The 71,884-nt window shown below is 45.0% G+C and overlaps 5 protein-coding genes across 8 annotated transcripts in view; all 5 read left to right on the top strand.

Annotated features, from left to right (window-relative positions):
* The window catches only part of LOC121843931 (DNA excision repair protein ERCC-5-like), a 9,210-nt gene extending 4,846 nt beyond the window's left edge, over window positions 1–4,364 (top strand). Inside the window, exons 3-4 of the mRNA XM_042313818.1 lie at window positions 2,353–2,566; window positions 4,313–4,364. Coding sequence (XP_042169752.1) covers window positions 2,353–2,566; window positions 4,313–4,350 — 252 coding nt within the window. The 3' untranslated portion in view covers window positions 4,351–4,364. The remainder of the gene's footprint in view (window positions 1–2,352; window positions 2,567–4,312) is intronic.
* An 8,141-nt stretch (window positions 4,365–12,505) lies between these two features.
* On the top strand, window positions 12,506–28,764 carry mettl21e (methyltransferase like 21e). Its single transcript, XM_042313824.1, has 4 exons — window positions 12,506–12,795; window positions 23,529–23,686; window positions 26,951–27,068; window positions 27,622–28,764. Exons 1-4 carry the CDS (start codon window positions 12,741–12,743, stop codon window positions 28,044–28,046), a joined length of 756 nt encoding a protein of 251 aa, XP_042169758.1. The 5' UTR covers window positions 12,506–12,740; the 3' UTR covers window positions 28,047–28,764.
* An 11,711-nt stretch (window positions 28,765–40,475) lies between these two features.
* Window positions 40,476–44,803, top strand: LOC112241976 (protein-lysine methyltransferase METTL21C-like). 3 transcript variants are annotated; one of them, XR_006081804.1, is made up of 6 exons: window positions 40,476–41,016; window positions 41,923–42,040; window positions 43,090–43,335; window positions 43,882–43,979; window positions 44,056–44,216; window positions 44,293–44,803. XR_006081804.1 is itself a non-coding variant. In XM_042313823.1 (5 exons), the coding sequence occupies exons 1-5, from the start codon at window positions 40,669–40,671 to the stop codon at window positions 44,128–44,130; spliced, it is 885 nt and encodes a 294-aa protein (XP_042169757.1). In that variant the 5' UTR covers window positions 40,476–40,668; the 3' UTR covers window positions 44,131–44,803. The 3 variants fall into 3 exon arrangements, 2 of the variants coding, with proteins under 2 accessions (XP_042169757.1, XP_042169756.1); XM_042313823.1 differs by having other exon boundaries at window positions 44,056–44,803; XM_042313822.1 differs by having other exon boundaries at window positions 40,477–41,016; window positions 43,882–44,803.
* Window positions 44,804–57,871: 13,068 nt separating this feature from the next.
* On the top strand, window positions 57,872–60,963 carry LOC112241598 (protein-lysine methyltransferase METTL21C-like). Of its 2 annotated transcripts, XM_042313819.1 has the most exons (5): window positions 57,872–58,285; window positions 58,920–59,037; window positions 60,159–60,404; window positions 60,509–60,847; window positions 60,890–60,963. In XM_042313819.1, the coding sequence occupies exons 1-5, from the start codon at window positions 58,007–58,009 to the stop codon at window positions 60,961–60,963; spliced, it is 1,056 nt and encodes a 351-aa protein (XP_042169753.1). In that variant the 5' UTR covers window positions 57,872–58,006. The 2 variants fall into 2 exon arrangements, with proteins under 2 accessions (XP_042169753.1, XP_042169754.1); XM_042313820.1 differs by having other exon boundaries at window positions 60,509–60,963.
* Window positions 60,963–63,667, top strand: LOC121843932 (protein-lysine methyltransferase METTL21C-like). The gene is made up of 5 exons (XM_042313821.1): window positions 60,963–61,133; window positions 61,290–61,553; window positions 61,709–61,860; window positions 62,775–62,892; window positions 63,024–63,667. The coding sequence occupies exons 2-5, from the start codon at window positions 61,457–61,459 to the stop codon at window positions 63,404–63,406; spliced, it is 750 nt and encodes a 249-aa protein (XP_042169755.1). The 5' UTR covers window positions 60,963–61,133; window positions 61,290–61,456; the 3' UTR covers window positions 63,407–63,667.
* The last annotated feature ends 8,217 nt before the right edge of the window (window positions 63,668–71,884 follow it).

The following is a 71,884-nucleotide window of genomic DNA, read 5'->3' as shown; positions in this document are numbered from 1 at the left end:
GACTCTTCCCCTTCCCCTGCCCCGACTCTTCCCCTGACCCTTCCCCTGCCCCTGACACTTCCCCTGCCCCGACTCTTCCCCTGACCCTGCCCCTGACTTTTCCCCTGCCCCTGACCCTTCCCCTGCCCGACTCATCCCTGGACCCTTTCCCTGCCCCTGATACTTCCCTGGACCCTGCCCCTGACTCTTCCCTGGACCCTGCCCCTGACTCTTCCCCCGCCCCTGACTCTTCCCCTGCCCCTGACTCTTCCCCTGCCCCTGACTCTTCCCCTGCCCCTGACTCTTCCCCTGCCCCTGGCTCATCCCTGGACCCTTCCCCTGCCCCTGACTCTTCCCTGGACCCTGACTCTGCCCCTGACTCTTCACTGGACCCTGCCCCTGACACTTTCTCTGGACTCTGCCCCTGACTCTTCCCCTGCCCCTGACTCTTCCCCTGCCCCTGACTCTTCCCCTTCCCTGGGCTCTTCCCCTACCCCTGACTCTTCCCCGGACTCTTCCCCTGCCCCTGACTCTGCCCCTGACGCTTCCCCGGACTCTTCCTCTTCCCCTTCCCCGGACTCTTCCCCTGCCCCTGACTCTTCCCCCGCCCCTGACTCTTCCCCGCCCCTGACTCTTCCCCTGCCCCTGACTCTGCCCCTGACGCTTCCCCGGACTCTTCCCCTGCCCCTTCCCCGGACTCTTCCCCTGCCCCTGACTCTTCCCCCGCCCCTGACTCTTCCCCTGCCCCTGACACTTTCCCTGGACTCTGCCCCTGACTCTTCCCCTGCCCCTGACTCTTCCCCTTCCCTGGGCTCTTCCCCTACCCCTGACTCTTCCCCTGACTCTTCCCTGGACCCTTCCCCTGCCCCTGGACTCTTCCCCTGCCCCTGACTCTTCCCTGGACTCTGCCCCTGACCCTTCCCCTGCCCCTGACCCTTCCCCTGCCCCTGACTCTTCCCTGGACTCTTCCCCTGCCCCTGACTCTTTCCCTGCCCCCGACTCTTCCCCAGCCCCTGACCCTTCCCCTGCCCCCGACTCTTCCCTGGATTCTTTCCCTGCCCCCTGACTCTTCCCCTGCCCCCGACTCTTCCCCTGCCCCCGACCCTTCCCCTGCCCCCGACCCTTCCCCTGCCCCCGACCCTTCCCCTGCCCCTGACACTTCCCCTGCCCCCGACTCTTGCCCTGCCCCTGACTCTGACCATATTCTACTATCTGTTTATAGCAGGGCCTTGTTGAATACATGTTTCTGATTGGCTTGAAAGGGCATTATTTCCATGTGACGGTAGAATTCAGTGGCTACAGTTCATTCTTACATGCTCTATGTTTTGAGCTGCTTTTGAAAGCAAAAGTCAAATTGAAAACATTTATTGGCGTTGTTGATTTAGATTTTCATAATAGCAAGCTATAGGACTGATAGTTTGGTTAGCTAAACAAGCTAGGACTGATAGTTTAGTTAGCTAAACTAGCTAGGACTGATAGTTTGGTTAGCTAAACTAGCTAGGACTGATAGTTTGGTTAGCTAAACTAGCTAGGACTGATAGTTTGGTTAGCTAAACTAGCTAGGACTGATAGTTTGGTTAGCTAAACTAGCTAGGACTGATAGTTTGGTTAGCTAAACTAGCTAGGACTGATAGTTTGGTTAGCTAAACTAGCTAGGACTGATAGTTTGGTTAGCTAAACAAGCTATAGGACTGATAGTTTGGTTAGCCAAACAAGCTAGGACTGATAGTTTGGTTAGCTAAACTAGCTAGGACTGATAGTTTGGTTAGCTAAACTAGCTAGGACTGATAGTTTGGTTAGCCAAACAAGCTAGACTGATAGTTTGGTTAGCCAAACAAGCTAGGACTGATAGTTTGGTTAGCCAAACAAGCTAGGACGGATAGTTTGGTTAGCCAAACAAACTAGACTGATAGTTTGGTTAGCCAAACAAGCTAGGACTGATAGTTTGGTTAGCCAAACAAGCTAGGACTGATAGTTTGGTTAGCCAAACAAGCTAGGACTGATAGTTTGGTTAGCTAAACTAGCTAGAACTGCTAGTTTGGTTAGCTAAACTAGCTAGGACTGATAGTTTGGTTAGCTAAACTAGCTAGGACTGATAGTTTGGTTAGCTAAACAAGCTAGGACTGATAGTTTGGTTAGCTAAACTATTACCACAGCAACTACTGTAGCTATCTAGTAAACATGCTAACGACTTCAGTGAATGTTGAACACATGTTTAGCTGCAAATGTGTTAAATTATAGCCATGTTATAAAAAGATTAATAATCAACTCTGGGCTCTGTGTTTTCTGGTAAATAATACAACTCTATTTTAGAAAGCCCCCCGGTCGTCGTCCCCTTACCGGGTCTAATGTTCCGTGTGTCTTGTCCGTCAGGAGCTGCTGAGGTTGTTTGGCGTACCCTTCCTGGTGGCTCCCGGTGAGGCCGAGGCCCAGTGTGCAGCCCTGGACCGGACCGACCAGACCCACGGGACAATCACCGATGACAGCGACGTATGGCTGTTCGGAGGAAGACACGTCTACAAGAACTTCTTCAGCCAGAACAAATACCTAGAATACTACCAGTACGTAGATCTACAGAACCAACTGGGTACGTAGACCTACAGAACCAACTGGGTACGTAGACCTACAGAACCAACTGGGTACGTAGACCTACAGAACCAATTGGGTACGTAGACCTACAGAACCAACTGGGTACGTAGACCTACAGAACCAACTGGGTCAGTAGAACCCTAGCAGTACGTAGACCTACAGAACCAACTGGGTACGTAGACCTACAGAACCAACTGGGTCAGTAGAACCCTAGCAGTACGTAGACCTACAGAACCAACCGGGTACGTAGAACCCTAGCAGTACGTAGACCTACAGAACCAACTGGGTACGTAGAACCCTAGCAGTACGTAGACCTACAGAACCAACTAGGTACGTAGAACCCTAGCAGTACGTAGACCTACAGAACCAACTGGTTAGAACACTACCTACCCCCCACCCAAACCACTAGACGCCAACCCCCCACCCAAACCACTAGACACCCAACCCCCCACCCAAACCACTAGACGCCAACCCCCCACCCAAACCACTAGACGCCAACCCCCCAACCCACCCACCCAAACCACTAGACACCAAGCCCCCCCACCCAAACCACTAGACGCCAACCCCCACCCAAACCACTAGACGCCAAGCCCCCCAAACCACTAGACACCAACCCCCCACCCAAAACCACTAAACACCAACCCCCCACCCAAACCACTAAACACCAATCCCCCAAACCACTAGACACCAACCCCCCACTCAAACCACTAGAGACCAACCCCACCCAAACCACTAGACGCCAACCCCCCACCCCCACCCAAACCACTAGACGCCAACCCCCCACCCACCCAAACCACAAGACACCAACCACCCCCCACCCACCCAAACCACTAGACACCAACCACCCCCCACCCACACCACTAGACTACTCTCTCTAACCCTAACCCTCCCCAGGCGTGGACCGTACCAAGCTGATTAACCTGGCCTACCTGCTGGGTAGTGACTATACGGAGGGAGTCCCGGGGTGGGCTATGTGACGGGCATGGAGATACTCAACGAGTTCCCTGGACCTGGCACGGAACCAGTCAGCATGTTCAGGTCAGGACCGGGGGTGACTGGGGGTGGTGGTGTCTGGTGGGGGGTTGGTGTCTGGTGGTCTGGTGGGGGGTTGGTGTCTGGTGGTCTGGTGGTGGGGGGTTGGTGTCTGTGGTCTGGTGGTGGGGGGGTTGGTGTCTGGTGGGGGGTTGGTGTCTGGTGTCTGGGGTTGGTGTCTGGTGGTCTGGTGGTGGTGGGGGGGTTGGTGTCTAGTGGTCTGGTGGTGGGGGGTTGGTGTCTAGTGGTCTGGTGGTGGTGGGGGTTGGTGTCTAGTGGTCTGGTGGTGGGGGGTGTGTCTAGTGGTCTGGGTGGGGTGGTTGGTGTCTAGTGGTCTGGTGGGGGGTTGGTGTCTGGTGGTCTGGGTGGTGGTGGGGGGGGTTGGTGTCTAGTGGTCTGGTGGTGGGGGGTTGGTGTCTAGTGGTCTGGTGGTGGGGGGTTGGTGTCTAGTGGTCTGGGTGGGGTGGTTGGTGTCTAGTGGTCTGGTGGGGGTTGGTGTCTGGTGGTCTGGTGGGGGGTTGGTGTCTAGTGTTCTGGGTGGGTTCAGGGTATTGTGTGGTGATGAATAGTGAATGAGTGGTCCTGTGTGACTCAGTTGGCCAGTGTGACTTTAGCTATGGTTGTGGGTTCAATTCCCTCAGAGATCACAGAGACACAGCTGTTTTGCTTGACTCGGTCTGTCTGTGCTTTCTGTCTCCGTTTACCCTTCCAGTGAGTGGTGGTCCTTGGCCCAGCAGCAGCAACGTCTGACCTCTGACCCCGTGACTCCAAGGTCAAGAGGAAACTGAGAGGGCTTCAGCTGCGGCCGGGCTTCCCCAACCCTGCCGTGGCAACTGCCTACCTGCAGCCCAGCGTCGACCTATCAGAAAGCTCCTTTAGCTGGGGCCGCCCACACCTCGACCTCCTCAAGGAATATCCTCTAGGAGAGTGTGTGTGTTTGTGTGTGTTTGTGTGGTGTGTGTGTGTGTCTCTGTGTGTCTCTGTGTGTATCAGTGTGTGTGTGTGTGTGTCTCTGTGTGTGTGTGTGTGTGTCTCTGTGTGTGTATGTGTGTGTCTGTGTGTGTGTGTGTGTGTGTGTCTCTGTGTGTGTGTGGGATGTTCTGTGTCGTCTTTGGGACCAGTTTTCCTCAACCCTCAGCCTACGTTCTGTGAGAGTCGTTTTGGTTGGAACAGCAGGAAGACAGAAGAGACTCTACATCCTGTTATCAAACAGCTCAACACACAACAGGTATTAGTCTGGATCAACAGGTATTAGTCTGGATCAATAAGTATTAGTCTGGATCAACAGGTATTAGTCTGGATCAACAGGTATTAGTCTGGATCAATAAGTATTAGTCTGGATCAACAGGTATTAGTCTGGATCAACAGGTATTAGGTATTAGTCTGGATCAATAGGTATTAGTCTGGATCAATAGGTATTAGTCTGGATCAACAGGTATTAGTCTGGATCAATAAGTATTAGTCTGGATCAACAGGTATTAGTCTGGATCAACAGGTATTAGTCTGGATCAATAAGTATTAGTCTGGATCAACAGGTATTAGTCTGGATCAACAGGTATTAGGTATTAGTCTGGATCAATAGGTATTAGTCTGGATCAATAGGTATTAGTCTGGATCAACAGGTCTGGATCAATAAGTATTAGTCTGGATCAACAGGTATTAGGTATTAGTCTGGATCAATAAGTATTAGTCTGGATCAACAGGTATTAGGTATTAGTCTGGATCAATAGGTATTAGTCTGGATCAATAGGTATTAGTCTGGATCAACAGGTCTGGATCAATAAGTATTAGTCTGGATCAACAGGTATTAGGTATTAGTCTGGATCAACAGGTATTAGTCTGGATCAATAAGTATTAGTCTGGATCAACAGGTATTAGTCTGGATCAATAAGTATTAGTCTGGATCAACAGGTATTAGTCTGGATCAACAGGTATTAGTCTGGATCAACAGGTATTAGTCTGGATCAACAGGTATTAGTCTGGATCAACAGGTATTAGTCTGGATCAACAGGTATTAGTCTGGATCAACAGGTATTAGTCTGGATCAACAGGTATTAGTCTGGATCAACAGGTATTAGTCTGGATCAATAAGTATTAGTCTGGATCAACAGGTATTAGTCTGGATCAATAAGTATTAGTCTGGATCAACAGGTATTAGTCTGGATCAACAGGTATTAGTCTGGATCAACAGGTATTAGTCTGGATCAATAGGTATTAGTCTGGATCAACAGGTATTAGTCTGGATCAATAAGTATTAGTCTGGATCAACAGGTATTAGGTATTAGTCTGGATCAATAGGTATTAGTCTGGATCAATAGGTATTAGTCTGGATCAATAGGTATTAGTCTGGATCAACAGGTCTGGATCAATAAGTATTAGTCTGGATCAACAGGTATTAGTCTGGATCAACAGGTATTAGTCTGGATCAACAGGTATTAGTCTGGATCAATAGGTATTAGTCTGGATCAATAGGTATTAGTCTGGATCAATAGGTATTAGTCTGGATCAACAGGTCTGGATCAATAGTTATTAGTCTGGATCAATGGGTATTAGTCTGGATCAATAGGTATTAGTCTGGATCAATAGTTATTAGTCTGGATCAACAGGTATTAGTCTGGATCAATGGGCATTAGTCTGGATCAATAGGTATTAGTCTGGATCAACAGGTATTAGGCATTAGTCTGGATCAATAGGTATTAGTCTGGATCAATAGGCATTAGTCTGGATCAATAGGTATTAGGCATTAGTCTGGATCAATAGGTATTAGTCTGGATCAATAGGTATTCATCTGGATCAATAGGTATTAGTCTGGATCAATAGGTATTAGTCTGGATCAATAGGCATTAGTCTGGATCAATAGGTATTAGTCTGGATCAATGGGTATTAGTCTGGATCAATAGGTATTAGTCTGGATCAATAGGTATTAGTCTGGATCAATAGGTATTAGTCTGGATCAATAGGCATTAGTCTGGATCAATGGGTATTAGTCTGGATCAATAGGTATTAGTCTGGATCAACAGGTATTAGTCTGGATCAATAGGTATTAGTCTGGATCAATAGGTATTAGTCTGGATCAATAGGCATTAGTCTGGATCAATGGGTATTAGTTTGGATCAATAGGTATTAGTCTGGATCAATAGGTATTAGTCTGGATCAATAGGTATTAGTCTGGATCAATAGGTATTAGTCTGGATCAATAGGTATTAGTCTGGATCAATAGGCATTTGTCTGGATCAATGGGTATTAGTCTGGATCAATAGGTATTAGTCTGGATCAACAGGTATTAGTCTGGATCAATAGGTATTAGGCATTAGTCTGGATCAATAGGTATTAGTCTGGATCAATGGGTATTAGTCTGGATCAATAGGTATAGGTCTGGATCAATAGGCATTAGTCTGGATCAATAGGTATTAGTCTGGATCAACAGGTATTAGTCTGGATCAATAGGTATTAGTCTGGATCAATAGGTATTAGTCTGGATCAATAGGTATTAGTCTGGATCAATAGGCATTAGTCTGGATCAATAGGTATAGGTCTGGATCAATAGGCATTAGTCTGGATCAATAGGTATTAGTCTGGATCAATAGGTATAGGTCTGGATCAATAGGCATTAGTCCTGATCAATAGGTATTAGTCTGGATCAATGGTTGGTAGTAATTATTGCAAGTAGAGATTGAGAATGACTTGGTATAATAGTGAATTTATTGTGAATTTGTCTCAATTTGCCTCTGATCTGTCCTGAATACCTCCTCCACCCTTCTCTCCTCTCCTCCTTCCCCCCCCTCCTTCTCTCCCCTCCTCCCTCCCCTCTCTCCTCCTTCCTCTTCCCTCTCCCTCCCCTCTCTCCTCCTTCCTCTTCCCTCTCCCCCCTCCTTCTCTTCCCTCCTCTCTCCCCCTCCGTCCTTCTCTCCCCTCCGTGCTTCTCTCCCCCTTCTCTCCCCTCCTCTCCCCCTCCCTCCTCCTCCTCCCCTCCTCCCTCCCTGTAGACCCAGCTGCGTATCGACTCGTTCTTCCGTCTGGAGCAGCAGGAGAGACAGGCCATCAAGAGCCAGCGCCTCCGCCGGGCTGTCACCTGTATAAAGAGGAAAGAGAGGGAGGACGGAGGGAGGGGAAGAGAGGGAGGACGGAGGGAGGGAAGAGGAAGAAGAGGGGACTGGCTCTCCGTCCAAGGCTAAAAGAGGGAAGGGGTCAGAGCCAAAGCAGAGGAAGGGAGAGGTGGAGGGGACAGGGGGGTTCCTGGGGGCAGAGGTCAGTAAGCCTGCTCAAGAGGATGTGGGAAGAGCCAACCATGATGTGGGAGTGGCCAGCCAAGAAAGAGAGAAAGTAGGAGTGTTTAGTCAGAATATGGGAGGGGCCAACCTGGCTGTGGGAGGAGCCAGCCAGCAGAGGAAAGAAGTGCTTCCTCCTCCTAATAATGGAGTATCTCAACCTAAACTCCTCCCTAATAGGACGGAGCAGAATGACAGCAGCAGTTCCGGGGACGACAGCGACGGTGACAGCGGGGTCGCCATGGTAACGGCCCAGTCAGTGTTTAGGGGCCAACCGAGGGAAGGGAGGGGGGGAAAGAGAGGTGGGAGGGGGGGAAAGAGAGGTGGGAGGAGAGGCAGAGGAAGGAAGACACTGTGAGAACTATCAACTTTAAACTCTCGATCGTCTCTTGTTGATGATGTCATCAGAGGGATATATGTGACCAATAAACAGGCGCTGAAACCACTGATGCGTTTTCTGAATGATGTTTAGAATGATGAGGGATGATGTTTGATCATTTCAATGAGGCGTCTCTGGCCGTTTGTTGGTGTATTTTCTATGTTTGTGATGAATATTTGGAATAATGAGGCGTCTGGCCGTTTGTTGGTGTATTTTCTATGTTTGTGATGAATATTTGGAATAATGAGGCGTCTCTGGCTGTTTGTTGGTGTATTTTCTATGTTTGTGATGAATATTTGGAAAAATGAAAATGTTTTTGTATTACAAAGGCAGTCTTGTTATTTGTTTACACGAAGTGTCTCTGCTTGTTTACATCGTTCTTTAACACCTAGAAGGCAGCAGGAAGGGATCAGCAGGTAGGATGCAGCAGGTAGGATGCAGCAGGTAGGATGCAGCAGGTAGGATGCAGCAGGTAGGATGCAGCAGGTAGGATGTGGCAGCAGGTAGGGAGCAGCAGGTAGGATGCAGCAGGTAGGATGAAGCAGGTAGGATGCAGCAGGTAGGATGCAGCAGGTAGGATACAGCAGGTAGGATGCAGCAGGTAGGATGAAGCAGGTAGGATGCAGCAGGTAGGAGCAGCAGGTAGGATTCAGCAGGTATGATTCAGCAGGTATGGAGCAGCAGGTAGGATGCAGCAGGTAGGGAGCAGCAGGTAGGATTCAGCAGGTAGGGAGCAGCAGGTATGATTCAGCAGGTAGGGAGCAGCAGGTAGGATGAAACAGGTAGGATGCAGCAGGTAGGGAGCAGCAGGTAGGATGCAGCAGGTAGGATGCAGCAGGTAGAATGCAGCAGGTAGAATGCAGTAGGTAAACCGTGTTCTTAGTGAGGCTAACTGTCAGTGTTTGTAATGATAATGTCCCCCTCCTTGTCACAATATTTGTCAAGGTACTCTATTTCCAACTCTGCTAGAACTCTCACCTTAGTCTCTCTCTCCCCTTTCCCCCCCTCTCTCTCTCTAGCCCTTCCTAGTCTTCTCTCTCTCTCTAGCCCTTCCTAGTCTTCTCTCTCTCTCTAGTCCTTCCTAGTCTTCCCTCTCTCTCTAGCCCTTCCCAGTCTTCTCGCTCTAGTCCTTCCTAGTCTTCTCTCTCTAGCCCTTCCTAGTCTTCTCTCTCTAGCCCTTCCTAGTCTTCTCTCTCTAGTCCTTCCCAGTCTTCTCGCTCTCTCTAGCCCTTCCCAGTCCTCTCTCTCTCTCTTGTCCTTCCCAGTCTTCTCTCTCTCTCCAGTCCTTCCTAGTCTTCTCTCTCTAGTCCTTCCTAGTCTTCTCTCTCTCTCTCTCTAGTCCTTCCTAGTCTTCTCTCTCTCTCTGCCCTTCCCAGTCTTCTCTCTCTCTGCCCTTCCCAGTCTTCTCTCTCTCTCTAGTCCTTCCCAGTCTTCTCTCTCTAGCCCTTCCTCCCACCCTTCTCTCTGTAGCCCTTCCTCCCACCCTTCTCTCTGTAGCCCTTCCTCCCAGCCTTCTCTCTGTAGCCCTTCCTCCCAGCCTTCTCTCTGTAGCCCTTCCTCCCACCCTTCTCTCTGTAGCCCTTCCTCCTAGCCTTCTCTCTCTCTAGCCCTTCCTCCCAGCCTTCTCTCTCTAGCCCTTCCTCCTAGCCTTCTCTCTCTAGCCCTTCCTCCCACCCTTCTCTCTGTAGCCCTTCCTCCCACCCTTCTCTCTGTAGCCCTTCCTCCCAGCCTTCTCTCTGTAGCCCTTCCTCCCAGCCTTCTCTCTGTAGCCCTTCCTCCCACCCTTCTCTCTGTAGCCCTTCCTCCTAGCCTTCTCTCTCTCTCTAGCCCTTCCTCCCAGCCTTCTCTCTCTAGCCCTTCCTCCTAGCCTTCTCTCTCTCTAGCCCTTCCTCCCTCTAGCCCTTCCTCCCTCTAGCCCTTCCTCCCTCTAGCCCTTCTCTCTCTCTAGCCCTTCCTCCCTCTAGCCCTTCCTCCCTCTAGCCCTTCCTCCCTCTAGCCCTTCCTCCCTCTAGCCCTTCCTCCCTCTAGCCCTTCTCTCTCTAGCCCTTCCTCCCTCTAGCCCTTCCTCCCTCTAGCCCTTCTCTCTCTCTAGCCCTTCCTCCCTCTAGCCCTTCTCTCTCTCTAGCCCTTCCTCCCTCTAGCCCTTCTCTCTCTCTAGCCCTTCCTCCCTCTAGCCCTTCCTCCTAGCCTTCTCTCTCTCTGTAGCCCTTCCTCCCACCCTTCTCTCTGTAGCCCTTCCTCCCACCCTTCTCTCTGTAGCCCTTCCTCCCAGCCTTCTCTCTGTAGCCCTTCCTCCCAGCCTTCTCTCTGTAGCCCTTCCTCCCACCCTTCTCTCTGTAGCCCTTCCTCCCAGCCTTCTCTCTCTAGCCCTTCCTCCCAGCCTTCTCTCTGTAGCCCTTCCTCCTAGCCTTCTCTCTCTCTGTAGCCCTTCCTCCCACCCTTCTCTCTGTAGCCCTTCCTCCCACCCTTCTCTCTGTAGCCCTTCCTCCCAGCCTTCTCTCTGTAGCCCTTCCTCCTAGCCTTCTCTCTCTCTGTAGCCCTTCCTCCCACCCTTCTCTCTCTAGCCCTTCCTCCCACCCTTCTCTCTGTAGCCCTTCCTCCCAGCCTTCTCTCTGTAGCCCTTCCTCCCAGCCTTCTCTCTGTAGCCCTTCCTCCCACCCTTCTCTCTCTAGCCCTTCCTCCTAGCCTTCTCTCTCTAGCCCTTCCTCCCTCTAGCCCTTCTCTCTCTCTAGCCCTTCCTCCCTCTAGCCCTTCCTCCCTCTAGCCCTTCCTCCCTCTAGCCCTTCCTCCCTCTAGCCCTTCTCTCTCTAGCCCTTCCTCCCTCTAGCCCTTCCTCCCTCTAGCCCTTCTCTCTCTCTAGCCCTTCCTCCCTCTAGCCCTTCTCTCTCTCTAGCCCTTCCTCCCTCTAGCCCTTCTCTCTCTAGCCCTTCCTCCCTCTAGCCCTTCCTCCCTCTAGCCCTTCTCTCTCTAGCCCTTCCTCCCTCTAGCCCTTCCTCCCTCTAGCCCTTCTCTCTCTCTAGCCCTTCCTCCCTCTAGCCCTTCCTCCCTCTAGCCCTTCCTCCCTCTAGCCCTTCCTCCCTCTAGCCCTTCTCTCTCTAGCCCTTCCTCCCTCTAGCCCTTCCTCCCTCTAGCCCTTCTCTCTCTCTAGCCCTTCCTCCCTCTAGCCCTTCCTCCCTCTAGCCCTTCCTCTAGACCTTCTCTCTCTCTAGCCCTTCCTCCCTCTAGCCCTTCCTCCCCTAGCCCTTCTCTCACCTGTTTTCTTCATTCTCTCTAATCCATGTTTCCCTCTCTCTCTCTGGCTGGCCCATTCTCTCTGGCTGACCCACCAGGCAGTATGCCAACAGAGGGAGGGAGGGAAGGAAGGAAAGGAGAGAGGGAGGGAGGGGGTGTACCATACCCAGTATGCCAACGGAGGGAGGGAGGGAGGGAAGGAAAGGAGGAGGGAGGAGAGTAACATACCCAGTATGCCAACGGAGGGAGGGAAGGAAAGGAGAGAAGGAGGAGAGTAACATACCCAGTATGCCAACGGAGGGAGGGAAGGAAAGGAGAGAAGGAGGAGAGTAACATACCCAGTATGCCAACGGAGGGAGGGAAGGAAAGGAGAGAGGGAGGGAGGGGGAGTACCATACCCAGTATGCCAACAGAGGGAGGGAAGGAAAGGAAGGAGGGAGGGAGGGAGAGAGAGGGGAGGGAGAGGGGAGTACCATACCCAGTATGCCAACGGAGGGAGGGAAGGGAAGGAAGGAGAGAGGGAGGGGGAGTATCATACCCAGTATGCCGAGGGAGGGAGGGAGGGAGGGAGGGAAAGGAGGGAGGGGGGGGAGTACCATACCCAGTATGCCGAGGGAGGGAGGGAGGGGGAGTACCATACCCAGTATGCCGAGGGAGGGAGGGAGGGAAGGAGGGGAGTACCATACCCAGTATGCCAACGGAGGGAGGGAAGGAAAGGAGGGAGGGAGGGGGAGTACCATACCCAGTATGCCGAGGGAGGGAGGGAGGGGGAGGGAGGGGGGGGAGTACCATACCCAGTATGCCGAGGGAGGGAGGGAGGGAGGGGGGAGTACCATACCCAGTATGCCGAGGGAGGGAGGGGGGGGAGTACCATACCCAGTATGCTGAGGGAGGGGAGGGGAGTACCATACCCAGTATGCCGAGGGAGGGAGGGAGGGAGTACCATACCCAGTATGCCGAGGGAGGGAGGGAGGGGGAGTACCATACCCAGTATGCCGAGGGAGGGAGGGAGGGGAGTACCATACCCAGTATGCCAACGGAGGGAGGGAAGGAAAGGAGAAAGAGAACCATATACCAACCCCTCACAACACACAGCCAGCTGACCTGACTCAGACTAGAGCCCATTGAGACCCGGAGCACCTAGACTAAGGACCGACGCTGTTTCCCTGGATATCCAAAACACCACTCTGGAGCAACACGGTCAGATTGTTACTGCTACTACCCACAAACCCCTCACCCCTACTCCAGAACAGGACAGAGACATGAACCCCGTCCTGACCCAGGCTGTCCAGACTGAGGAAGATGCTGAAACGGAGGGTAGGTAGAGAGCTGTCAGATCCACACGCGTACAGAACAAATGTGTCAACTGTGGGACGACTCACTATGTCAACTTTGTTGGTTATTTCTGTACGTATCAAAAGCGTCGATAGTTGAAGTGCCCTCTTGGTAGATTGGTTGTTATTCATTCATTGATGGTCACTATGAGCGGTAAAGTCATGTTTTATAGGGCTTCATAGACGTGTTTATAGCATTGTAATCGGGTACATTGACACACACACACACACACAGACACACACAGACACACACACACACACACACACAGACACACACACACACACACACACAGACACACACACACACACACACACACAGGCTGTGAAGTGATTTAAGAGCTCTTCTCTGTCTCTCCCCTCACTAGCTTACATAACTGGTATACCAGCTGCATGTCTGTGTCAGAGAGGCCGCAAATAACCTGCCAGGTGCTAATCGACTACATAGAGGGGTTACGTTTCTGGACTGAGGGGCTAGGCTACTGGGGGGTTAGGTTACTGGGGGTTAGGTTACTGAGGGGCTAGGCTACTGAGGGGCTAGGCTACTGAGGGGCTAGGCTACTGGGGGGGTTAGGTTACTGAGGGGTTAGGTTACTGAGGGGCTAGGCTACTGAGGGGCTAGGCTACTGGGGGTTAGGTTACTGAGGGGCTAGGTTACTGAGGGGCTAGGCTACTGGGGGTTAGGTTACTGAGGGGCTAGGTTACTGAGGGGCTAGGCTACTGGGGGGTTAGGTTACTGAGGGGCTAGGTTACTGAGGGGCTAGGCTACTGGGGGTTAGGTTACTGAGGGGCTAGGCTACTGAGGGGCTAGGCTACTGGGGGTTAGGTTACTGAGGGGCTAGGCTTACTGAGGGGGCTAGGCTACTGGGGGTTAGGTTACTGAGGGGCTAGGCTACTGGGGGCTAGGTTACTGGGGGGGCTAGGCTACTGGGGGTTAGGTTACTGGGGGCTAGGTTACTGAGGGGCTAGGCTACTGAGGGGTTAGGTTACTGAGGGGCTAGGCTACTGGGGGGTTAGGTTACTGAGGGGCTAGGTTACTGAGGGGCTAGGCTACTGAGGGGCTAGGCTACTGGGGGGTTAGGTTACTGAGGGGCTAGGTTACTGAGGGGCTAGGCTACTGGGGGTTAGGTTAGGTTACTGGGGGGCTAGGTTACTGAGGGGCTAGGCTACTGGGGGTTAGGTTACTGGGGGCTAGGTTACTGAGGGGCTAGGCTACTGAGGGACTAGGTTACTGAGGGGTTAGGTTACTGAGGGGCTAGGCTACTGGGGGGTTAGGTTACTGAGGGGCTAGGTTACTGAGGGGCTAGGCTACTGGGGGGTTAGGTTACTGAGGGGCTAGGCTACTGGGGGTTAGGTTACTGAGGGGCTAGGCTACTGGGGGTTAGGTTACTGAGGGGCTAGGCTACTGGGGGGTTAGGTTACTGAGGGGCTAGGTTACTGGGGGTTAGGTTACTGGGGGCTAGGTTACTGGGGGCTAGGTTACTGAGGGGCTAGGCTACTGGGGGTTAGGTTACTGAGGGGTTAGGTTACTGAGGGGCTAGGCTACTGGGGGTTAGGTTACTGGGGGGCTAGGTTACTGAGGGGCTAGGCTACTGGGGGTTAGGTTACTGAGGGGTTAGGTTACTGAGGGGCTAGGCTACTGGGGGGTTAGGTTACTGAGGGGTTAGGTTACTGAGGGGCTAGGTTACTGAGGGGCTAGGCTACTGAGGGGCTAGGCTACTGAGGGGCTAGGCTACTGGGGGTTACTGTTAGGTTACTGGACTGAGGGGCTAGGCTACTGGGGGGTTACTGGGGGCTAGGTTACTGGGGGCTAGGTTACTGAGGGGCTAGGTTACTGAGGGGCTAGGCTACTGGGGGTTAGGTTACTGGGGGCTAGGTTACTGAGGGGCTAGGCTACTGGGGGTTAGGTTACTGAGGGGCTAGGCTACTGGGGGTTAGGTTACTGGGGGCTAGGTTACTGAGGGGCTAGGCTACTGAGGGGCTAGGCTACTGAGGGGCTAGGCTACTGGGGGTTAGGTTACTGGGGGCTAGGTTACTGAGGGGCTAGGCTACTGGGGGGTTAGGTTACTGGGGGCTAGGTTACTGAGGGGCTAGGTTACTGAGGGGCTAGGCTACTGGGGGCTTAGGCTACTGGGGGCTAGGCTACTGGGGGCTAGGCTACTGAGGGACTAGGTTACTGGGGGGTTAGGTTACTGGGGGCTAGGTTACTGAGGGCTAGGTTACTGAGGGGCTAGGTTACTGAGGGGCTAGGCTTACTGAGGGGCTAGGTTACTGAGGGGCTAGGTTACTGAGGGGCTAGGTTACTGAGGTTACTGAGGGGCTAGGCTACTGAGGGTTAGGTTACTGAGGGGCTAGGTTACTGAGGGGGTTACTGGGGGCTTACTGAGGGGCTAGGTTACTGAGGGGCTAGGGGCTACTGAGGGCTAGGTTACTGAGGGGCTAGGTTACTGAGGGCTAGGTTACTGAGGGCTAGGTTACTGAGGGGTTAGGGAGGGGCTAGGTTACTGGGGGGCTAGGTTACTGAGGGGCTAGGCTACTGAGGGGCTGAGGCTAGGTGAGGGGCTAGGTTACTGAGGGGCTAGGCTACTGAGGGCTAGGTTACTGAGGGCTAGGTTACTGAGGGGTTACCAGGTTACTGAGGGCTAGGCTTACTGAGGGGCTAGGCTACTGAGGGGCTAGGTTACTGAGGGGCTAGGTTACTGAGGGGCTAGGCTACTGAGGGACTAGGCTACTGAGGGGCTAGGCTACTGAGGGGTTAGGCTACTGAGGGGCTAGGTTACTGAGGCGCTAGGTTACTGAGGGGCTAGGTTACTGAGGGGCTAGGCTACTGAGGGGCTAGGCTACTGAGGGGCTAGGTTACTGAGGGGCTAGGTTACTGGGGGCTAGGTTACTGGTGGGCTAGGCTACTGAGGGGCTAGGTTACTGGTGGGCCAGGTTACTGAGGGGCTAGGCTACTGAGGGGCTAGGTTACTGAGGGGATAGGCTACTGAGGGGCTAGGTTACTGAGGGACTAGGTTACTGAGGGGCTGGTTTACTGAGGGGCTAGGTTACTGAGGGGTTATGATTCTCTACTGAAGGACTAGGTTACTGGACTGATGCTGGGTCAGCTAGTCGTGTAGAGGGGTTATGTTACTCTACTGAAGGACTAGGTTACTGGACTGATGCTGGGTCAGCTAGTCGTGTAGAGGGGTTATGTTTCTCTACTGAGGGGTTAGGTTACTGGACTGATGCTGGGTCAGCTAGCCGTGTAGAGGGGTTATGTTACGCTGCTGACACAGTACTAACCCTAGGTCACAGGTCTCAGTTAACCCTAGGTCACAGGTCTCAGTTAACCCTAGGTCACAGGTCTCAGTTAACCCTACCTTACAGGGGACAACTAGTGAGGAGGAGGGGGCGGGGGGAGACATTCTGGGCCAAGACGAGGTCTCAACTTTAAATGGAAGATTTGGATGATGGGATACGTCAACAACCTGAGACTGTACTGACAGAGAGGATGATGGGATACGTCAACAACCTGAGACTGTACTGAGAGAGAGAGGATGATGGGATACGTCAACAACCTGAGACTGTACTGACAGAGAGGATGATGGGATACGTCAACAACCTGAGACTGTACTGACAGAGAGGTGATGGGATACGTCAACAACCTGAGACTGTACTGACAGAGAGGATGATGGGATACGTCAACAACCTGAGACTGTACTGACAGAGAGGATGATGGGATACGTCAACAACCTGTTACTGAGAGGACTGTACTGACAGAGAGGATGATGGGATACGTCAACAACCTGAGACTGTACTGAGAGAGAGGATGATGGGATACGTCAACAACCTGAGACTGTACTGACAGAGAGGATGATGGGATACGTGAACAACCTGAGACTGTACTGACAGGAGGATGATGGGATACGTCAACAACCTGAGACTGTACTGACAGAGAGGATGATGGGATACGTCAGGAGACTGTACTGACAGAGAGGATGATGGGATACGTCAACAACCTGAGACTGTACTGACAGAGAGGATGATGGGATACGTCAACAACCTGAGACTGTACTGACAGAGAGGATGATGGGATACGTCAACAACCTGAGACTGTACTGAGAGAGAGGATGATGGGATACGTCAACAACCTGAGACTGTACTGAGAGAGAGAGGATGATGGGATACGTCAACAACCTGAGACTGTACTGAGAGAGAGGATGATGGGATACGTCAACAACCTGAGACTGTACTGAGAGAGAGGATGATGGGATACGTCAACAACCTGAGACTGTACTGAGAGAGAGGATGATGGGATACGTCAACAACCTGAGACTGTACTGAGAGAGAGGATGATGGGATACGTCAACAACCTGAGACTGTACTGAGAGAGAGAGGATGATGGGATACGTCAACAACCTGAGACTGTACTGACAGAGAGGATGATGGGATACGTCAACAACCTGAGACTGTACTGACAGAGAGGATGATGGGATACGTCAACAACCTGAGACTGTACTGAGAGAGAGGATGATGGGATACGTCAACAACCTGAGACTGTACTGAGAGAGAGGATGATGGGATACGTCAACAACCTGAGACTGTACTGACAGAGAGGATGATGGGATACGTCAACAACCTGACCTGAGAGAGGATGATGGGATACGTCAACAACCTGAGACTGTACTGACAGAGAGGATGATGGGATACGTCAACAACCTGAGACTGTACTGACAGAGAGGATGATGGGATACGTCAACAACCTGAGACTGTACTGACAGAGAGGATGATGGGATACGTCAACAACCTGAGACTGTACTGACAGAGAGGATGATGGGATACGTCAACAACCTGAGACTGTACTGACAGAGGATGATGGGATACGTCAACAACCTGAGACTGTACTGACAGAGAGGATGATGGGATACGTCAACAACGAGAGACTGTACTGAGAGAGGGGATGGGATACGTCAACAACCTGAGACTGTACTGACAGAGAGGATGATGGGATACGTCAACAACCTGAGACTGTACTGAGAGAGAGGATGATGGGATACGTCAACAACCTGAGACTGTACTGAGAGAGAGGATGATGGGATACGTCAACAACCTGAGACTGTACTGAGAGAGAGGATGATGGGATACGTCAACAACCTGAGACTATACTGAGAGGATGATGGGATACTGAGACTGTACTGAGAGGATGATGGGATACGTCAACAACCTGAGACTGTACTGAGAGAGATGATGGGGATACGTCAACAACCTGAGACTGTACTGAGAGAGAGGATGATGGGATACGTCAACAACCTGAGACTGTACTGACAGAGAGGATGATGGGATACGTCAACAACCTGAGACTGTACTGACATGATGGGATACTGTCAACAACCTGAGACTGTACTGATGATGGGATACGTCAACAACCTGAACTGTACTGAGACTGTACTGACAGAGAGGATGATGGGATACGTCAACAACCTGAGACTGTACTGACAGAGAGGATGATGGGATACGTCAACAACCTGAGACTGTACTGACAGAGAGGATGATGGGATACGTCAACAACCTGAGACTGTACTGACAGAGAGGATGATGGGATACGTCAACAACCTGAGACTGTACTGACAGAGAGGATGATGGGATACGTCAACAACCTGAGACTGTACTGAGACTGTAGACAGGATGATGGGATACGTCAACAACCTGAGACTGTACTGACAGAGAGGATGATGGGATACGTCAACAACCTGAGACTGTACTGACAGAGAGGATGATGGGATACGTCAACAACCTGAGACTGTACTGAGAGAGAGGATGATGGGATACGTCAACAACCTGAGACTGTACTGACTGTAGAGAGGATGATGGGATACGTCAACAACCTGAGACTGTACTGAGAGAGAGGATGATGGGATACGTCAACAACCTGAGACTGTACTGACAGAGAGGATGATGGGATACGTCAACAACCTGAGACTGTACTGACAGACTGTACTGTACTGAGAGAGAGGATGATGGGATGTTACTGACAGAGCAACCTGAGACTGTACTGACAGAGAGGATGATGGGATACGTCAACAACCTGAGACTGTACTGACAGAGAGGATGATGGGATACGTCAACAACCTGAGACTGTACTGAGAGAGAGAGATGATGGGATACGTCAACAACCTGAGACTGTACTGACAGAGAGGATGATGGGATACGTCAACAACCTGAGACTGTACTGAGAGAGAGAGGATGATGGGATACGTCAACAACCTGAGACTGTACTGACAGAGAGGATGATGGGATACGTCAACAACCTGAGACTGTACTGAGAGAGAGGATGATGGGATACGTCTACAACCTGAGACTGTACTGAGAGAGAGGATGATGGGATACGTCAACAACCTGAGACTGTACTGACAGAGAGGATGATGGGATACGTCAACAACCTGAGACTGTACTGACAGAGAGGGGGCATGATGGGATACGTCAACAACCTGAGACTGTACTGACAGAGAGGATGATGGGATACGTCAACAACCTGAGACTGTACTGACAGAGAGGATGATGGGATACGTCAACAACCTGAGACTGTACTGACAGAGAGGATGATGGGATACGTCAACAACCTGAGACTGTACTGAGAGAGAGGATGATGGGATACGTCAACAACCTGAGACTGTACTGACAGAGAGGATGATGGGATACGTCAACAACCTGAGACTGTACTGACAGAGAGGATGATGGGATACGTCAACAACCTGAGACTGTACTGACAGAGAGGATGATGGGATACGTCAACAACCTGAGACTGTACTGAGAGAGAGGATGATGGGATACGTCAACAACCTGAGACTGTACTGACAGAGAGGATGATGGGATACGTCAACAACCTGAGACTGTACAGAGAGATGATGGGATACGTCAACAACCTGAGACTGTACTGACAGAGAGGATGATGGGATACGTCAACAACCTGAGACTGTACTGACAGAGAGGATGATGGGATACGTCAACAACCTGAGACTGTACTGACAGAGAGGATGATGGGATACGTCAACAACCTGAGACTGTACTGAGAGAGAGGATGATGGGATACGTCAACAACCTGAGACTGTACAGAGAGAGGATGATGGGATACGTCACAACCTGAGACTGTACTGAGAGAGAGGATGATGGGATACGTCAACAACCTGAGACTGTACTGACAGAGAGGATGATGGGATACGTCAACAACCTGAGACTGTACTGACAGAGAGGATGATGGGATACGTCAACAACCTGAGACTGTACTGACAGAGAGGATGATGGGATACGTCAACAACCTGAGACTGTACTGACAGAGAGGATGATGGGATACGTCAACAACCTGAGACTGTACTGACAGAGAGGATGATGGGATACGTCAACAACCTGAGACTGTACTGACAGAGAGGATGATGGGATACGTCAACAACCTGAGACTGTACTAGAGAGAGGATGATGGGATACGTCAACAACCTGAGACTGTACTGACAGAGAGGATGATGGGATACGTCAACAACCTGAGACTGTACTGACTAGAGAGGATGATGGGATATCGTCAACAACCTGAGACTGTACTGACAGAGAGGATGATGGGATACGTCAACAACCTGAGACTGTACTGAGAGAGAGGATGATGGGATACGTCAACAACCTGAGACTGTACTGACAGAGAGGATGATGGGATACGTCAACAACCTGAGACTGTACTGACAGAGAGGATGATGGGATACGTCAACAACCTGAGACTGTACTGACAGAGAGGATGATGGGATACGTCAACAACCTGAGACTGTACTGAGAGAGGATGATGGGATACGTCAACAACCTGAGACTGTACTGAGAGAGAGGATGATGGGATACGTCAACAACCTGAGACTGTACTGACAGAGAGGATGATGGGATACGTCAACAACCTGAGACTGTACTGAGAGAGAGGATGATGGGATACGTCAACAACCTGAGACTGTACTGACAGAGAGGATGATGGGATACGTCAACAACCTGAGACTGTACTGACAGAGAGGATGATGGGATCATCCTCAACAACCTGAGACTGTACTGACAGAGAGGATGATGGGATACCTCAACAACCTGAGACTGTACTGAGAGAGGATGATGGGATCTTCAACAACCTGAGACTGTACTGAGAGAGAGGATGATGGGATACTCAACAACCTGAGACTGTACTGACAGAGAGGATGATGGGATCACAACAACCTGAGACTGTACTGAGAGAGAGATGATGATGGGATACGTCAACAACCTGAGACTGTACTGAGAGACTGACATGATGGGATCGTCAACAACCTGAGACTGTACTGAGAGAGAGGATGATGGGATCGTCAACAACCTGAGACTGTACTGACAGAGAGGATGATGGGATACGTCAACAACCTGAGACTGTACAGAGAGGATGATGGGATACGTCAACAACCTGAGACTGTACTGACAGAGAGGATGATGGGATACGTCAACAACCTGAGACTGTACTGAGAGAGAGAGGATGATGGGATACGTCAACAACCTGAGACTGTACTGAGAGAGAGGATGATGGGATACGTCAACAACCTGAGACTGTACTGAGAGAGAGGATGATGGGATACGTCAACAACCTGAGACTGTACTGACAGAGAGGATGATGGGATCATCAACAACCTGAGACTGTACTGACCTTCCCCTCAACAACCTGAGACTGTACTGACAGACCCTTATGGGATACGTTCAACATCCTGACTAACTGTACTGACAGAGAGGATGATGGGATCGTCTCAACCTGAGACTGTACTGACAGAGAGGATGATGGGATCACGTCAACAACCTGAGACTGTACTGACAGAGAGGATGATGGGATCACCTTCATCAACCTGAGACTGTACACTGACAGAGAGGATGATGGGATCACCTTCATCAACCTGAGACTGTACTGACAGAGAGGATGATGGGATTCATCATCAACAACCTGAGACTGTACTGACAGAGAGGATGATGGGATCGTCAACCTCCTGAGACTGTACTGACCAGAGAGGGATGATGGGATCCTCAACAAACTGAGACTGTACCTGAGAAGAGGATGATGGGATACGTCAACAACCTGAGACTGTACTGACAGAGAGGATGATGGGATACGTCAACAACCTGAGACTGTACTGACAGAGAGGATGATGGGATACGTTCATCAACCTGAGACTGTACTGACAGAGATGGTGATGGGATCACGTCAACAACCTGAGACTGTACTGACAGAGAGGATGATGGGATACATCAACAACCTGAGACTGTACTGACTAGAGAGGATGATGGGATACCTTCATCAACCTGAGACTGTACTGAGAGAGAGGGATGATGGGATACGTCAACAACCTGAGACTGTCACTGACAGAGAGGATGATGGGATACGTCAACAACCTGAGACTGTACTGACAGAGAGGATGATGGGATACGCCATCAACCTGAGACTGTACTGAGAGAGAGGATGATCATCCGTCACAACCTGAGACTGTACTGACAGAGAGGATGATGGGATACTTCATCAACCTGAGACTGTACTAACAGAGGATGATGGGATACGTCAACAACCTGAGACTGTACTGACAGAGAGGATGATGGGATCACGTCAACAACCTGAGACTGTCATCTGACTAAGAGGATGATGGTCACCTTCATCAACCTGACTACTGACAGAGAGGATGATGGGATCACGTCATCCTCCTGAGACTGTACTGACAGAGAGGATGATCATCCGTCACAACCTGAGACTTACTGAGAGAGAGGATGATGGGATCCTCACAACCTGAGACTGTACTGAGAGAGAGGATGATGGGATACGTCATCAACCTGAGACTGTACTGAAGATGATGGGATATGTCAACAACCTGAGACTGTACTGCATGATGGGATCACTCAACAACCTGAGACTGTACTGACAGACAGGATGATGGGATACGTCAACAACCTGAGACTGTACTGACAGAGAGGATGATGGGATACGTCATCAACCTGAGACTGTACTGACAGAGAGAGGATGATGGGATCACGTCAACAACCTGAGACTGTACTGACAGAGAGGATGATGGGATACGTCAACAACCTGAGACTGTACTGAGAGAGAGGATGATGGGATACGTCATCAACCTGAGACTGTACTGACAGAGAGGATGATGGGATACTCAACAACCTGAGACTGTACCTCACTAGAGGATGATGGGATACGTCAACAACCTGAGACTGTACTGACCCTTAGGATGATGGGATCATCCTCACTAACACTGAGACTGTACTGAGAGAGAGGATGATGGGATACGTCAACAACCTGAGACTGTACTGACAGAGAGGATGATGGGATCATCCTCAACAACCTGAGACTGTACTGAGAGGATGATGGGATACGTCAACAACCTGAGACTATACTGAGAGGATGATGGGATACGTCAACAACCTGAGACTGTACTGAGAGGATGATGGGATACGTCAACAACCTACTTTTATTTAACTAGGCAAGTCAGTTAAGAACAAATTCTTATTTTTCAAACACGCCCTGTTCAGGGACAGAATGACAGAGTTGTACCTTGTCAGCTCGGGGATTTGAACTTGCAACCTTCTGGTTACTACCCAACCTCTAACCACTAGGCTACCCTGCCGCCCCTGAGAGAGAGGACGATGGGAAATAGTTCCATATCACGTGTCCTACATAGAATAAATATGATTTAATTGTGTTGCCAGGTGTCGATGTGGATGCTGAGCTGGCAGCTGCCATCATGTCCAGGAGGATCATCCAGTCTCTGATCACCGTGGAAGCCTGGGAGGGATACACCTTCGCTGACCATCAGATCAAGATCAAGGAGTCACATGACCTCTATGGAGCTGTGATGTGGCCCTCGGTACAACAAGCGCCTTCCGCCCACCTTCATCATCCTCACTAACACTACCGCTCAACTTCATCATCCTCACTAACACTACCCTTCCCCTCACCTTCATCATCCTCACTAACACTACCGCTCACCTTCATCATCCTCACTAACACTACCCTTATGGTCACCTTCATCATCCTCACTAACACTACCCTTATGGTCACCTTCATCATCCTCACTAACACTACCCTTATGGTCACCTTCATCATCCTCACTAACACTACCCTTATGGTCACCTTCATCATCCTCACTAACAATACCCTTCTGCTCACCTTCATCATCCTCACTAACACTACCCTTATGGTCACCTTCATCACCCTCACTAACAATACCCTTATGGTCACCTTCATCATCCTCACTAACACTACCCTTATGGTCACCTTCATCATCCTCACTAACACTACCCTTATGGTCACCTTCGTCATCCTCACTAACACTACCGCTCACCTTCATCATCCTCACTAACACTACCCTTATGGTCACCTTCATCATCCTCACTATCACTACCCTACCGCTCATCTTCATCAGCCTCACTAACACTACCCTTATGGTCACCTTCATCATCCTCACTAACACTACCCTTATGGTCACCTTCATCATCCTCACTAACAATACCCTTCTGCTCACCTTCATCATCCTCACTAACACTACCCTAATGGTGACCTTCATCACCCTCACTAACAATACCCTTCTGCTCACCTTCATCATCCTCACTAACACTACCCTTATGGTCACCTTCATCACCCTCACTAACAATACCCTTCTGCTCACCTTCATCATCCTCACTAACACTACCCTTATGGTCACCTTCATCATCCTCACTAACACTACCCTTATGGTCACCTTCATCATCCTCACTAACACTACCCTTATGGTCACCTTCATCATCCCTCACTAACACTACCCTTATGGTCACCTTCATCATCCTCACTAACACTACCCTTATGGTCACCTTCATCATCCTCACTAACAATACCCACTACCCTATGGTCACCTTCATCATCCTCACTAACACTACCCTTATGGTCACCTTCATCATCCACTCACTAACACTACCCTTATGGTCACCTTCATCATCCTCACTAACACTACCCTTATGGTCACCTTCATCATCCTCACTAACACTACCCTTATGGTCACCTTCATCATCCTCACTAACACTACCCTTATGGTCACCTTCATCATCCTCACTAACACTACCCTTATGGTCACCTTCATCATCCTCACTAACACTACCCTTATGGTCACCTTCATCATCCTCACTAACACTACCCTTATGGTCATCTTCATCATCCTCACTAACACTACCCTTATGGTCATTCATCATCCTCACTAACACTACCTTCATCATCCTCATCATCCTCACCTCACTAACACTACCCTATCATCTCACTAACACTACCCTATGGTCACCTTCATCATCCTCACTAACACTACCCTTATGGTCACCTTCATCATCCTCACTAACACTACCCTTATGGTCACCTTCATCATCCTCACTAACACTACCCTTATGGTCACCTTCATCATCCTCACTAACACTACCCTTATGGTCACACTAACACTCATCTTCATCATCCTCACTAACACTACCCTTATGGTCACCTTCATCATCCTCACTAACACTACCCTTATGGTCACCTTCATCATCCACTAACACTACCCTTCACTAACACTACCCTTATGGTCACCTTCATCATCCTCACTAACACTACCCTTATGGTCACCTTCATCATCCTCACTAACACTACCCTTATGGTCACCTTCATCATCCTCACTAACACTACCCTTATGGTCACCTTCATCATCCTCACTAACACTACCCTTATGGTCACCTTCATCATCCTCACTAACACTACCCTTATGGTCACCTTCATCATCCTCACTAACACTACCCCTTATGGTCACCTTCATCATCCTCACTAACACTACCCTTATGGTCACCTTCATCATCCTCACTAACACTACCCTTATGGTCACCTTCATCATCCTCACTAACACTACCCTTATGGTCACCTTCATCATCCTCACTAACACTACCCTTATGGTCACCTTCATCATCTTCATCATGGTCACCTTCATCATCCTCACTAACACTACCCTTATGGTCACCTTCATCATCCTCACTAACACTACCACTCACTACCCTATGGTCACCTTCATCATCCTCACTAACACTACCCTTATGGTCACCTTCATCATCCTCACTAACACTACCCTTATGGTCACCTTCATCATCCTCACTAACACTACCCTTATGGTCACCTTCATCATCCTCACTAACACTACCCTTATGGTCACCTTCATCATCCTCACTAACACTACCCTTATGGTCACCTTCATCATCCTCACTAACACTACCCTTATGGTCACCTTCATCATCCTCACTAACACTACCCTTATGGTCACCTTCATCATCCTCACTAACACTACCCTTATGGTCACCTTCATCATCCTCACTAACACTACCCTTATGGTCACCTTCATCATCCTCACTAACACTACCCTTATGGTCACCTTCATCATCCTCACTAACACTACCCTTATGGTCACCTTCATCATCCTCACTATCACTACCCTTATGGTCACCTTCATCATCCTCACTAACACTACCCTTATGGTCACCTTCATCTCCTCATCATCCTCATCATCCTCACTACACTACCCTTTCATGGTCACACTTCATCATCCTCACTAACACTACCCTTATGGTCACCTTCATCATCCTCACTAACACTACCCTTATGGTCATCTTCATCATCCTCACTATCACTACCCTTATGGTCACCTTCATCATCCTCACTAACACTACCCTTATGGTCACCTTCATCATCCTCACTACACTACCCTTATGGTCACCTTCATCATCCTCACTATCACTACCCTTATGGTCACCTTCATCATCCTCACTATCACTACCCTTATGGTCATCTTCATCATCCTCACTATCACTACCCTTATGGTCACCTTCATCATCCTCACTATCACTACCCTTATGGTCACCTTCATCATCCTCACTATCACTACCCTTATGGTCACCTTCATCATCCTCACTATCACTACCCTTATGGTCACCTTCATCATCCTCACTACTCACTACCCATTCACACTAATCTTCATCACAATCATTACTTTTAAATTCCACTTTTTTCCTCACCATGTACATCTTCATCCATCAACTTCATTTTTATAATGTCAGTTAGTTCACATTGCATTGTGTTTATTTCCCATCAGGCCATAGTGCTGTGTTACTTCCTGGATACGCACCGCGAGACGTACAACCTGCTGGACAAGAACGTCATCGAGCTGGGCGCCGGGACCGGTCTGGTCTCCATAGTTACAAGCCTTCTAGGTGAGACAATGTTATATTTACAAAGTCGCACGGGTGGTCCCAGACACCCTCCTCATATCACTGAGCTGCCCTGGGGGGTCCCAGACACCCTCCTCTTACCACTGAGCTGTCCTGGGGGGTCCCAGACACCCTCCTCATATCACTGAGCTGTCCTGGGGGGTCCCAGACACCCTCCTCATATCACTGAGCTGTCCTGGGGGGACGAGGCTATGAGGGGTGGCCAGTCGGTCGTCTACTGGCTGTGCCGGGTGGAGATTATAACAGAACATGGCCAAGATGTTCAAATGTTCATAGATTACCAGCAGGGTCAAATAATAATAATAATAACAGTAGTTGTCGAGGGTGCAACAGGTCAGCACCTCAGGAGTAAATGTCAGTTGGCTTTTCATAGCCGATCATTAAGAGTATCTCTAACGCTCCTGCTGTCTCTAGAGAGTTGAAAACAGCAGGTCTGGGACAGGTAGCACGTCCGGTCCGGTGAAACCGCCCTCTTCAGAGGACAGACATCTCCTTCCTGTTTGGTAACTGGTGTTTGTTTGTGTTTATTTCCTAGGTGCCAAGGTGACGTCCACAGACCTGCCGGAGGTGCTGAGTAACCTGCAGTATAACGTACTGCGTAACACCAGGGGTTCCTGTAGACACCCTCCTCGGGTCACTGAGCTGTCCTGGGGGAAGGAGCTGGAACAACACTTCCCTCAGGCTGCCTGTCACTACGACTACGTGTTCGCTGCCGATGTGGTGTACTGCCACCCCTACCTGGCGGAACTCTTGGACACCTTCGATCACCTGTGTCAGGACGGGACGGAGATCCTCTGGGCCATGAGGTTCCGTCTGGACAGAGAGAACCAGTTTGTAGAACGGTTCCAGACCAGGTTCCGTCTGGATGAACTGTACGATCTGCCCAGTCTCAGTATCAAACTGTACCGAGCATCAAGGAAGGAGATGGGGAGGAAGACACGGTCTGGAGAGGCAGCTTAATACTACCATGCTCTACGGAAGCAGTCTGAGACACTGCAGGGGGATGGAGAGATGAGGATGTGAATGTGTGTTATTTGATTGAATCCCGGCCACACACTCAGAGAATCAACAAAGGCATTGTTGAGAAGCGCATTACATTTAACTCTTGAAGGTAATTTACCCTTTGATCCGACATCCACAGCATCTCGGGGGAATTGTAGTGTCATGGCCCAGAAGATCATTTATTGGAGCCCTTTTATGTTTGGTTGTTACTGTCCTCTTTATGGAGGCTACTGTCCTCTTTACAGAGGTTACTGTTCTCTTATTCGGAGGCTACTGTCCTCTTTACGGAGGCTACTGTTCTCTTTACGGAGGCTACTGTTCTCTTTACGGAGGTTACTGTCCTCTTTACAGAGGTTACTGTCCTCTTTACAGAGGTTACTGTCCTCTTTACAGAGGTTACTGTCCTCTTTACAGAGGTTACTGTCCTCTTTACAGAGGTTACTGTCCTCTTTACAGAGGTTACTGTCCTCTTTACGGAGGCTACTGTTCTCTTTACGGAGGCTACTGTCCTCTTTACGGAGGCTACTGTCCTCTTTACAGAGGTTACTGTCCTCTTTACAGAGGTTACTGTCCTCTTTACAGAGGTTACTGTCCTCTTTATAGAGGTTACTGTCCTCTTTACAGAGGTTACTGTCCTCTTTACGGAGGTTACTGTCCTCTTTACGGAGGTTACTGTCCTCTTCCTCTTTACGGAGGTTACTGTCCTCTTTACGGAGGTTACTGTCCTCTTTACGAGGTTACTGTCCTCTTTACGAGGTTACTGTCCTCTTTACAGAGGTTACTGTCCTCTTTACGTGGAGTTTACTGTCCTCTTTACGGAGGTTACTGTCCTCTTTACGGAGGTTACTGTCCTCTTTACGGAGGTTACTGTCCTCTTTACATGAGGTTACTGTCCTCTTTACAGAGGTTACTGTCCTCTTTGTCTTTACTGTCCTTCTTACGGAGGTTACTGTCCTCTTTACGGAGGTTACTGTCCTCTTTACGGAGGTTACTGTCCTCTTTACGGAGGTTACTGTCCTCTTTCACGGGGTTACTGTCCTCTTTACTTTATCTGAGTTTACTGTCCTCTTTACGGAGGTTACTGTCCCTTCCCTTCACATGAAACTCTCCTTCCCTTCATATCTGGTTCTTGAACTCTCCTTCCCTTCATGTCTGGGTCTTGAACTCTCCTTCCCTTCACTGGGTCCTCTTTACCTTCATGTCTGGGTCTTGAACTCTCCTTCCCTTCATATCTGGGCCTTGAACTCTCCTTCCCTTCATATCTGGGCCTTGAACTCTCCTTCCCTTCATATCTGGGCCTTGAACTCTCCTTCCCTTCATATCTGGGCCTTGAACTCTCCTTCCCTTCATATCTGGGCCTTGAACTCTCCTTCCCTTCATATCTGGGCCTTGAACTCCCCTTCCCTTCATATCTGGTTCTTGAACTCTCCTTCCCTTCATGTCTGGGCCCTGAACCCTCCTTCCCTTCATATCTGGGCCTTGAACTCTCCCTCCCTTCATATCTGGTTCTTGAACTCTCCTTCCCTTCATGTCTGGGCCTTGAACTCTCCTTCCCTTCATATCTGGGCCTTGAACTCTCCTTCCCTTCATGTCTGGGTCTTGAACTCTCCTTCCCTTCATGTATGGGCCATGAACTCTCCTTCCCCTTCATGTCTGGGCCTTGAACTCTCCTTCCTTCATCTGGTCTTGAACTCTTGAACTCCCTTCCCTTCATATCTGGGCCTTGAACTCTCCTTCCCTTCATGTCTGGGTCTTGAACTCTCCTTCCTTCATATCTGGGCCTTGAACTCTGAACTCTCCTTCCCTTCATATCTGGGCCTTGAACTCTCCTTCCCTTCATGTCTGGGCCTTGAACTCTCCTTCCCTTCATATCTGGGCCTTGAACTCTCCTTCCCTTCATATCTGGGTCTTGAACTCTCCTTCCCTTCATGTCTGGGCCTTGAACTCTCCTTCCCTTCATATCTGGGTCTTGAACTCTCCTTCCCTTCATGTCTGGGCCTTGAACTCTCCTTCCCTTCATGTCTGGGCCTTGAACTCTCCTTCCCTTCATGTCTGGGCCTTGAACTCTCCTTCCCTTCATATCTGGGCCTTGAACTCTCCTTCCCTTCATGTCTGGGTCTTGAACTCTCCTTCCCTTCATGTATGGGCCATGAACTCCCCTTCATATCTGGGTCTTGAACTCTCCTTCCCTTCATGTCTGGGCCTTGAACTCTCCTTCCCTTCATATCTGGGCCTTGAACTCTCCTTCCCTTCATGTCTGGGCCTTGAACTCCCCTTCCCTTCATATCTGGGCCTTGAACTCTCCTTCCCTTCATGTCTGGGTCTTGAACTCTCCTTCCCTTCATATCTGGGCCTTGAACTCTCCTTCCCTTCATGTCTGGGTCTTGAACTCTCCTTCCCTTCATGTCTGGGCCTTGAACTCTCCTTCACTTCATATCTGGGCCTTGAACTCTCCTTCCTTCATGTCTGGGTCTTGAACTCTCCTTCCCTTCATGTCTGGGTCTTGAACTCTCCTTCATGTCTGGGTCTTGAACTCTCCTTCCCTTCATGTCTGGGCCTTGAACTCTCCCTCCCTTCATATCTGGGTCTTGAACTCTCCTTCCCTTCATGTCTGGGCCTTGAACTCTCCTTCCCTTCATGTCTGGGCCTTGAACTCTCCTTCCCTTCATGTCTGGGCCTTGAACTCTCCTTCCCTTCATGTCTGGGCCTTGAACTCCCCTTCATATCTGGGTCTTGAACTCCTTCTCTTCATGTCTGGGTCTTGAACTCTCCTTCATGTCTGGGCCTTGAACTCTCCTTCCCTTCATGTCTGGGCCTTGAACTCCCTTCCTTCATGTCTGGGTCTTGAACTCTCCTTCCCTTCATGTCTGGGTCTTGAACTCTCCTTCCCTTCATGTCTGGGTCTTGAACTCTCCTTCCCTTCATGTCTGGGCCTTGAACTCCCTTCCCTTCATGTCTGGGTCTTGAACTCTCCTTCCCTTCATTCTGGGCCTTGAACTGTCTGGGTCTTGAACTCTCCTTCCTTCATGTCTGGGCCTTGAACTCTCCTTCCCTTCATGTCTGGGTCTTGAACTCTCCTTCCCTTCATGTCTGGGTCTTGAACTCTCCTTCCTTCATCTTCATGTCTGGGCAGATCCCTTTTATGTCTGGGTTTGAACTTCTCTGTTATTCAGTTGTATCTCTGATTTGAACTCTCCTTCTTCATGTCTGGGCCTTGAACTCCCCTTCATGTCTGTACTTCAACTCCTATGTCTGGGCCTTGAACTCCCTTCTTTCAACTCTGATTGCTGTCTCCTGCTTCACCTGGGTTGCTGTGTTTTCTCCTGTTCTTCACCTGTGTGTTGCTGTACATAACACTGCTTCACCTGATGTGTTGCTGTACATTCAAGACCTGCTTCACCTGATGTGTTGCTGTACAACTGTCCTGCTTCACCTGATGTGTTGCTGTACATAACAAGACCTGCTTCACCTGATGTGTTGCTGTACATAACAAGACCTGCTTCACCTGATGTGTTGCTGTACATAACAAGACCTGCTTCACCTGATGTGTTGCTGTACATAACAAGACCTTTCACCTGATGTGTTGCTGTACATAACAAGACCTGCTTCACTTGTTGTGTTGCTATAAACACCTCTGGTCTGTAAATACAGTACATTATAAACACCTCTGGTCTGTAAATACAGTACATTATAAACACTCTCTGGTCTGTAAATACAGTACTTATAAACACCTCTGGTCTGTATACAGTACATTATAAACACCTCTTCTGTAAATACATGTACATGGGCCTTGAACTGTAAATACCATTATAAACACCTCTGGTCTGTAAATACAGTCTTATAAACACCTCTGGTCTGTAAATACAGTACATTATAACTCCTCTGGTCTTAAATACCTTCATGTCTGGGTCTTGAACTCTACTTCATGTAAATGGGCCATTAACTCCCCTGGTCTGTAAATACTGTACATGTCTGGTCTTGAACTCCTTCATAAACACCTCTGGTCTGTAAATCTTACATTATAAACACCTTCATGTCTGGGCCTTGAACTCAGTTCCTTCATAAACTCACCTTCCTTCTGTCCTTGAACTCCTCTGGTCTGTCATACTGGGCCTTGAACTCTCTGGTCCCTTCATGTCTGGGCCTTGAACTACGTCTCTTCATGTCCTCTGGTCTTCATGTCTGGGTTATAAACACTTCTCTGGTCTTGAACTCTCAGTCCTTCATGTCTGGTCTGTACTCTCCTTCCCTTCATAGGTCTGAACTCTGGGGCCTTGAACTCCTCCATATCTGGGTCTTGAACTGTCCTTCCCTTCATGTCTGGTCTTGAACTCTCATTCCCTTCATATCTGGTCTGAACTACTACATTCCCTTCATATCTGGGCCTGAACTCTCCTTCCCTTCATGTCTGGGCCTTGAACTCTCCTTCCCTTTCCCTTCATATCAGTACCTTGAACTCCTCTTCTGTTCTTATAAACACCTCTGGTCTGTAAATTACATTATAAACACCTCTTGAACTCTTCCTTCATAAACACCTCTGGGCTCCCCCTTCATATCTGGTCTGTGAATACTCTACTTATAAACACCTCTGGTCTTAAATCTCTTCCCTTCCCTTCATGGTCTGTAAATGGGTACATTATACTCTCTCTTCCTTCATGTCTGGGTCATTATAAACACCTCTGGTCTGTAAATCTCCTTCCATTCATAAACACCTCTGGTCTGTAACTCTCCTTCCCTTCATGTCTGGGCCTTGAACTTATAAACCCTCCTGTTCATGTCTGGGTTATAAACTCTCCTTCCCTTAAATCTGGGCATTGAAACTCCTTCCCTTCATAAATCTGGTCTTATAACTCTCTTCCCTTCATGAACTTGAACTCCTCCTTCCCTTCATGTCTGGGCCTTAACTCTAACATGTCTGGGTCTTGAACTCTCCTTCCTTCTCTTTCCTTCATGTCTGGGGTCTTGAACTGAACTCCCTTCATGTCATGTCTGGGTCTTGAACTCTCCTTCCCTTCATGTCTGGGTCTTGAACTCAGTACATTATAAACACCTCTGGGTCTTGAACTCTCCATTATTCACCTCATGTCTGGGCCTTGAACTCTCTTCTGTAAATACTGGGTCTTGAAACTCTCTTCTTCATGTCTTGAACTCTACAATAAACATGTCTGGTCTGAACTACAGTACATTATAAACATGTCTGGGCCTTGTAACTCTACATTCATGTCTGGTCTGTAACTCCCCTTCATGTCTGGGTCTTGAACTCTCCTTCTCTTCATGTCTGGGCCTTGAACTCCCCTTCATGTCTGGGTCTTGAACTCAGTACTTCCCTTCATGTCTGTAAATGAACTTCTGTGAACTCTACTTCCTTCATGTCTGGTCTTGAATACTCATCACCTTCTGGTTCTGTAAATAACTCAGTCATGTCTGGGCCTTGAACTCTCATTATAAACTCTGGTCTGTAACTCAGTCCTTCCCTTCATGTCTGGGCTTGAACTCTCCTTCACCTTCATGTCTGGGCCATTATAAACTCCTCTTCTGTCTGGTACATTATAACTCTCCTTCCCTTCATGTCTGGGCATTGAAACACTCTCTTCTGTTCATGTCTGTACATTATAAACACCTCTGGTCTGTAAACTGCAGTACATTATAAACTCTGGTCTTAAACTCAGTACCACCCTTCATGGTCTGTAAATCTCCTTATTCATGTCTGGTCTGTGAACTCTCTGGTCTTCATGTCTGGGCCTAACAAGACTTCCCTTCATGTCTGGGTCTTCACCTGGTCTTGAACTCTGGGCCTTGAACTCTGGGTCTTGAACTCTCATACCAAAATACAGTCTTGAACTCTCCTTCTCTTCATGTCTGTCTGGGTCTTGAACTCTCTGGTCTGTAAATACAGTTCATGTCTGGGTCTTGAACTGCAGTCTGGGCATTTAACACCTCTGGTCTGTAAATGCTACATTCTAAACACCTCTGGGCTGTAAACTGCTTACATTATAAACACCTCTGGTCTGTAAATACAGTACTTATAAACACCTCTGGTCTGTAAATACAGTACATTATAAACACCTCTGGGCTGTTGAAGTACATTATAAACACCTCTGGTCTGTAAATACAGTACTTATAAACACCTCTGGTCTGTAAATACAGTACATTATAAACACCTGGAATGTCTGTAAATACAGTACATTATAAACACCTCTGGTCTGTCACCTCATGGTCTGTAAATACAGTACCTGCTATAAACACCTCTGGTCTGTAAATACAGTACATTATAAACACCTCTGGTCTGTAAATACAGTACATTATAAACACCTCTGGTCTGTAAATACAGTACATTATAAACACCTCTGGTCTGTAAATACAGTACATTATAAACACCTCTGGTCTGTAAATACAGTACATTATAAACACCTCTGGTCTGTAAATACAGTACATTATAAACACCTGATGGTCTGTAAATACAGTACATTATAAACACCTCTGGTCTGTAAATACAGTACATTATAAACACCTCTGGTCTGTAAATACAGTACATTATAAACACCTCTGGTCTGTAAATACAGTACATTATAAACACCTCTGGTCTGTAAATACAGTACATTATAAACACCTCTGGTCTGTAAATACAGTACATTATAAACACCTCTGGTCTGTAAATACAGTACATTATAAACACCTCTGGTCTGTAAATCATTCTGGATAAGAAGTGGTTTTATCTGTCAGTCTGCTGAAGAGAAAAGGATTTGGGTCAGAGAGGGGTTGAGGTAAGATGGTCCACCCATCAGTACGACCCGTCTGCCCTTTAGGTCCCAGAGGGAGATCCATGGAGACTCTCATTTCCCATCCGGAGACATCTTAAGACATACCTCATTCTCTCTGTCATCCCTCAAACTATTTCAGTCTCCAATGTGGTGAGATGGGATTCCCGTGATATCTTCTTGGCTGGGGATACCACCCCCCCCATACATACCCCCCCCACAACTAAACATACCCCCTAACACTACAACACCAGGCCCCCTACCACAACTAAACATACCCCCCCATAACACTACAACACCAGGCCCCCTACCACAACTAAACATACCCCCCATAACACTACAACACCAGGCCCCCTACCAAACTAAACATACCCCCCCATAACACTACAACACCAGACCCCCTACCACAACTAAACATTCCCCCCCATAACACTACAACACCAGGCCCCTACCACAACTAAACATACCCCCCATAACACTACAACACCAGACCCCCTACCACAACTAAACATACCCCCCATATAACACTACAACACCAGACCCCCTACCACAACTAAACATTCCCCCCCCCCATAACACTACAACACCAGACCCCCTACCACAACTAAACATACCCCCCACATAACACTACAACACCAGGCCCCCTTTTGCAGTGTGGAATGGGGGTTGGTCACAGTACAACAATACTACAACAACATACTGGAATGGGGGTTGGTCACAGTACAACAATACTACAACAACATACTGGAATGGGGGTTGGTCACAGTACAACAATACTACAACAACATACTGGAATGGGGGTTGGTCACAGTACAACAATACTACAACAACATACTGGAATGGGGGTTGGTCACAGTACAACAATACTACAACAACATACTGGAATGGGGGTTGGTCACAGTACAACAATACTACAACAACATACTGGAATGGGGGTTGGTCACAGTACAACAATACTACAACAACATACTGGAATGGGGGTTGGTCACATTACAACAATACTACAACAACATACTGGTATGGGGGTTGGTCACAGTACAACAATACTACAACAACATACTGGAATGGGGGTTGGTCACAGTACAACAATACTACAACAACATACTGGTATGGGGGTTGGTCACAGTACAACAATACTACAACAACATACTGGAATGGGGGTTGGTCACAGTACAACAATACTACAACAACATACTGGTATGGGGGTTGGTCACAGTACAACAATACTACAACAACATACTGGAATGGGGGTTGGTCACAGTACAACAATACTACAACAACATACTGGTATGGGGGTTGGTCACATACAACAATACAACAACAACATACTGGAATGGGGGTTGGTCACAGTACAACAATACTACAACAACATACTGGAATGGGGGTTGGTCACAGTACAACAATACTACAACAACATACTGGTATGGGGGTTGGTCACAGTACAACAATACTACAACAACATACTGGAATGGGGGTTGGTCACAGTACAACAATACTACAACAACATACTGGAATGGGGTTGGTCACAGTACAACAATACTACAACAACATACTGGAATGGGGGTTGGTCACAGTACAACAATACTACAACAACATACTGGAATGGGGGTTGGTCACAGTACAACAATACTACAACAACATACTGGAATGGGGGTTGGTCACAGTACAACAATACTACAACAACATACTGGAATGGGGGTTGGTCACAGTACAACAATACTACAACAACATACTGGAATGGGGGTTGGTCACAGTACAACAATACTACAACAACATACTGGAATGGGGGTTGGTCACAGTACAACAATACTACAACAACATACTGGAATGGGGGTTGGTCACAGTACAACAATACTACAACAACATACTGGAATGGGGGTTGGTCACAGTACAACAATACTACAACAACATACTGGAATGGGGGTTGGTCACAGTACAACAATACTACAACAACATACTGGAATGTACAACAATACTACAACAACATACTGGAATGGGGGTTGGTCACAGTACAACAATACTACAACAACATACTGGAATGGGGGTTGGTCACAGTACAACAATACTACAACAACATACTGGAATGGGGGTTGGTCACAGTACAACAATACTACAACAACATACTGGAATGGGGGTTGGTCACAGTACAACAATACTACAACAACATACTGGAATGGGGGTTGGTCACAGTACAACAATACTACAACAACATACTGGAATGGGGGTTGGTCACAGTACAACAATACTACAACAACATACTGGTATGGGGGTTGGTCACAGTACAACAATACTACAACAACATACTGGAATGGGGGTTGGTCACAGTACAACAATACTACAACAACATACTGGAATGGGGGTTGGTCACAGTACAACAATACTACAACAACATACTGGAATGGGGTTGGTCACAGTACAACAATACTACAACAACATACTGGAATGGGGTTGCCTCCAAGCTGCCATTTGAATCAGTTCACCCGGCAACCTCTGCCCTCTATGATAGGTTAAATCTAGAAATGGCTTGCTATTGGTTACCAAGTCAAAACCAGTATAAAAAGGTCACAGTGCAACAATACCACAACAGAATCAGACACTGACATCACTCCCTCTCTCTGTGGACCAGCCATTTCCTTTGGCCCTGTCCCCCTCATCAGACCCCTCATACCGAGCTATGTAGGGCAGAGGCAGGGGCATACCAAGGACCTCTGACAAAAGGGTTTCAGGCTGGATTAGATTTGGTTTCAACGGTCATATCAGAAACCCGAGAGCTGGCGTATTCAGGTCAAATTCTCTTAGCCTGGCCAAACGCTGACTAAATCAAAACAGTTTTTAATGGAGGTCAGAGTTACAAATTCCCCCTGATGACCTGTCTTGGGGTCTGCCCGGGGTCTGACCTATGAGATTGCACTGCAGAAAGCCCTATTCTGTTACCCCTGTCCTCTGGTGAAGCTATGAGGGTAGATCAGCTAGCAGACAGCCCTATTCTGTTATCCCTGTCCTCTGGTGAAGCTATGAGGGTAGATCAGCTAGCAGACAGCCCTATTCTGTTACCCCTGTCCTCTGGTGAAGCTATGAGGGTAGACCAGCTAGCAGACAGCCCTATTCTGTTACTCCTGTCCTCTGGTGGATCGATGAGGGTAGATCAGCTAGCAGACAGCCCTATTCTGTTACCCCTGTCCTCTGGTGAAGCTATGAGGGTAGATCAACTAGCAGACAGCCCTATTCTGTTACCCCTGTCCTCTGGTGAAGCTATGAGGGTAGATCAGCTAGCAGACAGCCCTATTCTGTTACCCCTGTCCTTTGGCGAAGCTATGAGGGTAGATCAGCTAGCAGACAGCCCTATTCTATTACCCCTGTCCTCTGGCGGATCTATGAGGGTAGATCAGCTAGCAGACAGCCCTATTCTATTACCCCTGTCCTCTGGTGGATCGATGAGGGTAGATCAGCTAGCAGACAGCCCTATTCTATTACCCCTGTCCTCTGGTGGATCGATGAGGATAGATCAGCTAGCAGACAACCCTATTCTATTACCCCTGTCCTCTGGTGAAGCTATGGAGTCCAGGTTCAGTTGCAGCCGGCCGCGACCGGGAGACCCATTGGGCGGTGCACAATTGGCCAAGCGTCGTCTGGGTTAGGGGAGGGTTTGTCCGGCAGGGATGTCCTCGTCCCATTGCGCACCAGCGACTCTTGTGGTGGGCCGGGCGCAGTGCACACTGAGACGATCGCCAGGTGTACGGCGTTTCCTCCGACACATTGGTGCTGTTGACTTCCGGGTTAAGTGGGCAATGTGTCAAGACGCAGTGCGGTTGGGGCATGTTTCAGAGGACTGTAACTACCAATTAATTGGGGAGAAAAAGGGGTAAAAATATATATATATACTGATTTGACTCTGTCATTTGTTGGCGATATCCAATATGTATTGATAGGAGAAGGGCGATGGCCAAGTAAAGTTGACCAAGTGGATTCCTCAAGCTTGGCATCAGTTAAACTTGAGACAGTGGTATTTTGGTGATCCAAACGAACCCGGGAACCAGAGAACTCCCTGTTTTTAATTAGCCCCATTTCTAAGTGTCCCTACAAGGAGACTAAATCAGACCCAGAGGTCAAGACTGTTACTAAACCTGCTCCAGACATACCAGAGTCAAGAAAACACAGGTCACGACTCAGGACAGATATTACAGCCACATACACTTAGTGGACAAAACATTAAGTACACCTGCTCTTTCCATGACATAGACTGACCAGTTTAATCCAGGTGAAAGATCCCAAATCCACTTCAATCAGTGTCGATGAAGGGGAGGAGACAGGTTGAAGGGTTTCTAAGTCTTGAGACGTGGATTGTGTGCGGAGGGTGAATTCGGAGGGTGAATGGCCAAGGCAAAATATTAAAGTGCCTTTGAACGGGGTTTGGTAGTAGGTACCAGGCGGTTTGTGTCAAGAACTGCAAAGCTGCTGGGGTTTTCACGATCAACATTTTTCTGTATGTCAGGAATGGTCCACCATCCAAAGGACATCCAGCCAACTTGACACAACTGTGGGAATAGCCAGAATAGATCCAGAATAGAGCCAGAATACAGCTAGAATAGAGTCAGTATAGAGTCAGAATAGAACCAGAATAGAGTCAGAATAGAACCAGAATAGAGCCAGAATAGAACCAAAATAGAGCAAGAATAGAGCCAGAATAGATCCAGAATAGAGCCAGAATAGAGTCAGAATAGAACCAGAATAGAGCCAGAATAGAACCAGAATAGGACCAGAATAGAGCCAGAATAGAGCCAGAATAGAACCAGAATAGAGCCAGAATAGAAGAATAGAACCAGAATAGAGCCAGAATAGAGCCAGAATAGAACCAGAATAGAGCCAGAATAGAATCAGAATAGAGCCAGAATAGAGCAAATAGAACCAGAATAGAGCCAGAATAGAGCCAGAATTGAGCAAGAATAGAGCCAGAATAGAGCCAGAATAGAGACAGAATAGAGCCAGAATAGAAACAGAATAGAGCCAGAATAGAGCCAGAATAGAGCAAGAATAGAGCCAGAATAGAGCCAGAATAGAGCCAGAATAGAGCCAGAATAGAGCCAGAATAGAGACAGAATAGAGCCAGAATAGAAACAGAATAGAGCCAGAATAGAGTCAGAATAGAGTCAGAATAGAGCCAGAATAGAGCCAGAATAGAGCAAGAATAGAACCAGAATAGAGCCTGAATAGAGCCAGAATAGAGCCTGAATAGAGCCAGAATAGAGCCAGAATAGAGCCTGAATAGAGCCAGAATAGAGCCAGAATAGAACCAGACTGAGATGAGAATATGAGGAGTGTATTGACTGAGATGAGAATATGAGGAGTGTATTGACTGAGATGAGAATATGAGGAGTGTATTGACTGAGATGAGAATATGAGGAGTGTATTGACTGAGAAGAGAATATGAGGAGTGTATTGACTGAGAAGTTATTTTGGGTGAGATGTTAGTTCCATTATTTGGTTGACGGTACATTTAGTGCAACATAGTTGGGGGGTCAGGGTGTCATTACAGTGCGTAGCCTGTGACAGGTTGTGAGCAGCAACAAATATGTTGTTACCAAACAGGGTGAGAGGGAGGAGTGAAGAAAGGCAGGGGTGGAGTTAGGGAGGGGAGATAAACTCAAGTGTTGGACACTGGGAGAGACTGAGCCTGAAGAGACGCTGTGTTTACAAAGTGTGGGAGAGACTGAGCCTGAAGAGAGGGCTGACTGTACCATTAGTAGCTAAGGTATCAACGCAACATCAGCTACGACACTATATATCAGTGCAGAGGAAGTAACATTGTAATTTATCAGGTTTCTATGGACCCTTTATGCACATCTCACCAAGAGGAGGAGAAGACTGTGATCATGAAAGAAGAGAAGGAAACGGAAGACGAGAAGAAACATGAGGAGGACGAGAACGATGATGATGAGGAGTCAGATGAGGAGGAAGATGAAGATGAGAAAGATAATAGCGAGACAACAGTGATAGACGGTGAGGAGGAATCAGATGACAAAGCCAAGGAGACTGAACCCCGGCAGCAGAAGGAGCAGGCCTGGGCCCCCACTACCTACTCCAAGTTTGGTAAAGAGGTGTTTTGCTACGTAGGAGAGGAGATCAGCATCTTTGAGGCCTTGGACTCTTACGGTGCTGTCACCTGGCCAGCGGTGAGTTAGTCTACTATTTAACATGACATTCATAGATAACAATGATAGCGGTGATGGCGATTAGGATGGAAGTAAGGAGGGAGATACCACAGTGGTCTGAAACTTCTGGTTTACAGACCACATCAGGCCTGCAAGTCACATTATTCAGGCTTGCTGTAATTATTATTGTAATCCAGCCAGAAGATCCAACAGTTGGAACCTTTAATCTCCCTCAGCCTGCATAAGAATGACTGCCAGGGTAGGAAAATTCATTCTTCAGACTTCCTAAATCATATGAACTCAAACAGCCGTCTCAGTAACAGGTGCAATAAGTCCAACTTCGAATCAGTTTAGAAAAATGTATGTTATTTATGTTTGTATAGCATAAGATTAATCAATCAATGTATATGCAAAAACACAGGTATTGAAACCAACAATTCTAAAAATCAACCTATACAATAGAGCATGCTGGGAAGTATGATAAGGATGGATGTGGTATTAAGTTACTCACTTCGAGAACTTAACAAAGTAGCTCAAATTCTTTTCCTTTTGAAGTCCAATGAACTCACAGAATAACGCTGATTAAGTGTGGATGGAGGATGATGATTGGTTAAATGTTTCACAGTGTGGATGGAGGATGATGATTAATGAAGTTCTAACAACTATAATGATGGTTTCTATAGTAACTATGGTTGAAGTTCTAACAACTATAATGATGGTTTCTATAGTAACTATGGTTGAAGTTCTAACAACTATAATGATGGTTTCTATAGTAACTATGGTTGAAGTTCTAACAACTATAATGATGGTTTCTATAGTAACTATGGTTGAAGTTCTAACAACTATAATGATGGTTTCTATAGTAACTATGGTTGAAGTTCTAACAACTATAATGATGGTTTCTATAGTAACTCTGGTTGCCTGCAGGCGTTGGCTTTGTGTCACTACCTAGAGACCAACGTTGAGCAGTTGAACCTGGTGGACAAGGCAGTGCTGGAGCTCGGAGCAGGTCCTGGCCTAGTGTCTATTGTAGCCACACTCCTAGGTGAGTCTGGGCATTAAATTTACTCATATTGTACATCTGAGAAGATCAGAGAGGTGTAAGAAATATGGCAACATTTCTACCTAGCCTATCAAGGTGGCTAGTAAGGTGGAGGAGGTCCTGTCAGGGTGGCTAGCAAGGTGGAGGAGGTCCTACCAAGGTGGCAAGCAAGGTGGAGGAGGTCCTACCAAGGTGGCAAGCAAGGTGGAGGAGGTCCTATCAATGTGGAGGAGGTCCTATCAAGGTGGAGGAGGTCTATCAAGGTGGAGGAGGCCCTAGCAAGGTGGAGGAGGTCCTAGCAAGGTGGAGGAGGTCCTATCAAGGTGGCTATCAGGTGGAGGAGGTCCTAGCAAGGTGGAGGAGGTCCTATCAAGGTGGCTAGCAAGGTGGAGGAGGTCTATCAAGGTGGAGGAGGACCTAGCAAGGTGGAGGAGGTCCTATCAATGTGGAGGAGGTCCTATCAAGGTGGATAGCAAGGTGGAGGAGGCCCTAGCAAGGTGGATAGCAAGGTGGAGGAGGTCTATCAAGGTGGAGGAGATCCTATCAAGGTGGAGGAGGTCCTATCAATGTGGAGGAGGTCCTATCAAGGTGGAGGAGGTCCTATCAAGGTGGAGGAGGTCTATCAAGGTGGAGGAGGCCCTAGCAAGGTGGAGGAGGTTCCCTAGCAAGGTGGAGAGCAAGGTGGAGGAGGTCTAGCAAGGTGGAGGAGGTCCTAGCAAGGTGGAGGAGGTCCTAGCAAGGTGGAGGAGGTCCTATCAAGGTGGAGGAGGTCCTAGCAAGGTGGATAGCAAGGTGGAGGAGGTCTATCAAGGTGGAGGAGGTCCTATCAAGGTGGAGGAGGTCCTAGCAAGGTGGAGGAGGTCCAATCAAGGTGGAGGAGGTCCTAGCTAGGTGGAGGAGGTCCCGGCATTCTATACCACTTACACCTATCCAATCTTTTCAGATCCGCATGAAGTGTCCTCGGCGACTAGACAACTAGTGGCTAGGGGTTGATTTGGTACTGGCCACCTGTATGTCTGTTCGTTGAATAACAGAGTGCTTCCTGTCCCCAGGTGCCTGGGTCACAGCTACAGACCTACCAGAGATCATAGGTAACCTGAGAGCCAACCTGCTCCGTAACACAAGAGGGCGCTGTAGGTACACTCCCCAAGCTGCAGCTCTGTCCTGGGGTCCTGACGTGGAACGCACCTACCCCAGATCTGTCTATCGCTATGACTACGTGCTGGCGGCTGATGTGGTGTATCACCATGACTACCTGGAAGAGCTGCTGTTCACCATGAGATACTTCTGCCGTCCAGGTTGATTGATTGATTGTTTGATTGACTGATTGATTGATTGTTTGATTGATTGACTGATTTGTTGGTTGGTTGATTGATTGATTGGTTGATTGATTGACTGATTGGTTGATGTATTAATTGATTTGTCAAATGGTTGATTGGTTGATTAATTAATTGATTGGTTTATTGATTGGTTGATTGGTTAAATTATTGATTGGTTGATTTGTTAAATTATTGATTAGTTGATTGGTTGGTTGGATAGTTGATTGATTGATTGACTGATTGGTTGATTGAGTTATTGGTTGATTGATTAATTGATTGGTTGATTGACTGATTGGTTGATTGGTTGATTAGTTGATTGGTTGATTAGTTGATTGGTTTATTGATTAGTTGATTGGTTAATTGGTTAAATTATTGATTGGTTTATTGATTGATTGGTTGATTTGTTAAATTATTGATTGGTTGATTGGTTGGTTGGTTGGTTAGTTGGATGAACAGTTGATTCATTGAACAGTTCCCTGAATGTAAGACATGAAAGCCTTAATCAACTCATTTTATTTCCCTTAGGAACCACTCTGATCTGGGCCAACAAGGTCCGCTTTCCCACAGACCTGGTATTCACTGAGGACTTCAAGAACACCTTCAACACCACCCTGCTGGCTGAGATGGGAGAGGTTAAGATCTTCATGGCCACATGCAGAGAGACAGAGGATCACCTTCAACACCACCCTGCTGGCTGAGATGGGAGAGGTTAAGATCTTCATGGCCACATGCAGAGAGACAGAGGATCACCTTCAACACCACCCTGCTGGCTGAGATGGGAGAGGTTAAGATCTTCATGGCCACATGCAGAGAGACAGAGGATCACCTTCAACACCACCCTGCTGGCTGAGATGGGAGAGGTTAAGATCTTCATGGCCACATGTAGAGAGACAGAGGATCACCTTCAACACCACCCTGCTGGCTGAGATGGGAGAGGTTTATGCCCATGTGTAAAAGGTAGGGATAAGGGAAGGCAAGGGAATAGTTAACATCCTGCAGACTATGCTAAATGTAACCAAGACTTCCTGTCCCTTCTTCCTCTGAGAAATGCTTGAAGACAGAAGGCGGCCATCTTGGCTAATGATAATGGACGTTGATGGACTACTGATGTTGTCAGTTGTTGATGTTCGATGTTCTACTTAATACTTACCTGCTATATCTAGTGCTTTATTGTTTACGTAGTTGTTACATGTAGTTTATATTGATAATATTATTAATGTATGTACTTTGTTGTCTTGTTCCATTCTGTATTCAAATATAATTTGTTATGGATATATAAAGTTTCTAGTAAAAATCTACACATTCACTTTTTGCTGCCCTAAACATATCAAAACACGTATTACATTGAATTTCTTTCCTACCAATCTACACAACCAACTCCACATCTGCAAAAGTCAAATAAAAATGATAGAAAATGTTCCAAATTAAATAAAAAATGTCTTCACCCCCCCCTGCCCAGAGTCAATGTTTGGTGGAAGCACCTTCGGCAGCCATTACAGCTGTGAATCGTTTTAAATAAGATCCTACCAACTTCACACAACTCTTATGGAAAACAGACGCTCAGTGGCCAGTTTATTAGGTACACCCATCTAGTACTGGGTCGGAACTCCCTTTGCCCCCAGAACAGCCTGCATTCTTCTGGGCATGGATTCTACAAGGTGTGTGGTTCAAAGAACAGAAATTGGACAGCTCTCCGGTAAATAACCATACATTGACATATTTTTATTGCAGAACAAACGTTTGGGGTATGAGCCCTTCTTCAGCGTGCGAGCCAATGGCGTGCGAGCCAATGGTCAGCCAATGGTCAAATGTCACAACAACAAAACCTCACAGACGAGCATCATTCTAAATTCCACGTCAGTATTGGCCCAATCCAGAGATCCCAGCAGAGGAAGCTGTGTGGGGAAACATGACAATCAAATAAAAGACATGTAGACACACAATACAATTACATTATGATGTCATTCCCTGTCATTATGATGTCATTCCCTGTCATTATGATGTCATTCCCTGTCATTATGATGTCATTACCGGTCATTATGATGTCATTCCCTGTCATTATGATGTCATTACCTGGTCATTATGATTTTCCCATGTCATTATGATGTCATTAATGCCTGGCATTATGATGTCATTTTCATTATCATGATTATGGCATTGTGATGTCTGGCAACAGGTGATTTTCCATCATGATTATGGCTGTTGAAATGCCTGGCAACAGGTGATTTTTCATCATGGTTGTGAATGGAGCTCCTATGCTCACATATCTTTGTCTTAAGTTGACGTTTGGTCTCACAGTACCCGCAAAGTAAGAGGTTACAGGAACACTTTAATACACAATGTAATATTTACAGTGTTAAATATCACTCACATGTTTCATGTTGTCACTTTAATAAGGTTGGTAGCAACATGTGGACATCTGTTGCAGCTCCAGTCAACTACAAAACCCACAATGCTTTGCTATCTCTCTGGGCTAGCAAACGTACCTTTCACACAATAATACCACGGGTGATGTCAGCACGTGAAGCAGCTAGCTTGCTGTCAAATCTCCTAAACAAACAGAACGATCAATTTAAGGAGTCTACAATCTCACCGGTGTTCAATATGCATGCTTTGCAGCTATCGGCGACGTCTGCTTTGCAGTGTGTGTGGGCTCTGACGTTGCTACGGCGACGTCTGCTTTGCAGTGTGTTTGGGCTCTGACGCTGCTGGCGACGTTGCTTTGCAGCTCTGGCAACGTCTGCTTTGCAGTGTGTGTGGGCTGGTTGCTCTGCGACGTCTGCTTTGCAGTGTGTGTGTGGGCTCTGACGTTGCGGCGACGTCTGCTTTGCAGTGTGTGTGGGCTCTGACGTTGCTACGGCGACGTCTGCTTTGCAGTGTGTGTGTGGCTCTGACGTTGCTACGGCGACGTCTGCTTTGCAGTGTGTGTGTGGGCTCTGACGTTGCTACGGCGACGTCAGGGCAGAGTGGGGAGAAGAGAAAGTGGCATTGCAATGATGAAATAGTTGGAGGGAAAAACTAAGTTGAATAATTTGGTGTGAGAGAACATCTAAGTGAAATTACAGACCTTGTCATGACGATATAGACCGATGGATGGGTCCTAAACCAGTATGTCATACTATCTATTGGCTGATTTGGTGATCTGGGCGTCGTTGTTTTAACAGTTCGTTTTCTCCAGCGAAGAGAACCTTATCGTGAAGATGTGGCACAAAACGATTTCCTGATTTCACAGACGGACCACTTCGAAGTTACAATCATGGCGACGATTGTTATGTGACCCACTCATAGAACATAGACTCACCAAATTAATAGGAGTTTCATTCTGGAGTGGGACTATCCCTTTAAGGTCAAGGGAGGCTCAGCTAGCTCCACCCACTTCAGGCAGCTTCCAGAAGTGTCCGTCAGGGATTTGGCCCCGCCCTCATCTGCCCTTTCGACCTCCCCGAGAAAGATCCATTTAAGACATAACTCATCCATCAATCATCCTGAGACATCTTTAAGACATACCTCATCCTCTCTGTCATCCCTCGTCCTATTTCAGTCTCACTAAGTGGTGAGGTGGGATTCCCGTAGACCTCCTCTTGGCTGGGGGGGATACCCCTCAATCTCCCATTCCATAAAGCTATGCTTCCCACTGAGCTACATTAGTCATTGACCTCACCGTAATGTAGACCGTGGTATTTTGGTGATCCAAACGAACCCGGGAACCAGAGAACTCCCTGTTTTTAATTCGGCCTCATTTATAAGTGTCCCTACAAGGAGACTAAATCAGACTGTTACTAAAAACCCTGCAAAACATTAAGAACACCTGCTACAGATATACCAGTCAAGCCAACACAGGTCACCACTCAGGACAGATATTACAGCCACATACACTGAGTGGACAAAACATTAAGAACACCTGCTACAGATATACCAGTCAAGCCAACACAGGTCACCACTCAGGTCAGATATTACAGCCACATACACTGAGTGGACAAAACATTAAGAACACCTGCTACAGATATACCAGTCAAGCCAACACAGGTCACCACTCAGGACAGATATTACAGCCACATACACTGAGTGGACAAAACATTAAGAACACCTGCTGACAGACATGTGTTGTTGTGTATTTAGGTGAAGACATGACAGACACTGTGTTGTTGTGTATGTGTTGTGTATGTGTTGTGTGTATGTGTTGTTGTGTATGTGTTGTTGTGTATGTGTTGTTGTTTGTGTTGTGTGTTGTGTATGTGTTGTTGTGTATGTGTTGTTGTGTATGTGTTGTTGTGTATGTGTTGTTGTGTATGTGTTGTTGTGTAGTGTTGTTGTGTATGTGTTGTTGTGTAGGTTGTTGTGTATGTGTTGTTGTGTATGTGTTGTTGTGTATGTGTTGTTGTGAATGTGTTGTTGTGTATGTGTTGTTGTATGTGTTGTGTGTTGTGTTGTGTATGTGTTGTTGTGTATGTGTTGTTGTGTATGTGTTGTTGTGTATGTGTTGTTGTGTACACCTGTGTTGTTGTGTATTTTGTGTTGTTTGTGTATGTGTTGTGTGTATGTGTTGTGTATGTGTTGTTGTGTATGTGTTGTTGTGTTTGTTGTGTATGTGTTGTTGTGTATGTGTTGTTGTGTATGTGTTGTTGTGTATGTGTTGTTGTGTATGTGTTGTTGTGTATGTGTTGTTGTGTATGTGTTGTTGTGTGTTGTTGTGTATGTGTTGTTGTGTATGTGTTGTTATGTGTTGTGTGTATGTGTTGTTGTGTATGTGTTGTTGTGTATGTGTTGTTGTGTATGTGTTATTGTGTATGTGTTATTGTGTATGTGTTGTTGTGTTTGTGTTTGTTGTGTATGTGTTGTTGTGTATGTGTTGTTGTGTATGTGTTGTTGTGTATGTGTTGTTGTGTATGTGTTGTTGTATGTGTTGTTGTGTATGTGTTGTTGTGTATGTGTTATTGTGTATGTGTTGTTGTGTTATTGTATGTGTTGTTGTGTTTGTATGTGTTGTTGTGTATGTGTTGTTGTGTATGTGTTATTGTGTATGTGTTGTTGTGTATGTGTTGTTGTGTATGTGTTGTTGTGTATGTGTTGTTGTGTATGTGTTGTTGTGTATGTGTTGTTGTGTTTGTATGTGTTGTTGTGTATGTGTTGTTGTGTATGTGTTGTTGTGTATGTGTTGTTGTTATGTGTTGTTGTGTATGTGTTGTTGTGTATGTGTTGTTGTGTATGTGTTGTTGTGTATGTGTTGTTGTGTTGTATGTGTTGTTGTGTATGTGTTGTTGTGTATGTGTTGTTGTGTATGTGTTGTTGTGTATGTGTTGTTGTGTATGTGTTGTTGTGTATGTGTTGTTGTGTATGTGTTGTTGTTGTGTATGTGTTGTTGTGTATGTGTTGTTGTGTATGTGTTGTTGTGTATGTGTTGTGTATGTGTTGTTGTGTATGTGTTGTGTATGTGTTGTTGTGTATGTGTTGTTGTGTATGTGTTGTTGTGTATGTGTTGTTGTGTATGTGTTGTTGTATGTGTTGTTGTGTATGTGTTGTTGTGTATGTGTTGTTGTGTATGTGTTGTTGTGTTGTGTATGTGTTGTTGTGTATGTGTTGTTGTGTATGTGTTGTTGTGTATGTGTTGTTGTGTGTTGTGTATGTGTTGTTGTGTATGTGTTGTTGTGTATGTGTTGTTGTGTATGTGTTGTTGTGTATGTGTTGTTGTGTATGTGTTGTTGTGTTTGTATGTGTTGTTGTGTATGTGTTGTTGTGTATGTGTTGTTGTGTATGTGTTGTTGTGTATGTGTTGTTGTGTATGTGTGTGTATGTGTTGTTGTGTTGTTGTGTATGTGTTGTTGTGTATGTGTTGTTGTGTATGTGTTGTTGTGTATGTGTTGTTGTGTTTGTGTTGTTGTGTATGTGTTGTGTATGTGTTGTTGTGTATGTGTTGTTGTGTATGTGTTGTTGTGTATGTGTTGTTGTGTATGTGTTGTTGTGTATGTGTTGTTGTGTATGTGTTGTTGTGTATGTGTTGTTGTGTATGTGTTGTGTATGTGTTGTGTATGTGTTGTTGTGTATGTGTATGTGTTGTTGTGTATGTGTTGTTGTGTATGTGTTGTTGTGTATGTGTTGTTGTGTATGTGTTGTTGTGTATGTGTTGTTGTGTATGTGTTGTTGTGTATGTGTTGTTGTGTATGTGTTGTTGTGTTGTTGTATGTGTTGTTGTGTATGTGTTGTGTGTATGTGTTGTTGTGTATGTGTTGTTGTGTATGTGTTGTTGTGTATGTGTTGTGTATGTGTTGTGTGTTGTTGTTGTGTATGTGTTGTTGTGTATGTGTTGTTATGTGTATGTGTTGTATGTGTTGTTGTGTATGTGTTGTTGTGTATGTGTTGTTGTGTTGTGTATGTGTTGTTGTGTATGTGTTGTGTGATGTGTTGTTGTGTATGTGTTGTGTATGTGTTGTTGTGTATGTGTGTATGTGTTGTGTATGTGTTGTTGTGTATGTGTATGTGTTGTTGTGTATGTGTTGTTGTGTATGTGTTATGTGTTGTGTTGTTGTGTATGTGTTGTTGTGTATGTGTTGTTGTGTATGTGTTGTTGTGTATGTGTTGTTGTGTATGTGTTGTTGTGTATGTGTTGTTGTGTATGTGTTGTTGTGTTGTTGTTGTGTATGTGTTGTTGTGTGTTGTTGTGTTGTTGTGTATGTGTTGTTGTGTATGTGTTATTGTGTATGTGTTGTTGTGAATGTGTTGTTGTGTGTGTTATGGTAGTAGGTGTAACGGTTTTCTAGTGGTGATGAAGGAGAGTCGGACCAAACTGCAGCGTGTCGATTTCGATCCATGTTTAATACAACAAAGAAACACGAACTTACAAAAAACAATAAACGAAACCGAAACAGCCTATCTGGTGCAAACTAACAGAGAGTACACATAGGACACTAAGGACAATCACCCACGACAAACTCAAAGAATATGGCTGCCTAAATATGGTTCCCAATCAGAGACAACGATAAGCACCTGCCTCTGATTGAGAACCACTCCAGACAGCCATAGACTTTGCTAGACAACCCACTAAGCTACAATCCCAATACCACCACCAAAACCCCAAGACAAACACACCACAATTACAAAAACCCCATGCCACACCCTGGCCTGACCAAATACATAAAGATAAACACAAAATACTTTGACCAGGGCGTGACAGTAGGTGCCAGGGACAGCAGTTTGTGTGTGTCAAGAACTGCAACGCTGCTGGGTTTTTCACGCTCAACAGTTTCCAATGTGTACCAATAATAGTTTCCCACCCAAAGGACATCCAGCCAACTGGACACAACTGTTGGAAGCCTTGCAGTCAACAGGGACGCTGTGGAACGCTTTCCACACCTTGTAGAGTCCATGGCCCTGATGAGGCTGTTCTGAGGGCAAAAGGAGGGTGGGAGGAACAACTCAATATTAGGAAGGTGTTCCTCCGGGTTTATAAGGTCTGAAATTATTGCCACCCTTTGAGATGAGCAAAAAAGACTGTATAAAATAAAATTACAAATACTGAGCTATATCGAATGCAACAAAAAAAATGGGGAAATTCTATTTACATTCTACGTTGCTAAGTTCATCTCAGTTTAAGGGACTGTATTGTGGCCTTCCATGGCTTCCTGCGCCACTGGGGTAAAACAATGAGGTAAAACAATGAGGAAAACAATGAGGTAAAACAATGGGGTAAAACAATGAGGTAAAACAATGAGGTAAAACAATGAGGTAAAACAATGAGGTAAAACAATGAGGTAAAACAATGAGGTAAAACAATGAGGTAAAACAATGAGGTAAAACAATGAGGTAAAACAATGAGGTAAAACAATGAGGTAAAACAATGAGGTAAAACAATGGGGTAAAACAATGAGGTAAAACAATGAGGTAAAACAATGAGGTAAAACAATGAGGTAAAACAATGAGGGTAAAACAATGGGGTAAAACAATGAGGTAAAACAATGAGGTAAAACAATGAGGTAAAACAATGAGGTAAAACAATGAGGTAAAACAATGAGGTAAAACAATGAGGTAAAACAATGGGGTAAAACAATGGGGTAAAACAATGAGGTAAAACGTGTGTCAAATCCCTTCGCCACCATCAACATGGGAAAACACCAATAGCTCACAACCAAAAAGAGACACATTATGATGTCATTACCTGGTTGTTGACCATAAAATCAAACAGGAAATGGGTACAACATTTTTTAGAATAATTAAATATACCACTTAGGGAAACAATTAATATGTTTAAAACCCCTCAGAACAGTGGTAAACCTGCCTGGTATTGGTACTTTTTAAACCCCTCAGAACAGTGGTAAACCTGCCTGGTATTGGTACTTTTTAAACCCCTCAGAACAGTGGTAAACCTGCCTGGTATTGGTACTTTTTAAACCCCTCAGAACAGTGGTAAACCTGCCTGGTATTGGTACTTTTTAAACCCCTCAGAACAGTGGTAAACCTGCCTGGTATTGGTACTTTTTAAACCCCTCAGAACAGTGGTAAACCTGCCTGGTATTGGTACTTTTTAAACCCCTCAGAACAGTGGTAAACCTGCCTGGTATTGGTACTTTTTAAACCCCTCAGAACAGTGGTAAACCTGCCTGGTATTGGTACTTTTTAAACCCCTCAGAACAGTGGTAAACCTGCCTGGTATTGGTACTTTTTAAACCCCTCAGAACAGTGGTAAACCTGCCTGGTATTGGACGCATGTGTATCTTGTCCCCACAGTAAGGAAGATGGTTCTGGAAGGGCCATCTTCACCATGCCTCCAAATCAACAATTGAACAACTCCTCTGTGTCAAAAGGCTCTTCATTGAAAACAACCGACTACTGTAAAGATCCACACACACCATCAATGGGTTTTGCTTCGAAAGAATGATGCATATGCAGAGAATAACCCCATTACCTACTGTAGAATATGGTGCTGGATCTTTGATGTTATGGGGCTGTTCTGCTTCCGCTGGTCCTGGGGCTCCGGATGCTTCCGCTGGTCCTGGGGCTCCGGATGCTTTCGCTGGTCCTGGGGCTCCGGATGCTTCCGCTGGTCCTGGTGCTCCGGATGCTTCCGCTGGTCCTGGGGCTCCGGATGCTTCCACTGGTCCTGGGGCTCCGGATGCTTCCGCTGGTCCTGGGGCTCCGGATGCTTCCGCTGGTCCTGGGGCTCCGGATGCTTCCGCTGGTCCTGGGGCTCCGGATGCTTCCGCTGGTCCTGGGGCTCCGGATGCTTCCGCTGGTCCTGGGGCTCCGGATGCTTCCGCTGGTCCTGGGGCTCCGGATGCTTCCACTGGTCCTGGGGCTCCGGATGCTTCCGCTGGTCCTGGGGCTCCGGATGCTTCCGCTGGTCCTGGGGCCCTGGATGCTTCCGCTGGTCCTGGGGCTCCGGATGCTTCCGCTGGTCCTGGGGCTCCGGATGCTTCCGCTGGTCCTGGGGCTCCGGATGCTTCTGCTGGTCCTGGGGCTCCGGATGCTTCCGCTGGTCCTGGGGCCCTGGATGCTTCCGCTGGTCCTGGGGCTCCGGATGCTTCTGCTGGTCCTGGGGCTCCGGATGCTTCCGCTGGTCCTGGGGCCCTGGATGCTTCCGCTGGTCCTGGGGCCCCGGATGCTTCCGCTGGTCCTGGGGCTCCGGATGCTTCTGCTGGTCCTGGGGCTCCGGATGCTTCCGCTGGTCCTGGGGCTCCGGATGCTTCCGCTGGTCCTGGGGCTCCGGATGCTTCCGCTGGTCCTGGGGCTCCGGATGCTTCCGCTGGTCCTGGGGCTCCGGATGCTTCCGCTGGTCCTTTTTTACCCCTTTTTCTCCCCAATTTCGTGGTGTCCAATTGTTAGAAGTTACTATCTTGTCTCATCGCTACAACTCCCTTACGGAGCAGCACCAGAATTAAAAACACGTCTTACCTTTTTGTAGTTAATAAATTCAACGTAATAACTTGGCCAATTGTATCCTTAACTGGCTCTGTAAAAGTGAATCCATTCTTCTGTAGCTAATAAAAACATCTCTCTCCCTATCTTCTGAATCATCATTATAATGTCAGGACCGTAGCCTATGCTTTGGAGGGGGGAGGGGCAGGTAGCCTAAACATGTTCCAATGCTTTGAAAATAACGATTCTGTTCCGGAACAGTATGGATAACTTTCGTTCCATGTTCCGTTTCTGTTCCTTGAAAATGTTCATTATTTTCCTTTTTTTTGGTTCTGTTCCCTGAACCAGTTTCAACCCCTGATTTTGACACCAATCTTTTTGTATTACTTCAGGGATTCTTGAAAGACGGGACAATCAACAAAACAAAAATCACAAATATTGTTCTTAATATTAACAACATTTGATAAATTGTGTATTTTGATAAACCAAAGTATCAGCTATCACTGTCACACATGTAAAGGAACCGCCTTCTAATTTTACAAAAATATCATCAAACAGCAATCTAAGGGACAGTTCGAAATATATTGGGGGAGGGGGGGGTGTCATAAATGTTTTTTTGCCCCCCTCCCCCCCAACGTAAAACATATTTTCACACACCCCTCTCATGGAAAAAAACATTATGTTCTCGACCACAAATAACAATAACTGTAGCAACCCTGTGTTTATAAACGTGGATATCGACTTTGACCACGTTCAATACCCGGTGTTGCGGGCCAGAAGATTGAGAGTTCACCGACCACCACGGACAAGCTAACTTTCCCTGCCTGTTTTCATCAGACCTAAACCCCGATCAGAGCTGGCTGAAGACAATGATCAGCTAAGTGGAAATCCGATTGTCAACCGTTTTAATGCACCACAACCAAAAGCAAAGCATAGCGACATTGGGCGCTCCAACGTCATGGTTTATGTTTTCAACACCACAATCTGGATGAACGTGGGCAGGAAGCCTACAGGAGACTATTGAAGGAGTCTAATCAGATTAAAACATTGTGACTCGTTGTGTCTACGCCACACGTAAAACGTAATACATTTCATTTTAGCCAATCGCAGGGCCTGAAACAAACTTTTTGGTCCAACAGCCACTGTGGCAGGCAGATGAAAAAAAAAATCGACCAGCCACTCAGATTGTTGACCAGCCTAAATATTTTTCTGACATAATTACACCAAAAACTGATGAGCATGCTTTGTAATGTTTCTAAAACAATAAATGTATTACTAGTAAGAAGTAATGTGGTATATTGCCCAAATCTTTTTTTTTTTTTGTGATTTGAAAAACATCACAGATCAGACAAAATGTTGAGCTGCCCCTTTAAGGACGGGAGGTTACCGTGGTAATATGCCTGACTAGTAGCTGACTTATCTTTGCTCGCAGTTGAAACAAACTGAAACATTGAAAAACAACCTGGCTTGTGAACAAAGTCAAGATAAACACTTTCAAATAAATTAGAGCAACGTTTCTGCCTGTGGCAGCGCTTCTATAAAAAATCTGTCTTTCAGCACTTCACTCACAGCTGCTCACAGCTGCTCATAGTCCACAAACCAGGCAGTGTTGCTGCAAGAGGAGGGCTATAGGTTTCCTCATTCTTTGTTTGCGATTACCAGCTATGAAAAAAAAATGGCAGAAATCATTTGAAAACGGCTACAGCACAGTTTATTTTTTGCCATAAATGTGCTCATACTTGACTTATAACTTTATTTTAATTTGCAAATGCGAGTGGAATGCTGGCACTGTGTAGCCCTGACCCCTGACCCCTGACCACCCGCCAATGTGACTGATGAAGTAAACATATTTACCCGCCATTGCCAAAATCTACCCACATTTGGCTGGTGGCTGGTGTTAATTTCAGCCCCTGTCCTCAGTTGCTTCATGACTCTAAAACCTAATTAAAATAAACATATTTGAACCAAAATTCATATCCTATTTTAGTATATCAGGTAGATGGAGTTGACAGTTTACGGTGATTTAGATATTGTTTGTTTAAATCTAAAATGTGTTTGTGTGTGTTTCAGATGGTTCCATCTCTAAATATAGAGTCGGGTTGGTGTGATGAAGGATTCTGACTCTGAGACGACCCAGGAGGATTCTGACTCTCATAGTCTTAAAACCTCGACTCTGAGATGACCCAGGAGGATTCTGACTCTCATAGTCTTAAAACCTCGACTCTGAGACGACCCAGGAGGATTCTGATCAGTCTTAAAACCTCGACTCTGAGACGACCCAGGAGGATTCAGATACAGTCTTAAAACCTTGACTCTGAGACGACCCAGGAGGATTCTGATCAGTCTTAAAACCTCGACTCTGAGACCCCAGGAGGATTCTGATCAGTCTTAAAACCTCGACTCTGAGACGACCCAGGAGGATTCTGATCAGTCTTAAAACCTTGACTCTGAGACGACCCAGGAGGATTCTGATCAGTCTTAAAACCTCGACTCTGAGACGACCCAGGGATTCTGGATCTTAAAACCTCGACTCTGAGACACCCAGGAGGATTCGAAACAGTCTTAAAACCTCGACTCTGAGACGACCCAGGAGGATTCAGATAAAGTCTTAAATCCTCGACTCTGAGACGACACAGTAGGATTCAAACAGTCTTAAAACCTCGACTCTGAGACGACCCAGGAGGATTCTGATCAGTCTTAAAACCTCGACTCTGAGACGACCCAGGAGGATTCTGACTCTCATAGTCTTAAAACCTCACTCTGAGACCCAGGAGGATTCTGATCAGTCTTAAAACCTCGACTCTGAGACGACCCAGGAGGATTCTGATCAGTCTTAAAACCTCAACTCTGAGACGACCCAGGAGGATTCTGATCAGTCTTAAAACCTCGACTCTGAGACGACCCAGGAGGATTCTGATCAGTCTTAAAACCTCGACTCTGAGACGACCCAGGAGGATTCAGATAACGTCTTAAAACCTTGACTCTGAGACGACCCAGGAGGATTCTAATCAGTCTTAAAACCTCGACTCTGAGACGACCCAGGAGGATTCTGATCAGTCTTAAAACCTCGACTCTGAGACGACCCAGGAGGATTCTGATCAGTCTTAAAACCTCGACTCTGAGACGACCCAGCAGGATTCTGATCAGTCTTAAAACCTCGACTCTGAGATGACCCAGGAGGATTCTGACTCTCATAGTCTTAAAACCTCAACTCTGAGACGACCCAGCAGGATTCTGACTCTCATAGTCTTAAAACCTTGACTCTGAGACGACCCAGGAGGATTCTGATCAGTCTTAAAACCTTGACTCTGAGACGACCCAGGAGGATTCAGATACAGTCTTAAAACCTTGACTCTGAGACGACCCAGGAGGATTCTGATCAGTCTTAAAACCTCGACTCTGAGACGACCCAGGAGGATTCTGATCAGTCTTAAAACCTCGACTCTGAGACGACCCAGGAGGATTCAGATAACGTCTTAAAACCTTGACTCTGAGACGACCCAGGAGGATTCTAATCAGTCTTAAAACCTCGACTCTGAGACGACCCAGGAGGATTCTGATCAGTCTTAAAACCTCAACTCTGAGACGACCCAGGAGGATTCTGATCAGTCTTAAAACCTTGACTCTGAGACGACCCAGCAGGATTCTGATCAGTCTTAAAACCTTGACTCTGAGATGACCCAGGAGGATTCTGACTCTCATAGTCTTAAAACCTTGACTCTGAGACGACCCAGGAGGATTCTGATCAGTCTTAAAACCTCGACTCTGAGACGACCCAGGAGGATTCTGATCAGTCTTAAAACCTCGACTCTGAGACGACCCAGGAGGATTCAGATAAAATCTTAAAACCTCGACTCTGAGACAACCCAGGAGGATTCAGATAAAATCTTAAAACCTTGACTCTGAGACGACCCAGGAGGATTCTGATCAGTCTTAAAACCTCGACTCTGAGACGACCCAGGAGGATTCTGATCAGTCTTAAAACCTCGACTCTGAGACGACCCAGGAGGATTCTGATCAGTCTTAAAACCTCGACTCTGAGACAACCCAGGAGGATTCAGATAAAATCTTAAAACCTCGACTCTGAGACGACCCAGGAGGATTCTGATAAATCTTAAAACGTCGACTCCGAGACGACCCAGGAGGATTCTGATCAGTCTTAAAACCTCGACTCTGAGACGATCCAGGAGGATTCTGATCAGTCTTAAAACCTCAACTCTGAGACGACCCAGGAAGATTCAGATAAAATCTTAAAACCTCGACTCTGAGACTTCCTAAGATTCAGTTAGAACGATCTTCAACAAGAAGAAGAGAAAAAGACTTCATTAATCAATGATTCGCTAAGTACGAGATGGAACACGAAGACAGAAAGGTGGAGGGTTGACCCCCAAAACCCCACTGACCAAATAAAACCAAGGGCTGCAGTAGGTAGGTGATAGTTTTTGGTTTGATAAAGGGTTTTAAAAGCGGCCATTTCTGCTCTCTCGTCAACTCCGCTGTGAGGCAGTCCATATGGGGAATGAACGAGGGCTGTGGAAGGGTGTCTAAGGGTGTCAGGATTTCATTACAGTACTTAGCTTTGACAGACTGTTAGCGGGGAAAAATATGTTGTTACCAAACATGGTTCGGGGAGGGGTGAAGTTAGGGAGAGGGGGAGAGAGATAAAAACTCAAGTGTTGGACTTGGGGTTTACAAAGTGTGGGAGAGACTGAGCCTGTAGAGAGTGCTGGCTGTACCATTAGTAGCTAACTTGTCATTTCAAAATCAGTGCAGTTGATGTAAAATAATCGTATTTCAGATTTTTATGGATCCTTTAGGCACAAATCACAAAGATGAGAAGGACACTGCATTCATTACAGTAGAGGAGGAGGAAGATGAGAAAGATGATAGCGAGACAACAGTGATAGACGGTGAGGAGGAATCAGATGACAAAGCCAAGGAGACTGAACCCCGGCAGCAGAAGGAGCAGGCCTGGGCCCCCACTACCTACTCCAAGTTTGGTAAAGAGGTGTTTTGCTACGTAGGAGAGGAGATCAGCATCTTTGAGGCCTTGGACTCTTACGGTGCTGTCACCTGGCCAGCGGTGAGTTAGTCTACTATTTAACATGACATTCATAGATAACAATGATAAGATAACAATGATAACGGTGAGTTAGTCTACTATTTAACATGACATTCATGGATGGATGTAGGATAACGATGAATTAATATGATGGATGATGATTGATGATGGTGATGAGGATGGTGATGATGATTTATGAAGTTCTACCAACTATAATGATGGTTTCTATAGTAACAATGGTTGAAGTTCTAACGACAATAATGATGGTTTCTATAGTAACTCATGATGAAGTTCTAACAACTATAATGATGGTTTCAAAAGTAACTATGGATGAAGTTCTAACAACTATAATGATGGTTTCTATAGTAACAATGGTGGAAGTTCTAACAACTATAATGATGGTTTCTATAGTAACTGTGGATGAAGTTCTAACAACTATAATGATGGTTTCTATAGTAACTACGGTTGAAGTTATAACAACTATAATGATGGTTTCAAAAGTAACTATGGTTGAAGTTCTAACAACTATAATGATGGTCTCTATAGTAACTATGGATGAAGTTCTAACAACTAAAATGATGGTTTCTATAGTAACTATGGTTGAAGTTATAACAACTATAATGATGGTTTCTATAGTAACTCTGGTTGCCTGCAGGCGTTGGCTCTGTGTCACTACCTAGAGACCAACGTTGAGCAGTTGAACCTGGTGGACAAGGCAGTGCTGGAGCTCGGAGCAGGTCCTGGCCTAGTGTCTATTGTAGCCACACTCCTAGGTGAGTCTGGGCATTAAATTTACTCATATTGTACATCTGAGAAGATCGGAGAGGTGTAAGAAATATGGCAACATTTCTACCTAGCCTATCAAGGTGGCTAGTAAGGTGGAGGAGGTCCTGTCAGGGTGGCTAGTAAGGTGGAGGAGGTCCTATCAAGGTGGCTAGCAAGATGGAGGAGGTCCTATCAAGGTGGCTAGCAAGGTGGAGGAGGCCCTATCAAGGTGGCTAGCAAGGTGGAGGAGGCCCTAGCAAGGTGGAGGAGGTCCTATCAAGGTGGAGGAGGTCCTATCAAGGTGGCTAGCAAGGTGGAGGAGGACCTATCAAGGTGGCTAGCAAGATGGAGGAGGTCCTATCAAGGTGGCTAGCAAGGTGGAGGAGGCCCTAGCAAGGTGGAGGAGGTCCTATCAAGGTGGAGGAGGCCCTATCATGGCAGTTAGGAAGGTGGAGGAGGTCCTAGCAAGGTGGCTAGCAAGGTGGAGGAGGTCCTATCAAGGTGGCTAGCAAGGTGGAGGAGGTCTTATCAAGGTGGCTAGCAAGGTGGAGAGGGTCCTATCATGGCGGTAAGCAAGGTGGAGGAGTTCCTATCAAGGTGGCTAGCAAGGTGGAGGAGGTCCTATCAAGGTGGCTAGCAAGGTGGAGGAGGTCCTATCAAGGTGGCTAGCAAGGTGGAGGAGGTCCTATCAAGGTGGCTAGCAAGGTGGCTAGCAAGGTGGAGGAGGTTCTACCAAGGTGACTAGCAAAGTGGAGGAAGTCCTAGTAAGGTGGCTAGCAAGGTGGAGGAGGTCCTATCAAGGTGGCTAGCAAGGTGGAGGAGGTCCTATCAAGGTGGATTGCAAGGTGGAGGAGGTCCTATCAAGGTGGATTGCAAGGTGGAGGAGGTTATACCAAGGTGGAGGAGGTCCTATCAATGTGGAGGAGGTCCTATCAAGGTGGAGGAGGTCCTATCAATGTGGCTAGCTAGGTGGAGGAGGTCCCGGCATTCTATACCACTTACACCTATCCAACCTTTTCAGATCTGCATGAAGTGTCGTCGGCACTAGACAACTAGTGGCTAGGGGTTGATTTGGTACTGGCCACCTGTGTGTCTGTTAGTTGAATAACAGAGTGCTTCCTGTCCCCAGGTGCCTGGGTCACAGCTACAGACCTACCAGAGATCATAGGTAACCTGAGAGCCAACCTGCTCCGTAACACAAGAGGGCGCTGTAGGAACACTCCCCAAGCTGCAGCTCTGTCCTGGGGTCCTGACGTGGAACGCATCTACCCCAGATCTGTCTATCGCTATGACTACGTGCTGGCGGCTGACGTGGTGTATCACCATGACTACCTGGAAGAGCTGCTGTTCACCATGAGATACTTCTGCCGTCCAGGTTGATTGATTGATTGGTTGATTGGTTGATTGAACTGTTTAAAGAATCCCAGAATATAACACATGAAAGCATTAAATTACGCTTATTTCTAATGTGGTCCTCAGGAACCACTCTGATCTGGGCCAACAAGGTCCGCCTCAAGACAGACCTGAGCTTCACAGAGAACTTCAAGAACACGTTCAACACCACCCTGCTGGCTGAGATTGGAGAGGTAAACATATTAATGGGCACGTGTCGAGAAACAGAGGAGAAACCAGAGCTAGACCCAGGAAAACAACAGGAAGAGGAGGAAACCAGAGCTGGACCCAGGAAAACAACAGGAAGAGGAGGAGGAGCCAAAGCTGGTCCCAGAAAAACAACAGGAAGAGGAGAAGGAACCAGAGCTGGACTCAGGAAAACTACAGGAAGAGGAGGAACCACAGCTGGACCCAGGAAAACAACAGGAAGAGGAGGAGGAACCAGAGCTGGTCCCAGGTAAACAACAGGAAGAGGAGGAGGAAGAACATGTCTGTTTACAGGTGGAGGAAAATGGTTTAGAGGAAAAGGAGGAAGAGTTTGAAGCAGATCAAACAACTGAGAATGAGGAAGAAGAGACGCAGAAGGAGGGACTGAAAGAGGGGAACAAGGACAGAGAAAACCAGGTAGACTCTCAGGATTGCAGAGACGACGAAGAGCAGCAGAATTCTGCTGGCTCACGTTCTACCTCCGAATCAGAGCTTGAGGGTCTTGGTGAGCATTCAACCTAATGTAAATATAAGTTCTAAAAGGCCAGGAGCTGATCTCATTGTGTTGTTGAATTAGTTTAGTTTATTAAGATCCCTACTGCACATGCAGCAGCTACTCTTCATGGATTGACTTGTGGTCTTCTTTGTGTTTCTTGTGCAGAGGAGGCAGACACTCAGGACTCAAATGTCCAACGGGAGGAGAGACCAGTCTGGGTCGAACAGTTTGTTGTGGAGGCAGATAAAAGGTCAGAGGAACAAGACAACAGTTTGGAGGAGGAGGAGGAAGCTGATGCAGTTGATGGCAGTAGCCAAGCTTGGGAGAAACAGATGTTGGAACATAGTGATGAAGGATATGGGGATGATGATGATGCAGAAAACACTAACTCCCGCTGTAGCACCGAAGCGACTGATGAAGACATTATCGGTGAGTCATTGACATCATTTTTTAATGCCTAGATACTCAGACTCAATTATTCAACAACACAAGTCTACCATTGACAGTACACACCCAGGAAATAGAAATGGTATGATCCATCCCCATTAGAATGTGAATGAGTGGTTTGTTCCATTCCTGTGTAGAGGAGCTGGACACCAAGGATACAGGAGATGCCCAGCTGGATAATACCCACGTCCCCTGGATACGACTGGACAGAGAGGTCTACTTCTATGCTGGGCACAAAATCAACATCGTCGAGGCAATGGACTCCCATGGCGGAGTGATATGGCCAGCAGTGAGTACAGTTCTACACTACATTTGGCATTGTCGGCAGGATAAATCACTACATTTGAAGTAGTCGGCAGGATGAATCACTACATTTGGCGTTGTCGGCAGGATAAATCACTACATTTGGCGTTGTCGGCAGGATAAATCACTACATTTGGCGTTGTCGGCAGGATAAATCACTACATTTGGCGTTGTCGGCAGGATAAATCACTACATTTGGCGTTGTCAGCAGGATAAATCACTACATTTGGCGTTGTCAGCAGGATAAATCACTACATTTGGCGTTGTCAGCAGGATAAATCACTACATTTGGATAAATCACTACATTTGGCGTGTCACTACATTTGGCAGCAGGATAAATCACTACATTTGGCGTTGTCGGCAGGATAAATCACTACATTTGGCGTTGTCAGCAGGATAAATCACTACATTTGGCGTTGTCAGCAGGATAAATCACTACATTTGGCGTTGTCAGCAGGATAAATCAGGATAAATCACTACATTTGGCGTTGTCAGCGGATAAATCACTACTTTGGCGTTGTCACATTTGGCGTTGTCAGGATAAATCACTACATTTGGGATATTGTCAGCAGGATAAATCACTACATTTGGCGTTGTCGGCAGGATAAATCACTACATTTGAAGTAAATCACTACATTTGGCGTAAATCACTACATTTGGCGTTGTCAGGGATGAATCACTACAGGATAAATCAATGCACCAAACACTCATTTGGCATGGAACAACAGGTGTCTTCTGGCCTTCCTGTTCAGATTGCTCTTCAGGGAAACAGACAAATGGACTACTGACAAATGGACACCTAGTGGTGGACTTCTATAAAGGTCCTACCTGCAACACGTGATGGACCACTAGGTGGTGATAGGCTACACGTAGTAATATAATATATTTGCTCCCCTGCAGGCATTGGCTCTATGTAACTACCTGGAGACCAATACTGATGTGATAGATCTGAAAGGAAAGCAGGTTTTGGAACTGGGATCAGGGACAGGATTAGTGTCTATCGTCGCCAGTCTACTGGGTAAGTCTTACTGATTACCTTTGAGTTTTAGACTCTAATCCCATCAGCTGCTGTATCTGGTGATAACTGACTACAAAAGACATCTTTCTTCTTCTTCTTCTTAAGAAGCTCCTTATGTAATGTGTCCCCAGGTGCCCAGGTGACGGCCACCGACCTCCCAGACGTCCTTAGCAATCTGAGATACAACTTGCTCCGAAACACCAGAGGGCGCTCTAAATATACACCTGAGGTGACAGCTCTGTCCTGGGGTTCTGAGGTGGAACGCACTTACCCACGATCCGTGTATCGCTATGACTACGTGCTGGCGGCTGACGTGGTGTATCACCACGACTTAGAGGAGCTGTTGGTTACCATGAAATACTTCTGTCGTCCAGGAAACACTCTGATCTGGGCCAACAAGGTCCGCCTCAAGACAAACCTGGTATTCACTGAAGACTTCAAGAACACATTCAACACCACCCTGCTGGCTGAGATGGGAGAGGTTAAGATCTTCAAGGCCACGTGTAAAAGGTAGGAATTATGGAAAGAAGGATGAGGAACTACTGTCGACATCCTGCCGACTGTAACCAAGACTCTTTTCTTCTTCCTCTGAGAAATGCTTGAAGACAGAAGGCGGCCATCTTGGCTAATGATAATGGACGTTGATGGACTACTGATGTTGTTGTTGATGTTTGTTCTACTTTCAAATTATCTACTATATATAGTGCTTTATTGTTTACTTTGTTTTTACACACGTACTTAGATAGTTGATATTAATATTAAAATGTATGCACTTTTCTGTCTTGTTTCAGTTTGTATGGTCAAATAATAATACCAATAATAATAATAATAATACCAATAATAATAATAATTATACCAATAATAATACCAATAATAATACCAATAATAATAATATTAATAATAATACCAATAATAATAATAATACCAATAATAATAATAATAATAATACCAATAATAATAATAATACCAATAATAATAATAATAATAATAATACCAATAATAATAATACCAATAATACTAATAATAATACCAATAATAATAATAATACCAATAATAATAATAATAATAATACCAATAATATTAATAATACCAATAATAATAATAATAATAATACCAATAATAATAATAATACCAATAATACTAATAATAATAATCAGAATAATAATACCAATAATAATACCAATAATAATAATAATACCAATAATAATAATACCAATAGTAATCATAAAAATAATACCAATAATAATAATACCAATAATAATAATATTAATAATAATACTAATACCAATAATATTAATAATACCGATAATAATAATACCAATAATACTAATAATAATACCAATAATAATAATACCAATAATAATAATAATAGCAATAATAACAATAATAGCAATAATAATCATAATAATAATACCAATAATAATAATATCAATAATAATACTAATACCAATAATATTAATAATAAAAATAATAATAATACCAATAATACTAATAATAATACCAATAATAATAATAATACCAATAATAATAATAATAATACCAATCATATTAATAATACCAATAATAATACCAATAATACTAATAATAATACCAATAATAATAATACCAATAATACTAATAATAATACCAATAATAGTAATACCAATAATAAAAATAATAATAATAATACCAATAATAATAATAATAATAATACCAATAATAATACAAATAATACCAATAATAATAATAATAGTTCCAAGAATACCAACAATAATACCAATAATAATAATACCAATAATAATAATAATAATAATACCAATAATAATACAAATAATACCAATAATAAAAATAATAATTCCAAGAATACCAATAAGAATACCAATAATAATAATACCAATAATAATAATAATACCAATAATAATAATAATACCAATAATAATAATAATGCCAATCTCTAGGTAACCATTAGAGAGTCTAATAATACCAATAATAATAATGATAATGGATATCGTAAGTATGCTGCTGGTGGACCTGAGAAATACATAACACACTCACAATGGGAGACAATTAGTCTTCCAAATCTTTTTATTCAGAATTATTTTCCCATTTGTGACATAATTCCATTACAGTGACTATGATAACAAAATAGTGTGTTGGTATTTTCCATATGTGGCCGAATAAAAATATTGACATAAAATAATACTAAATGTAACCAAGTTAAGAACATACTGTAAACTTACTCTTCACAGCTAGCTTGAAAGGTTAGATTTTTTTTAAACAACTAGCTAATGTAACTAGCTAAACAGAAAAAGCTAGGCTAACATTACTTTAATTCGCCACTTTACAAGCTAGCCAGCAAACTCTTCAAATAAACATACCAGATATATGACAGAAAGAGATACTGTATATGCTGACCTGGTCAGAAAATCTAAATGTCAAACAACATACTGGTACGTTGGTTGGTCACAGTACAACAATACTACAACAACATACTGGAATGGGGGTTGGTCACAGTACAACAATACTACAACAACATACTGGAATGGGGTTGGTCACAGTACAACAATACTACAACAACATACTGGAATGGGGTTGGTCACAGTACAACAATACTACAACGACATACTGGAATGGGGGTTGGTCACAGTACAACAATACTACAACAACATACTGGAATGGGGGGGTTGGTCAAGCTGCCATTTGAATCAGTACAACAACCATACTGGAATGGGGGTTGGTCACAGTACAACAATACTACAAATGGCATACTGGAATGGGGGTTGGTCAAGTCAAAACTGGAATGGGGATTGGTCACGACAACAAATACTACAACAACATACTGTCACAGTACAACAATACCACAACAGGAATGGGGGTTGGTCATCAGTCCAACAATACTACAACAACATACTGGCCCTGTCCCCTCATCAGACCCCAATACTACAACTACATACTGGAAGAGGCAGGGGCATACCAATACCTCTGACAAAAGGGTTTCATGCTGGATTAGAATTGGGATTTCACAGTACAACAATACTACAACAACCCTGGAATGGGGTTTCAGGTCAAATTCTCTTAGCCAGGCCAATGGGGGTGACTAAATCAAAACAGTTTTTAATGGAGGTCAATACTACCAACATACTGGAATGGGGTTGCCCACCATGTTTAATCAGTTCACTGTGCCCTATGATAGTTATTGGCTTGATATGTTTATCAAAACCAGTATAAAAGGTCACAGTACAACAATACCCATGTTTATGTATAGGTATTCACCATGTTTATGTATAGGTATTCACCATGTTTATCATATTCCCCATGTTTATGTATAGGTATTCACCATGTTTATGTGGATTCACCATGTTTATGTATAGGTCATTCACCCGATGTTTATGTATATTCTCTTAGCCATGTTTATGTATATTCACCATGTTTATGTATAGGTATTCCCCATGTTTATGTATAGGTATTCACCATGTTTATGTATATTCACCATGTTTATGTGTAGGTATTCACCATGTTTATGTATAGGTATTCACCATGTTTATGTATATTCCCCATGTTTATGTATAGGTATTCCCCATGTTTATGTATAGGTATTCCCCATGTTTATGTATAGGTATTCACCATGTTTATGTATATTCACCATGTTTATGTATATTCACCATGTTTATGTATATTCACCATGTTTATGTATAGGTATTCACCATGTTTATGTATATTCACCATGTTTATGTATATTTCACCATGTTTATGTATAGGTATTCACCATGTTTATGTATATTCACCATGTTTATGTATATTCACCATGTTTATGTATAGGTATTCACCATGTTTATGTATATTCACCATGTTTATGTATAGGTATTCACCATGTTTATGTATAGGTATTCACCATGTTTATGTATAGGTATTCACCATGTTTATGTATATTCACCATGTTTATGTATATTCACCATGTTTATGTATATTCACCATGTTTATGTATATTCCCCATGTTTATGTATAGGTATTCACCATGTTTATGTATAGGTATTCACCATGTTTATGTGTATTCCCCATGTTTATGTATAGGTATTCCCCATGTTTATGTATATTCACCATGTTTATGTATAGGTATTCACCATGTTTATGTATAGGTATTCCCCATGTTTATGTATATTCCCCATGTTTATGTGTAGGTATTCACCATGTTTATGTATATTCCCCATGTTTATGTGTAGGTATTCACCATGTTTATGTATAGGTATTCACCATGTTTATGTATATTCACCATGTTTATGTATATATTCACCATGTTTATGTATATTCACCATGTTTATGTATAGGTATTCACCATGTTTATGTATAGGTATTCACCATGTTTATGTATAGGTATTCACCATGTTTATGTATAGTTTATGTATATTCACCATGTTTATGTATAGGTATTCACCATGTTTATGTATAGGTATTCACCATGTTTATGTATATTATTCACCATGTTTATGTATATTCACCATGTTTATGTATAGGTCACCATGTTTATGTATAGGTATTCACCATGTTTATGTATATGTATATTCACCATGTTTATGTATATTCACCATGTTTATGTATAGGTATTCACCATGTTTATGTATAGGTATTCACCATGTTTATGTATAGGTATTCACCATGTTTATGTATTCACCATGTTTATGTATAGGTATTCACCATGTTTATGTATAGGTATTCACCATGTTTATGTATAGGTATTCACCATGTTTATGTATATTCACCATGTTTATGTATATTCACCATGTTTATGTATAGGTATTCACCATGTTTATGTATATTCACCATGTTTATGTATATTCACCATGTTTATGTATATTTCACCATGTTTATGTATAGGTATTCACCATGTTTATGTATAGGTATTCACCATGTTTATGTATAGGTATTCACCATGTTTATGTATAGGTATTCACCATGTTTATGTATAGGTATTCACCATGTTTATGTATAGGTATTCACCATGTTTATGTATAGGTATTCACCATGTTTATGTATTTCCCCATGTTTATGTATAGGTATTCACCATGTTTATGTATAGGTATTCACCATGTTTATGTATAGGTTTCACCATGTTTATGTATATTCACCATGGTATTCACCATGTTTATGTATAGGTATTCACCATGTTTATGTATAGGTATTCACCATGTTTATGTATAGTTTATGTTTCACCATGTTTATGTATAGGTATTCACCATGTTTATGTATAGGTATTCACCATGTTTATGTATAGGTATTCACCATGTTTATGTATAGGTTTATTCACCATGTTTATGTATAGGTATTCACCATGTTTATGTATATTCACCATGTTTATTTTCACCATGTTTATGTATATATTCACCATGTTTATGTATATTCACCATGTTTATGTATAGGTATTCACCATGTTTATGTATAGGTATTCACCATGTTTATGTATATTCACCATGTTTATGTATAGGTATTCACCATGTTTATGTATAGGTATTCACCATGTTTATGTATAGGTATTCACCATGTTTATGTATATTCACCATGTTTATGTATAGGTATTCACCATGTTTATGTATAGGTATTCACCATGTTTATGTATATTCACCATGTTTATGTATATTCACCATGTTTATGTATATTCACCATGTTTATGTATAGGTATTCACCATGTTTATGTATAGGTATTCACCATGTTTATGTATAGGTATTCACCATGTTTATGTATATTCACCATGTTTATGTATATTCACCATGTTTATGTATAGGTATTCACCATGTTTATGTATAGGTATTCACCATGTTTATGTATATTCACCATGTTTATGTATGGGTATTCCCATGTTTATGTATAGGTATTCACCATGTTTATGTATAGGTATTCACCATGTTTATGTATAGGTATTCCCCATGTTTATGTATAGGTATTCACCATGTTTATGTATATTCACCATGTTTATGTATATTCACCATGTTTATGTATAGGTATTCACCATGTTTATGTATAGGTATTCACCATGTTTATGTATAGGTATTCACCATGTTTATGTATAGGTATTCACCATGTTTATGTATAGGTATTCACCATGTTTATGTATAGGTATTCACCATGTTTATGTATATTCACCATGTTTATGTATAGGTATTCACCATGTTTATGTATAGGTATTCACCATGTTTATGTTTATATATTCACCATGTTTATGTATAGGTGTTTTCACCATGTTTATGTATAGGTATTCACCATGTTTATGTTTATGTATATTCACCATGTTTATGTATAGGTATTCACCATGTTTATGTATATATTCACCATGTTTATGTATATTCACCATGTTTATGTATAGGTATTCACCATGTTTATGTATATTCACCATGTTTATGTATAGGTATTCACCATGTTTATGTATATTCACCATGTTTCACCACCATGTTTATGTATATTTCACCATGTTTATGTATAGGTATTCACCATGTTTATGTATATTTCACCATGTTTATGTATATTCACCATGTTTATGTATAGGTATTCACCATGTTTATGTATATGTTTATGTATTCACCATGTTTATGTATATTCACCATGTTTATGTATATTCACCATGTTTATGTATAGGTATTCACCATGTTTATGTATAGGTATTCACCATGTTTATGTATATTCACCATGTTTATGTGTAGGTATTCACCATGTTTATGTATATTCACCATGTTTATGTATAGGTATTCACCATGTTTATGTATAGGTATTCACCATGTTTATGTATATTCACCATGTTTATGTATATTCACCATGTTTATGTATATTCACCATGTTTATGTATATTCACCATGTTTATGTGTAGGTATTCACCATGTTTATGTATATTCACCATGTTTATGTATAGGTATTCACCATGTTTATGTATATTTCACCATGTTTATGTATATTCACCATGTTTATGTATAGGTATTCACCATGTTTATGTATAGGTATTCACCATGTTTATGTATATGTATATTCACCATGTTTATGTATAGGTATTCACCATGTTTATGTTATTCACCATGTTTATGTATAGGTTTATGTATTCACCATGTTTATGTATAGGTATTCACCATGTTTATGTATATTCACCATGTTTATGTATAGGTATTCCCCATGTTTATGTATAGGTATTCACCATGTTTATGTATATTCACCATGTTTATGTATATTCACCATGTTTATGTATATTCACCATGTTTATGTATAGGTATTCACCATGTTTATGTATAGGTATTCCCCATGTTTATGTGTAGGTATTCCCCATGTTTATGTATATTCCCCATGTTTATGTATATTCACCATGTTTATGTATATTCACCATGTTTATGTATAGGTATTCCCCATGTTTATGTATAGGTATTCACCATGTTTATGTATATTCACCATGTTTATGTATATTCACCATGTTTATGTTTTCATGTTTATGTATATTCACCATGTTTATGTATATTCACCATGTTTATGTATAGGTATTCACCATGTTTATGTATATTCACCATGTTTATGTGTAGGTATTCACCATGTTTATGTATATTCACCATGTTTATGTATATTCACCATGTTTATGTATAGGTATTCACCATGTTTATGTATATTCACCATGTTTATGTATATTCACCATGTTTATGTATATGTTTATGTATAGGTATTCCCATGTTTATGTATAGGTATTCACCATGTTTATGTATAGGTATTCACCATGTTTATGTATATTCACCATGTTTATGTATAGGTATTCACCATGTTTATGTATGTTTATGTATAGGTATTCACCATGTTTATGTATAGGTATTCACCATGTTTATGTATAGATATTCACCATGTTTATGTATATTCACCATGTTTATGTATATTCACCATGTTTATGTATATTCACCATGTTTATGTATATTCACCATGTTTATGTGTAGGTATTCACCATGTTTATGTATTCACCATGTATTCACCATGTTTATGTATAGGTATTCACCATGTTTATGTATATATTCACCATGTTTATGTATAGTTTATGTATATCACCATGTTTGTATAGGTATTCACCATGTTTATGTATATTCACCATGTTTATGTATAGGTATTCACCATGTTTATGTATAGGTATTCACCATGTTTATGTATAGGTATTCACCATGTTTATGTATAGGTATTCACCATGTTTATGTATATTCACCATGTTTATGTATAGGTATTCACCATGTTTATGTATAGGTATTCACCATGTTTATGTATAGGTATTCACCATGTTTATGTATAGGTATTCACCATGTTTATGTATAGGTATTCACCATGTTTATGTAGAGGTATTCACCATGTTTATGTATAGGTATTCCCCATCTATCCTGCTCCATAAGGCATTATAGAATGTTAGATAACACATTCCATTGCGTATGCATCGGTATCCATTTCTAACAGCAAGCTACTGTAAAAAACACTCACTAGAAATACCTGCTGTGACCAGAAAATACATTGAGCATAACTTGGTGCAACAACTCTCTGTCAAACCTCTATTTACATACTGGGATTACTTGTAAACAGACACTGAGTAATAGTGTGTGTGTGTGTGTGTGTATATATCTCTCCACAGCACTGACTCAAAACTGCTATTACACATGCTGCTTGTAAACAGAGATTGGGTAATGGATCGATGTGTGTGTCAGATGGTCTCCTCTCTAAATATATCGTTGTGTTGGTATGATGGGATGTGTCCAGCAAGATAAACAGTTTTAACATCTGTAGAAGGGTAGAGATAACAGTTTTAATGTCTGTAGAAGGAGTAGAGATAACAGGATAACAGTTGTAATGTCTGTAGGAGTAGAGATAACAGGATAACAGTTGTAATGTCTGTAGAAGGGGTAGAGATAACAGGATATCAGTTTTAATGTCTGTAGAAGGGTAGAGATAACAGGATAACAGTTGTAATGTCTGTAGAAGGGGTAGAGATAACAGGATAACAGTTGTAATGTCTGTAGAAGGAGT

Source organism: Oncorhynchus tshawytscha, unplaced genomic scaffold (assembly GCF_018296145.1).
Source record: "Oncorhynchus tshawytscha isolate Ot180627B unplaced genomic scaffold, Otsh_v2.0 Un_contig_837_pilon_pilon, whole genome shotgun sequence".
Lineage (NCBI taxonomy): Eukaryota > Metazoa > Chordata > Actinopteri > Salmoniformes > Salmonidae > Oncorhynchus > Oncorhynchus tshawytscha.
This window is presented reverse-complemented; position numbering and strand designations above follow the sequence as displayed.

Bases quoted from the DNA above. Each gene is read 5' to 3' on its own strand.
- mettl21e (XM_042313824.1), top strand. From the start codon at position 12,741: ATGAACCCCGTCCTGACCCAGGCTGTCCAGACTGAGGAAGATGCTGAA. The intron at 23,687-26,950 runs GTACAACAAGCG...ATTTCCCATCAG, and splicing joins GAGCTGTGATGTGGCCCTCG to GCCATAGTGCTGTGTTACTT. The intron at 27,069-27,621 runs GTGAGACAATGT...TTTATTTCCTAG, and splicing joins CATAGTTACAAGCCTTCTAG to GTGCCAAGGTGACGTCCACA.
- LOC112241976 (XM_042313823.1), top strand. From the start codon at position 40,669: ATGGACCCTTTATGCACATCTCACCAAGAGGAGGAGAAGACTGTGATC. The intron at 43,336-43,881 runs GTTGATTGATTG...TATTTCCCTTAG, and splicing joins GAGATACTTCTGCCGTCCAG to GAACCACTCTGATCTGGGCC. The intron at 43,980-44,055 runs ATGGGAGAGGTT...CTGCTGGCTGAG, and splicing joins ACACCACCCTGCTGGCTGAG to ATGGGAGAGGTTAAGATCTT.
- LOC121843932 (XM_042313821.1), top strand. From the start codon at position 61,457: ATGTTGGAACATAGTGATGAAGGATATGGGGATGATGATGATGCAGAA. The intron at 61,554-61,708 runs GTGAGTCATTGA...ATTCCTGTGTAG, and splicing joins GACTGATGAAGACATTATCG to AGGAGCTGGACACCAAGGAT. The intron at 61,861-62,774 runs GTGAGTACAGTT...GCTCCCCTGCAG, and splicing joins GCGGAGTGATATGGCCAGCA to GCATTGGCTCTATGTAACTA.
- LOC112241598 (XM_042313819.1), top strand. From the start codon at position 58,007: ATGGATCCTTTAGGCACAAATCACAAAGATGAGAAGGACACTGCATTC. The intron at 59,038-60,158 runs GTGAGTCTGGGC...TCCTGTCCCCAG, and splicing joins TATTGTAGCCACACTCCTAG to GTGCCTGGGTCACAGCTACA. The intron at 60,405-60,508 runs GTTGATTGATTG...TGTGGTCCTCAG, and splicing joins GAGATACTTCTGCCGTCCAG to GAACCACTCTGATCTGGGCC.